The sequence below is a fragment of the Chlorocebus sabaeus genome, chromosome 10 (genome assembly GCF_047675955.1).
Source record: "Chlorocebus sabaeus isolate Y175 chromosome 10, mChlSab1.0.hap1, whole genome shotgun sequence".
Taxonomy (NCBI): Eukaryota; Metazoa; Chordata; class Mammalia; order Primates; family Cercopithecidae; genus Chlorocebus; species Chlorocebus sabaeus.
In genome coordinates this window covers 3,061,154-3,122,101 of record NC_132913.1, presented here as the reverse complement: position 1 = coordinate 3,122,101, position 60,948 = coordinate 3,061,154, and the positions used below count along the sequence as shown (strand labels likewise).

At 58.4% G+C, this 60,948-nt stretch overlaps 1 protein-coding gene across 1 annotated transcript; it reads right to left on the bottom strand.

The window, feature by feature from the left end:
* Positions 1–1,084: 1,084 nt before the first annotated feature.
* Positions 1,085–54,471, bottom strand: HS6ST1 (heparan sulfate 6-O-sulfotransferase 1). The gene is made up of 2 exons (XM_007964571.3): positions 53,628–54,471; positions 1,085–4,449 (listed from the first exon to the last, which is right to left on the bottom strand). Exons 1-2 carry the CDS (start codon positions 54,152–54,154, stop codon positions 3,744–3,746), a joined length of 1,233 nt encoding a protein of 410 aa, XP_007962762.1. The 5' UTR covers positions 54,155–54,471; the 3' UTR covers positions 1,085–3,743.
* Positions 54,472–60,948: the final 6,477 nt, after the last annotated feature.

Sequence of the window (60,948 nt, the reverse complement as noted above, 5' to 3'; positions counted from 1 at the left end):
ACTGGGAAACTTGCATCTGCAGACCTTTTAAGACAACTGGCCCGTATTAGTCAAATAAGTCAATCCTAAGAAAGGTGGAAAAAAGAAGGGGTGGCCGGAACTCTCTCCTCCATTCAAGGAGACAGGAGAGGCACACAGAGGATCGTGTGGTCCTGGGGCTACGAAATGCTCCAAAGACATCTCTAGGACAAGCGGAAGATCTGGATATTGGAAAATACTGTATTGTTAGAAAATTTGGGGGCTGGGACAACAGGGTTGAGTTTTGTGGCAGAATGTCCTTAGGAGACACGAGCTGATGGATTTAGAAGTGCGGTATTCTGATGATCACAATCTTCTTTCAGATATTTCAGAAAAGCATGCGCCTGTGTGCGTGTATGAGAAAGTGTGGGCACAGGATAAAAGAAGGTGAAGAATTTAGGCTAAGAGCATGTGGGTGTCCATCAACTATTCCTCCACCCTCTTTGTCATTTGAAATCTTTCAAAATTTCAAAAGACAGGGAGGGAAGAGGTTAATGAGAATGTAACTCAGTGGCGCCTGCCTCCGTCTCAGCTGGGTGTCATCTTCCCAAATACTATCACTGATGATGAATAAATGGTTACTCTTTATGGTGATGACAAAGTCCCATTTTTTCTTTCAGAATGCCTTATTTTTTATTTTATTTTTTGAGACGGAGTCTCGCTCTGTCACCCAGGCTGGAGTGCAGTGGCCGGATCTCAGCTCACTGCAAGCTCCGCCTCCCGGGTTCATGCCATTCTCCTGCCTCAGCCTCCCGAGTAGCTGGGACTACAGGCGCCCGCCACCTCGCCTGGCTAGTTTTTTTTTTTGTATTTTTTAGTAGAGACGGGGTTTCACTGTGTTAGCCAGGATGGTCTCGATCTCCTGACCTCATGATCCACCCGTCTTGGCCTCCCAAAGTGCTGGGATTACAGGCTTGAGCCACCACGCCCGGCCTCAGAATGCCTTAATGTGACTGTCCTCAGTGAGCCCCCTGCACCTGTGCCACGCACCCCACCCTTGGGACTTGGTGTGAGACCCCCACTGGGAGGGGCAGCTATGCCGCAGAGACCACAGCACGCCCACCACTCCTTGTCAGAGTTTATTTCATCGGCTAACATTCATTCTCGACCTAGACAAAAACAATTAGATGATTATGACTTGCTTTTCCATCATCAACTCATTTTTTTTTTTTGTTATGAATAACCAAAACATTTCTTCTCAACACTTTTTTTTAAGAAGAAGCTATAAATAAATAAAGCTTTAAATGATCCTGGGTTCAAGTTAAACAGTTCCAGTTCCCGAAAAGTTCACAGCCTTGTTTCGTGGGCAGTTCTGCCGTTCCTGGCGTCCCCCTCCAGGAGGGGATGTTTGCAGGCCTGGGGGTCCTGGTGACTAAGCTGTTAGCTCCACTGCCTGCTTCCGTTCTCGCAGCCCTGGGAGGGCCCTGGGTGGACAGAGTCCTTACAATTTAGGAGATGCTGCTGGCCAAGGAACCGCTGACCCAAAGCAGGTGGCCTGAACAGGAAGTGCCAGGCTGGACACTCGGGGGCTGAGGGCACTGCCAGCTGCCACCACCTCTGGACACCTCAGCCTGGCACGGGCCCGAGACTGCTTTCCAAATGCAGCGGAGAATGAGACCCATGCCTTCCGTGTGAGTTGGGATGCGGGGCATAAGTTAACACATACTCCAATATGTACAAAACAACCTGCGCTCGGGCCCGTGCACCCAGGAAGCCCATGGCCAGGTGAGGCCACCTTGAGCCAGGCCTCTGGCTGGGTGTCCACCTCCTGCCAGGAGGCCAAGGTGCCCCATGTGGCTTGTGCAAGACCCCAGGCTCCCCTGAACATGCTCCTCCTCCTCCCAGGTGTGCACCCACCCCAGTGTCGAGTGTCCGAGCAGATGCCCATCGACCCTGACCTCCCTTTGAAAGAACCACACCACTGCATCCCTTGGCACTCACTTCCTTAGTGCGATGCATCCACCCAGGGAGGCGCCCCTGCGCTAGCACGCTGCCCACCCTACCCTGTTGACTGCCTTGTCCTTGGACCCCAAAGTAAAATGGGGCCAGTGTAGGAGGCCTGAGGGTGGGGCCGTATGCCAGACCTCCAGGGGTAGCAACCTCATCTGACCACACCTTCGCCTTCCTGTGCTGCAGAAGGCGCTTGCTCCCAAGCCCGTGGTGACCCACATCTCCACCCCACGGTGGGGCAGCTGCAGTGGCTGAGTGAAAGCTGGGGCAGGAGAGCGGGCCCCTGCCAACCCCAGCCAGGCGGCTTGCAGAGCCTACTGCCCCGCATTGGAGTCAGCCTGCGGCCTGAGCACACCCATCTGCCCTGTGGGGGACCCAGGGCGCCTGTGGGAGCCCTCCTAGAGACACCAGCCTGGCCTCCTACGGCATAAGGGGTGGGGACAGGGCACAGGGCACGTGCTTACAGCGGATATGCAACATGGCTTTTACTATGGCCACTGCAGCCAGTGGGGAACCCTGCGGGGCTGCTGGGAACAGAGCTTGGCAGCCTTTTGCCAGGGGGTGGGCAGCGCGGGGAAACGCAAGGAGAGCCAGGGTGGGGAGGGCTGAGTATCTGGTGTCAGGGAGGCCACCTACAGCTGTTTTGTCAAGGCTAGTTGAGAATCTGAACGCTCGAGTTCCTGTTCCTGGCCATCCAGAGCCACTGTGGTCCGAGGGTGTGGCTCCTGGGCAGGGGCTACGGTCCCACGCTCCAGCAGATGGAAGCCGGATGAACTTAATCCCCATGCTGGTGGCAGCAGTGGTATTTGAGCTCTTGAGTACATGTCTCGGTGATGAGGCTGGGCAGCCTGCTAGCAAATCCCAGTGGGTCAGAAAGGAGAACAGAGGCAGGGGAGCGCTCGGTCCCCAGCCCTTCCAGTCTGAGCCAGGTCTGCCTGGGTGGTCACCTCCAAAGGCCAGCCAGGGACTCAGGCACAAGTGGCAGCATCTCCGGCCGAAGCCTCCCCACTCCTGGGCTGCCAGTCGGCCCACGGAAGGCCGGCAATGCCGCTTGGGCCCACTCCCCAAACCCCTCCTTGGTCTGAGGACTGTGGGGAGTGGGTGGGGCCTGAACATCAGCTTTGGCCTCCTGACCCAAAGCTTGAAGCAGGACCATGGGCCAGGGAGGGGAGTGGGCTTCCTGGGGGCTGGACTCGAGTCTTCTCTGCCTCAGATGGGGTGGGCCCTGACGTTGAGGGAGCTACCGATGGGTGAGCTGGGGGCTCCCCAGGCCTTGGGTCATCGGGGGCAGCCAGAAGGGGAGGGCCTATGGGATGGCCTGGAGCCGGGGCAGTTGCCAGAAGCGGGTCTCACTCCTAGTAGCCTGGACAGAGGAGCTAAGAGCGAGTGCCGTGTGCATAGCTGGTGAGGGACACACTCCTGGTCTGGCAGGTCCACTTTCTGCTGTCCTTGTCTCTTGTGCAAACCTTCAGTTTTCGTGATAAATCCAAGGGGGCCAGGAGAGCAGGCACAACCCCTGCTCTGGAGGCCCTGCCCTGCCCATGGCATCCTCCGAGCATGCTTTCCTCTGACCCGCTGGCTGCACCTGTCGATTCCTCAAGCCCCCATCCCCGCCCAGCCCCACTATGTCCCTGTTCTGTTTATTTTCAGGACACAGCTATCTCTGTGGAGCAGGTGTGGGACACTCTCCTGGTGACAGTCTTGGGTGGACCTGTTGTCTGTCCTGTTTTACCCCCCACACCCCCCAAGAGGCCTCCCCGTGGCCACCACCGCCACTACCACTTCTCAATGTGGCTCATGTAGTCCTCGGTGGGCACGCGGCCCGGCTCGTCCGCGTCCTCCCGCGGCAGCGCCTCCTTGGCCCGGTGCAGCAGGCGCTCCTCGCGGCTCCTCAGGCGCTGCTCTCTGCGCTCCAGCTGCCGCTTGTACTGGTAGCGCTGCTGGAAGAGGTCCTTGGCATAGTCATACAGCTGCATGTCCAGGTCGTTGAGCTCCTCGATGCGCCGGATGGTGTCCTCGTCCACCTCCACGCCGCCCGCCCGCGTGCTGTTGTACTGCATGAAGGGCCGGATGAACTTGAGGTTGAACGTCCGCTCGAACAGGTACTGCGTCTTGCGCTGGAACTCGGTCAGGCCGAAGAAGGCCATGCCCCGCAGGTTCTTCTTGGCGCTCTCAAGCAGCAGCTGGGCCCGCTTGCCCTCGGGGATGAAGGACAGGTTGTAGCAGCCCACCAGGCTCAGGTCGGCCAGCATGCGCACCTGGCGGTTGTTGGCCAGGTTGTACGGGCACTCCATGAACTCCTGCAGCGTGCAGCCCGACCAGTCCGTGCCCTCGTAGCAGGGCGGCAGCTCCTCGGGCGTGGGCGTGCGCCCGTCACACATGTGCAACGACGTCTTCCACGTGGCACCCCTCTGCACGTGCCGCCACTCGCTCAGGTAGCGGGACACGGGGTCTCGCAGCAGGGTGATGTAGTAGAACTTCCTGCAAGGAGACGGGGAGAGGAGGTGAGGGCTGTGGCAGCATGAGGGGTGCTACCAGGGCTGCTCGGAGTCAAAGTCCCCACTACAGGGGTCTGGGCTTCACCTCTGAGGCCAGCCAACGCCTGCATTTAGCTCTCCAACAGCCGTTTCAAAACCCGGTATCAGAGATGCCAAGGAGCACGCCACGGTCCCACGGCTACCCAGGGTGACCACCACGGCGCCCTGCAGTGCCTGGCCTGGCTCCTCTGGAGGGACAACCTGACTTTTCCTGCTGGTGGGTGAAGCCGCCAATACCTCATCCAGGGAGGTCCCAGAGCCACAGCCGCCTGAGACCAGCAGTGTTTGCCAGCTGTTTACAGCCTGGGCACTGGGCACGGTGCCACCCAAGGAGCCACTCAGCAGGAGCAGAGGGTGGGCAGGGGTCAGGGAGGGTCACCTCCAGTCCCAGTCCCAGGGTCCTGCCAAGGCCTGGTGGTTGGGCCCAGTGGACCATCCAGCCCAGGACCCCTGGGGAAGCCATGACTTACACAGTCTCCAACTCTACTTGGCGGGCTGTCCCCCAAGACGCCAGCGCTTTGCACAGTATGTACGGGTGCGTGCACAAGGGAGAAACAACCCAAGGACGGCTCCACCTCCCACCGTCCCCTGCAAGGCAGGAGCCCAGCGTGGAGCATGCCTTTGCCAGGCTCGTGATGACGCTGGGCTGGAGGCATCAGGACACTGGACAGGTGGGTAAAATGTGGCGGCAGCTGCGGATGTGCCCAGTGTGTGTGTGTGGGGTCAGCCCCGGGGAGGCTGCAGTCATTCTTAGACGGTTCCTCCTCCTGGCTCCTGCCTGTGCCGGCATGGGTGGGCCTCAGGTCAAGGAGCACCAGGGCCGGGCAGGCAGCGTAGGAGCCCACAGGGCCCCTCACTGCCCGGGGGAGCAGCTCCAGAAGGGCCCTGACCCACTGCCAGGACTCCCCAGATGGCAACATGGAAGTGTACCCACACTGCTCTCCTCCTCCCCTCACACTGCCCTGGGCAGGGGTGGGGATGGGGGGGCATGGGGTGACCCCAGGGAACACAGGCCGCTGGCAGCTGCCCTGACCTGACCACACACCTCCCTACGGGGAGGGAGGCACAGTGCCTGGCAAGTGGTGCGGTGCCACTGCAGGCCACCCCCGCCTGTGGGGATATGTCAGAAAGTCCCAGTGGGGGCAGCTCTGAAGCAGACAGGGTGGCCAGTGATGGCTCCAGGGGCAGGCAGCAAGGCCAGCACTGCTGCATGCAGACTGCCGAGGAAGGGACAGGCAGCTGTCATCCGCCCGGTGTTCTCTGTGGCCTGGCAGGCCCAGACCCTGCCCTTGAGGAGCTCCCAGCAGATGGGGTGGAGGGAGGACCCGGCAGGATTGAGCTGACAACCCCAGGGTCAGGCACCGCTGGTCTCCAGGGGGCAGACAAGCTGTGGTCAGCAGGGGCGAGAGCAGGCCTCAGCTTCCCTGCTCCAGGCTCCCACTCCACACGCCCCAAGGCACACCTGGCCCTCCCCGAGCACCCTGCACCCATCGCCTGCCTGGTACCACCCATCCGTGCTGATGGCAGCAGCTCCTGGGCACTCAGGGCCTCAAGGGCCAGAGGGTGGGACCTTCTTCAGGTAGCAGGTGAGACAAACGCTTTAGAACCAAAAATGACCGAGGGCCAGGGACTAAGGGCCCGAGGCGGCCGGGGCAGGCTTCTGTCTCCCGCCTCGGGCTCACGAGGCCCTGACTGCTCAGAAGAGAGGCCATCCATGCCTTCCCAGCTGACCCTGTGTCCACGGGAGGCGTAGGGCTGCATGGACTTCCGCTCCCCACCCTGTGGGGCCCTGACCAAATGGATGGAGACAGACCAGTGTGAGGGGTTTCTTCTAACACAGAAAACCAGTGTGATGCGTCAACCAACAGAGAGGCTTGCCCTCCCAGCCCCAGCCAATGACCCTGTGAGTGACGGCCACACGGACCCCTGAGGGCTTTCCCCCTCCTGGGAGGAACTCACTCCTCAGCTGCACACGGTCTGACCACACCGTGGGTCTTGGCAGCCAAGCTCGAGCAGCTGCCACTAGGGCACATGACCGCAAATGCCAGGTCAGCAGCAGAGTGCGGAGGAACTGAGGTGAAGCTGGCACCATGGGAAGGGCCAGGACACGGTCTACACCAACCCCATACCCAGGTCCCCTGGGGGTTCAGATGGTCCCTGGCCACTCGAAGGCAGGAGCCTGGTGGTGAGGGCAGCATGGGCCATAGCCACAGGCTCCCTTCTCTGAGTCCCTTCTCCCTGGCAGCGACCTTTCTGAATGACAGCCTCCTCACCCCTGCGAAGCTTGGGGCCTCTGCTGTGGAGAGGCTGGAGCATCCACCTGCCGCCCTCCCAGTGTGGCCTGCGGCCCTCCCCTCCCCAGCCCTGTCATGGTCTGCAGGCAGGAACACACAGGTACATCACCCCCGGTCCCTGCATGGGCCATGCCCTCCGTTGGAATGCCAGCGTGAGTGACCGCCCCTTGGTCAGACCTCTCCACCTTTAAGACCCAGCTCAAAAAAATAAGTGGTTGCCAGTGCAGGAGTGCAGGAAGAGCCCAGAGCACCCAGCAGGCACGTGTGGTGTACATAGTGCGTCAGCTCTAGTAGCCCCAGATGGCACACGACCTACTGACCATCATGGTTAGGGTGGCAGCCGGCTCAGTTATCACGTGTCCGATGGCGGCATCCTCTCTACGGGACACAGCTGAGGGGAACAAAGGCCTCTCTGCCTGCGCCTGCAGGGGCAGTGTCTTGAGGGGACAGTGAGACCCTGGTACAACTGAGGCAGAGCTGGGGGCCAGAGACAGGGAGGAGGAGAGGAGAGGGCTCGGTTTTCTGGGTCCAGCCATTGAAATGACTTAGGTTTTTCGTGTGCGAGCCACTCAGAGAAGCCGTGAGCAATTTACTGTTTGGTTTCTGAAAAAGCTGGGCGGGTGAGCTGCTGAAGACAGACACTCATCTGAAAGCCATCTAAGTCTGGGGCCCTCAGAGCACTGGAGGTGACGCTTTCTCCTGGACCGCCCCAGGCCTGGCTCTCTCCTTTGCCAAGGACTTCTGTGCACAGAAGGCCCAGCAGGTACCAACAGAGGCAACAGTGGGGGCAAGGGGCACCTGAGCCAGCCGAAACCCTCATGGTCCCTGGAATGACCGAGCCTGTCAGCCTCACCTGTCCTTCCTGCGTCCATTTCCCAAATAACCCTCTGGACCAAGGCCTCCCGCTGCAGGGACAGCTGCTGGGGACCCACACCAGGGAGGCAGGTGTGTGCAAACACACGCATGTTCTCATTAGCAGTGCCGGTCCAGCGGCTCTGCATCTTGCAACAAAATGGCGCAACAGACACTGCGCCTGGGGGACCCCGAGGAGCTGACCGAGGCCCGCGCCCTAAGGCCCAGGGGCTTACACTGTCCCCACGGCTCCCTGTGCACCTTCCCTGCTCAGAACATTGCCATGCCCTGGGTCCCCTGGTTCTGTCCCCCAGACACAGCCTGTGGTATAGACAAACGGCCACGCAGACTCTAGAAGTTGCCTGTGAGGCCAGTAGCCAAATGCGTGTGTTCCTGTCCCTTTCTGCAGATGTGACAGCTGAGCCAGGGAGGGTGACCTGCCCTTGGCCACCATCTAGTTCCTACCTACCCCTGCCTGAACGGCATGGAAGCCCTACCTGGCACACCCTCCAGAGCCGGTGGCACTCTACAAGCCAGAGGCGTCCAGTCCCATGCCCTCCACGCAGAGCCCTCCCCTCCCCTCTGCCTTGTCCCCTTCCCTCTGCCGAACACTGCAGGCGCTGCTGGCCACAGGTACGTCCTGGCTATCCTCTGCCTCAGTGCCTCAGCTCCACCTCGCCCTGTCCCACCTCCTGTTGCTCTGTCCTCTTTCCTCCACTGCATGCATTGCCAGATGCATCTGCTGTTTACTCTCCAGTCTGTCATCTGCCAAAATGTGGGGTGGAGGTGTCGAACAGAAGTGGGAAGAGGGCGGGGTGTGGTGAGGTGCAGAGGACTCCCCAAATGGCCCACCCCGGATCTAGTCAGCTCTCTGACATGTGCTCTCTGGAGGTGCCAAGGGGGCAGCTCATGGCTCAGAGGTTTGAGAAATGATCTGCACACTCAAGGTGGTCCCCAGCCCCTGCCCGCAGGAGCCCAGGCTCATCTAATCCCTGCCCTGCACCCCCTGTGGAAGGGTCTGTGCCCCAGACCAGTCTTCCCTGCACTGACACCTGGGACCCCACAAAGCAGGGGGCTTTGTGCCTACCACTATCCAGCAGGGTCTATCCATCCAAGTGCTCCAAGTGCCTGCCAGCAAGGCTTCCGGAAAGAGGGAAGAGAGAAAATAGAGGAGAGGAGATGGTGAGAGCAATAACCAGAATTAGAGTACATCATTCACAGAGACTGAAATGGCTCACCAAGTGCCGAGAAAATGAATGTGGGGACTGAAGAGATGACTGAAAAGTTAACCCTTGAAGCATCTGAACAGAAAAAACAATACATAAAGGGCATGCTTCTCCATCGCAATGCTGTATGTTAGAAACTAATGGAGCAAGGTCTTCAAAAGGCAGAGGGAAAATGACCAATGCAATCTCATACCCAGCCAAACTATCAATCAAGTGTGGGCAGTAGAGACGTCTTCAGACATACAAAGACTTAGGAAATTTACTTCTGTGAATCTTATTTTAGGAAGATCCTGGAGTAGGCATCTCATTTAGCAAAAAAGGAAAAGAAACAAAACAAAACAAAACAAAGCAAACTTGGGAGCTGGGAGCTCCAACCCAGGGGGCGGTTCCAGGATGTCAGCAACACATCCCACTGGGCCTGTCACGAGCAAGGGGACAGAAGCTCTAGGTACAAAGGGGCAAAGGTCGGGCGTGGTGGCTCACACCTGTAATCCCAGCACTTTGGGAGGCCGAGGTGGGTGGGTCACTTGAGGTCAGGTGTTCGAGACTAGCCTGGCCAATGTGGCAAAACCATGTCTCTACTAAAAACACAAAAATTAGCTGGGTGTGGTGGCACATGTCTGTGTTCCCAGCTACTTGGGAGGTTGAGGCAGGAGAATCACTTGAATGCAGTAGGCGGAGACTGCAGTAGGCGGAGACTACAGTGGGCCGAGATCACACCTGGGTGACAGAGAGTCTCAAAAAAAGGGGGTGGGCTGGGGGGGGATGGACAGATGGCCTGACACAACTGAGTAGTTGGTGGGAAAAAAATGAATGGTAGGTGTGTGGCAGATTCTGGAATCATTCAGAAAAAATTAATCCATGAAGATAGAAAATAAGGCAAGTAAAAATACAAGGCAATCATGAATTCCAGGAAAAACAAAAAGCTACATAGAAAAGAAAATGAAGTATACTACTTGCCTCAGAGGTAAATGATGGTTTTGAAGGCATCATCATGTAAACAGTGATTACTGCAACAGTGAATACTGGTTTAATAAAACGTGAGCTTTAACTGTATGTGGATGATGGGTGGGGTGACGACAGACTGTGTGAGGGTGTAAGAACGCTTCACCATCTATCGAAACAAAGTAAACAGAATATCTAAGTCGGCCAGGCGCGGTGGCTCAAGCCTGTAATCCCAGCACTTTGGGAGGCCGAGACGGGCGGATCACGAGGTCAGGAGATCAAGACCATCCTGGCTAACACGGTGAAACCCCGTCTCTACTAAAAATACAAAAAACTAGCCAGGCGTGGTGGTGGCACCTGTAGTCCCAGCTACTCGGGAGGCTGAGGCAGGAGAATGGCGTGAACCCGGGAGGCGAAGCTTGCAGTGAGCCGAGATCGCGCCACTGCACTCCAGCCTGGGCGACAGAGCCAGACTCTGTCTCAAAAAAAAAAAAAAAAAAAAAGAATATCTAAGTCAATAAATTAAGAAATGGCACTATACGTTATTTAGAAATATGAAGGTAAACACCAGAAGTATACTGAGAAACCTGCAAACGGTTCTCTGGAGCGGCTGGAAAGAGAAAGCAGATCTGCTGGTTTTCATCATAAGCCAATTGGAACTATCTGTTTTTAAGTACGTATATGAATTACTTAAAAAAAAATTAAAAGTAAAAGAAAATGAGGAAACTGACCAACAAAGCGTATGGAAAGAGGCTCCCATGCGTCAGTTACCAAGGCAGTGGCACAGGAAGCCACAGGCAATACCAGGAGAGTGGTGGGAAGGCAAAGCCTGACAGCGGCAAGAGTGGGCACGAATACAAGACGACCCTCCTGCCAGCTGCTTACAGATGTGAATGAGACAGTGAGAACAGCCATCTCCAAGTGTCTTCACTGGAAAGCAGAAGGTACATATACCCTAAGACGCAGTGAGTCCTCTCCCAGATGCACATCACAGAGAAACCTGGCTGGGTACACAGGAGGTGTGGGGGAGGCTGCGGTGGCGTTCTGGTAACAGCTCCAAATGCCCACCACGGTGGCGTGCTCACCTCCACAGTGGCATACTCCACTCAGCAATAAAAATGAACAAACTGCAGCTACTCACAACACCATGGGAAACGTGACGAAGAAGGCTCTGCACATCGAGACTGGATTAGGATGGTAACGTGTATTTTATCAAGTTCTCAAAAATAAATCCCCAGAAAACACTATTCAGGGATATCTATCTATCTATATATCTATCTACATATAGATATATATATGTTGAAATTATTATTATTGAGACAGTCGCTCTGTCGCCCAGGCTGGAGTGCAGTGGCGTGATCTGGGCTCACTGCAACCTCCGTCTCCTGGGTTCAAGCAATTCTCCTGCCTCAGCCTCCTGAGTAGCTGGGATTACAGGTGTGTGCTAATATTTTGGTATTTTTAGTAGAGATGGGATTTCGCCATGTTGCCCAGGCTGGTCGCGAACTCCTGACCTCAGGTGCTTAGCCTGCCTCGGCCTCCCAGAGTGCTGAGATGACAGGCATGAGCCACTGAGCCCAGTCTGTTTTTTTAAAAAAGTGATGAGCTGAAACAGAAAAATTCAAGTCAGAGGCTAGCCCTGGGGTGTGGGGCTGGAGTGGCACTGGGTGCTCACGGTGCCTTACGTAGTGCCGATCATGTTCTCGCGCCTCCAGTGAGCAGCTGGGGGTACAGGTGTTCACTGTGACCATTTATTTCCTATGTACATTATGAAGTTCTTTTGTATGTCCCAAACACTTCGTGTGAATCAAAGTTTAAAGAAAGGAAGAAAGACAAGAGTGAGACCCTAGAAGGCAGCCTGAGAGGCCCAGCTGGCCTTCCAGGTGAACCAGTCTTGTCAAGCCAGAGCCTCCGTCCCCAGAGCTCCCCGCCCCGTCTCTACCCTTTGCTCTGCTTGCAACCCCCTGCTACCTCCATGCCCAGCAAATCCCAGACGTCTTCAGCACTTCCTCTCCCCTCTCTTCCTAAGAACTACGCTGCTGTGGTGAGCAAGACAGGCTCCACAAAAGGCATGGAGGGCCCCTGTGGGTATCAGTGAAGGCGGACCACCTCAAGGGTGGCCGGGTTCCAAGGCAGTGGGGGTTGCCCTGAGGTTTAGTAACTAACCATGCATTAATGAGTCTGAACGCTCCGTGGCCACTCTGGGAAGGAACCACAGGTCCTGCCCAGCCCAAGCATCCGGCTGGTGGTTGGTTCACCGTCCAGGTGTGCCTTGGGGATGCAAACAGGGCCATTTCTCTCCTAAGGGATCTCCCTCATTGCTGCCAACCTGATGCGGGAGGCTGGGGACCCTGCCCAGTGACTTTGCTGGCGAATGATGTTCTTTCAGGGTGGCAAACCTCTGGCATCTTCTGTGAGCACAGCCCCAAGCTGTGGTCCGGCTGCACGGCACTCACAGCACCCTGGCCGCCACAGCAGATCTCTGTGGACACCTGTGCATGCCATGTACTGGGGCAGACCAGGGCTCCCAGCGTCACCTGTGCATGCCATGTACTGGGGCAGACCAGGGCTCCCAGCGTCACCTGTGCATGCCATGTACTGGGGCAGACCAGGGCTCCCAGCGTCACCTGTGCATGCCATGTACTGGGGCAGACCAGGGCTCCCAGCGTCACCTGTGCATGCCATGTACTGGGACAGACCAGGGCTCCCAGCGTCACCTGTGCATGCCATGTACTGGGACAGACCAGGGCTCCCAGCGTCACCTGTGCATGCCATGTACTGGGGCAGACCAGGGCTCCCAGCGTCACCTGTGCATGCCATGTACTGGGGCAGACCAGGGCTCCCAGCGTCACCTGTGCATGCCATGTACTGGGACAGACCAGGGCTCCCAGCGTTCACTCGTGAATGGGGCACACACTGGTCACTCGAGGGTGATGGGGAGACCCTGTCCGCACCACTGGCTGCTCACTACCACCGTCCAGTCAGTGGGCAGCAGCTGTGACGTGTGGCCATCCCCGAGGCGCCACATGGGCAGCTGGGGTCGCCTGTGTCTGTGCCGCTGGCCGACGTCCCTCCCTCTCACAAGTGGCGGGAGGGGCCAGCCCCTGAGACCCTCTGCGGGTAACAGGGCAGCTTCTCCGAGGCGGGTGAGGTGAGGGCATGGCCAGTGAGGCTAAGGCACACAGGCAGGGCCAGACCAAGGAGGGTCAGGTTCACTCTATAGGAAAACGAAGATGGATGAGTAATGGCCCTGAGTGCAAAACTCACATGGATTTCAAAGATGAAGCACGAAACGTCAAAGAACTTGAAATGCGCTATGAAATAATTCTAGTCTGCACAGACTGCAGCTTCTTGTGACAGAACACACAATGATCGCCTGCATCATGCACTTTGGCATTTAATTATGCTTGGTTTAATGCCCTCTGCGACCTGAAGCTGTTCTGACATTTTTCTGGGCACTGGTTTAGTGCGTCCCACAATCGGGTGAGATCTAGACACTGCTGTCAGGGCGTGGCGAGTTCTAAAGTCCAGAGTCTGGATTCTTACAGGACAAACTTAGACCTGGCCTGGGAGCCCCCACTCAAACACAGAATACCCCAGGGAAATCCTGCAGGTACAGCCCATGCGCTCTGAGTGTCTTCCAGGCAGGAGGGTGGGGCAGGCAGGTAGCAGGTGAGGCCAGTATCAACCAGGCCAGGCCCTGCAGCCCATGGTACTTGTCCCTCACTCCTCTAGTGGCTCACGCCCATGGCTGCAGGGGGCTTCATTTTGTCTCCTCTGCCTTCGAGTGCTGCTCTGACCCAAACTCATGCCTGCATCTTCTTATTGCTGACTCTGCCTTCCGGAAGCTCAGGACTCCAGCCAGAAATGAGACTTCAAACCTGGTTCAGGGCATGTGGGAAGTCCAGAGCTGGGCGGGGGGGGGGGGGAGGGGGGAAAGAGGGGCACAGGAGACTCGAGCCTGGTGAGGGGCTGGTGCAGTAACTCCACCTCTAGGAAGGTGCTGGCCCTGGAGGGAAGGGCTGAGACATGGCAGGGCCGCCTCAGAGGGTGTGCACTGGAGTGTGAGCTGTCACAGGGAGTCATGGCCATGCAGGTGGAGGCTGAGGGCAGGCACACAGTGGACGCTCCTGCAGCCCACAGCGGGGGTGCCAGCAAGACCTGAAGACATGGAGAAATGCCTGCACCAGCCCTGGAGCTGACCATGGGGTTCCACGAGCAAAGGTCTATCCCCCTCCAACGTGTAGGACAACAGCACTCAATGGTCATGGTTTTGTAGGATACACACATGCTCAGAAAAAACACCACCCAGACAGGAATGGACTATTCAGTGGCTGTCTCAGCAGTGAGATAATGAATTTTTTTCAGCATTTTACTATAAAAATGTTTAAACTGACAGGAGGTGAGAGCTCAGTGAAAACCCATAAGCCCAAATGTGACCATAACGTTTTCTTAATCTATTTCTATATTGTCTGTAACTAAACACTACATGAACAACCTAATAGGAAATTTGGCCCAAGAAGGAATGATGTACATGAAATAATGAAGACCACGAAAACCTCCCTGCTGCCTGGGACAGGGTGCAAAGGGGCCACCACACGGGGCCAGCCGCGCCAGTCCTGCTTGCACTGCATTTGTCCAGGGTGTGCCCCTCCCCTCCCATGCCCGAAGCTGATGGCGGTGCGGGGGTGGGTTCCATGAAACGGGTCGAACCCGCACGTTTCTAAACTCAGATCCTGAAACAATGGCAATTTTTCTACCAGTGCCAGCAGAGGGGAAGCTCCCTAATTGGGGGTGAGGACGCTGCCGTTTAGAGTCAGAATGACAGAACTGTTTTTTTTTTTTTTTTTTTTTTTAAGAAATATTGTTGCATTTCTTCTGACTCAGTTACTGGAAGAAAATGGTTTTCCGTGGCTCAGAGGAAGAGTCCTTGGAGGGCCGGCTTCAGTGAAGCCACAAGCATGCCTGTCACATTCCAGCCCCCAAGGACAAGGACATGGTGTGGTGAGGGAGACTCTGAGGGGCCCCGAAAGTCCTCTCTTCCAATGGTGCGCTTGGATCTCTCAGGGACCAGGGGTTCCACTATGAGGACAGAGGCCACTACCATGAAGGTCGCATCTCAATGATTAGTTTTAAAAACCCTACTCCAGGCAAGGCACGGTGACGCGCACCTCCGGGCAGCCCGAGCTACCTGCAGGCTGAGTGGGAGGATCACTTGAGCCCAGGAGTTCAAGGCTGCAGTGAGCTGTGATTGCCACTGCACTCCAGCCTGGGCAACAGAGCGAGACTCTGTCTCTAAACAAAACCAAACCTGGACTCCAAGGGGCATCAGAAATTCAGAGAGGCAACCTGGGAGAACATTCCTCCGAGGACTGCGTGAGCACCTGGCAGCACTGAGCAACGGCGCCTGCTACCCCAGCCTACCCGGACTGCTGGCCTTGCCCCAGGCCCATGGGACACCACAGGGCACCAGGATGGTTCTCTCCGGAAAGCGACCGGGCCTCCCTGAGGCCTGGGTTCTCATCACAGGAAGGAAATGACAACCTTTAGGAGGATGCCAAAACTGGAAGCTCACGGCATAACACGCCCCCGTCACCCTCATCAGCACTGTCTGCTGCCGACCCCACAGGGGCCCCTGGTGCCTATGCCTCTGACAGCACCAAGCAGTCCAGCTTCTGCTCAGTTTGTTAGAAAAAGTGGAAGTCTGACTTTGGCTCCAAGTCCCACTGCGGGGTGGAAGCCGCTGAGCACCCCACGTGGGGCGGGTGGCCGCCTCCTCTTTCCTGTGGCAGGAAGGGGCCCTCAGGCGTGGCTCTCCAGGGCCACAAGGCCGGGCTGGCTGTCCGTGGTGTCATTCCCTCTGAGAGGGGGCAGCTGCAGGTCCAGGAGGGTGAGGGTGGGGAGACAGCCCCGAGGAGATGACCCGATCCCAGGAGGCACAGGCATGTGAGCCACTGCCTGAGAGGGAATGGCTTCCCCATCGCTCTGGTGTGACCCTGTGCGGGTGTGCCTGCACCTGACCCAGTGCCGCAGCACAGGCCTGGCTTGGCCCCAGGGCAGGCAGCCCCTCCCCTCTGCCTGCAGAAAAACCCAGATCATCAAGTTCTGAGCTGGCAGCAGCAGGCTGGGGAGCCCCTCTCCAAATGCAGCACAGAATATGCTGGGCTAAGGCTGTCCCTTCTTGGTAACGTCTGCAGAAGAGTAGTGAGTTTTTTTTTTTCATTAACTCAATCTGCTTCCAAACACACCCAGGTCTGAAGAGAGGCCCCATGACATCGGTGGTCAGGTGCTGTGTGGACACGGGGCAGTCCTCGCTGCCCACACCCCTTCCAGAGAGCCCCCTCTCACCTCAGGACCCGCGCAGGGCAGGCAGAGCCTGCAGCTGATGGGACCTTTGGCAGGACACCCGGATGGACAGGCGAGGCTGACCCAACCCCAGGGAGCCCCTCGCCAGTGACCTGACAGCCTGGGCGTGTCCCAGCTGGAGAGATGAGGAAGCAACACCAGAGAGGCCAAGGCCACCCAGCCCCTCAAGCGTGGGCTGGGCTTGGAGCTGGGTCAGCTGAGGTCCAGCCTCAGCCCAGTCCCTTGGCAGGAAGGGAGCAGCAGGGCTGAGGCCCATCTCCCTGCCCTGTCCCCTCTGGCAGACAGAGGCACCTGGGTCTGGAGAGGACTGGCCAGCTGGTGCCCGCTGGCCTCATGACGCTGCTCCTGCCCTGTCTACCTCCAGCAAAGTGCGGCATGGGGGGCGGGGGCGCCTCCTTGGCTCACCCAGGGGAGCTGAATTCTTACAGATGGGTGGGAAAGGAGTCCAGGTGGTACAGGGCTCTGTGCTCACGTGGCCCTCAAGAGACAGGCCTAGAAAACTGCAGAAAGTCCCTGAGGAGGAAGACGCCCAGGAGATGACGTGCAGCCAGGTGTGGTCGTGTGACTGTCTGGCCATCACGACGTCCTTAGAGACAGCCTTCTCCGCCCTGTTTTCCTCCTGCTGACTGGAAAGCAGACGTGACTGCTGAGCACCAGCAGTCCCCCTGGACCGTGAGGCAGGAGCTCCACTTTGCAGAGTGAAGAGAAAGAGCCTGGGTTCCTGGTGCTTCCTTGGCTTTCCACCAGCCTGGTCTGCTCATGCTGGGCTCCCTTCCAAAGGGACGGAAATAAAAAAACTGCTGCCCCGTTTTGGCCTCTGAACCTAATCCATCTATTCAGGGAGATACACCAAGGACCCAAACGAGAGGAGAGGCTGGGCTCCCGGGCAAGGCCAGGGGGGCCTGGCAGCAGCCTGGGCTCAGGAGTAACTGAATTATTAATTTACTGAACTCTTGGCGCTTTACCCAGTAACCCCGTAGAATGACTTATTCTCATGTTGCAGATGAGGAAACTGAGACCTGGAGAGGTTCAATAACTAGCCCAGGCCACAGGGCTGGTCAGGGCGGCTCTGGGATTGGAGCCCACACCCACCTGGACCCAGGCTGTGACTGACTGAAGAGAACCATTCGCCTGCTGAGCCACCGCCTCCGGGCTGGGAAGGGCAGGCTGACCTCGCCAGTTCCGGAGGCGACGCAGATACGACGGTCCAGCGATGCTGCTCAGGACGCCCTGCTGACCAAGGCCCAAACCGCGGCCAGAGTGGTGCTTTCTGACCAGGAACAGAAAACACAGCCCGTACAGCACAGTGAATCAGTGGAGTCAGAGTGGTCGCATAAAGAAAAAACCACCTTCAGCCCTGCAGTGAAGACGCAGCAGGAGCGGGCTGAACCACTTTAAACAGGAGCTGCGGCTGTCTAGCGGCACCGGAGGGACAGAGCTGAAGCCCTGGACTCTGGCCCAACCCAGTGGTACCTTGCTGTGGCTCGCTGGGGGGGCCTCCCTCCGGCCTCCTGGACAGGGTCTCTCTGATCCCTCACAGCCCCCCAGCCCCCACTGGCCCGAGGCAGATGGCTGAAAACGCTGCCGGTGCAGAGCTGGGCTGTGGCCCGAGGAGCTGAGGGCAGCTCGGCCAGCGTCCTCACAGCACTGCCAGCCCCTGCTGGGAAGCCAGATGGGCAGAGACCCCGAAGCAGGAGGGCACGTCAGGGGCAGGTCTGTGTGTCCCTGCAACGCAGGATGTGGCAGGGCAGGGACAAGGCTGCTTGAACCCCACCTCTGTGCCTCTGCAACTGCCCCGGTCCCTTCCAACTCCCGCTAGCCGGTGAGGCCTGGAATCCAGGGGAGACACCTGTGCCTGCCAGGAGCTCCTACCCGGAGGCGAGCTGGGCACTGCGGAGGAGCAGAGGGCCCAGCCCGGAAGCCTGAGCGTGCCCAGGGCGCACAGCCCAGCCTTGCATGTTGGGCTCCAAGTGCTGCAGGCCACAGCTCCTAACACAGGCAGTGCTGACTGCCCCACATCGGGGGCCTCTGGACCTCAGGGGACCAGACACCCTGGGGAGGGGCTCACTGACTCCGTCCTCACTGCCAGGGGCTCTCATCTCCACTTTGACCCACTCAGTTCCACCTCCAAAGTCACCTCTCCAGCAAGTAAAAACCAGCTGTCCTATCAGATTTAAGCACCTGGCTCCAGGCTCACAGCTGTGTGTCCTGGGCAGGCCACCCCTGTGAGCCCACTTTCCTGCAGGTGAAAAACGCCAGGACTCTCCGGCTCCCCATCACAGAGCTGGGGCAGTGTCCCCAGAGCCCCCGGGTGACTGCTTAGGAGCTCCGGGGCACTGCACAGGAATCCACTCTCAGCTGGGGGCACCACAGGCCTCTGTCACCGCAGCAGCTCCCTGTCTGGACAGAAGGGGCCCCTGGTAGGTTTCCAGCCCCAGGGCTTAGCAGTGCTCACATCTCTGTCTCCCCACTGGCCTAGTTCTTCCTTGGTGGCAGGGACCCCACATGATGGGGGGCAATCCCAGTGACCCCCGGCAGAGGACATGGTGGTTTAGGAGTCACCGTGCAGCTACGTTGTGAGACGGTCTGCTCCACTCGGAGCAGCCAGGGAGAGGTCCATGGAGGAGGTGACCCCGGGCCAGGTCTCAGGTGAGGGGTGGCCTCCAGCAGTGCCACTTACACCTGGAACTGGGTGAGAGCTGGAGGGTGCTGGGCCCCATGGCCTGGTCCTCATGAGCATGCCTTCTGCAGCCTCGGCCTCACCCCTCCCTCCCCCATTATAGGGGTGACAGGGCTGGGCTTTGGCCAGGCTGCTGGGGTGTGGATCAACCCCTGTGTGAGGTGCCTGCTGGCAGGAAGACCTCGGCTCCTTCCAGAGGAAGATGCAGGGAGCTCTTGGTGGCTTCCTGAGTTCCAGAGCTATCGCCACTCCTGCTGAAACACCTCTCCCACTGCAGGCCTGGGTTAAAATGCAACTGACTCTTGGGACTGTGGAGATTTGGATATAAAAATGGCAAAAACGGACCCCACAGCTGTAAATCCCACATGCTAGGTCAAGAAATGGAGGCTGGGTGGCCCTCTCGCCTGCCGAGGGACATAGGCCTGGACGGAGCTGGAGCAGGGCTGAGTTACACCCATGGGGCAGCCCCACAGCCTCGCCCCACTCCCAGGGCCCTGCAGCCATCCTCCTGCCTGCCCTGTTCCTGGGGGCTTTCCTGCAAGGGTGTAGGCTTCCTGGCTGGACTCTGCCCTCAGGCTCCTGCAGCCATGTCTGCAACTAGGTGTTCAGCAAGGGCAGGGGCACCCGGCTTAGGCATCTCGACTCCACCCTCCAATGGCCTCTGTGCCCAGGTTGCCAACACAGGCACCTGGTCCCCTCATCCACAGGCAGCCCCCACCCTAGGGGCCTTCTCTTGCCTCCCTCCCACCTGTTGCCACCTGTCCTCAGTCACACAAGGCCCCAAGTCTCTGCCATCCCTCCCACATTACACCCACGGGCACACACCAGCCTGTGCCCCAGTCACTCATCCCTGTGCCCCAGGTGCTGTGCACACAGCAGCACCTACCACACTGCGGAGGTGCCATCTCTTTTTTTTTTTTTGAAACGGAGTCTTACTCTGTCACCCAGGCTGGAGTGCAGTGGCGTGCTGCAACCTCTGCCTCCCGGGCTCAAGCGATTCTCCTGCCTCAGCCTTCCGAGTAGCTGGGACTACAAGCCCGTGCCACGACACCTGGCTAGTTTTTGTATTTTTAGCAGAGATGGGGTTTTGCCACGTTGGCCCGGTTGGTCTTGAACTCCTGACTTCAGGTGATCCACCTGCCTCAGCCTCCCAAAGTGCTGGGATTACAGGCATGAGCCACTGTGCCCGGCCCCATTGTCCCTCTTAACAATGGGGCTGACTGAGCCCCTGAGAGGCTGTGAGTTTCCCAGGGCCACAGCCAGAAAGGGAGAGGCACCCCATGGCTGCAGTCCCCCATCCCCCACCCGGTGGTTTGGGCCTAAATGCTGAGCTCAGCTTTTCTGGACCTGCCAGTGCTCCTGCTAAGCACTCCTCCCTGAAGGCGTCCAGGATGCCATCACTGCGGCCCCGCTGGCAAGCCTGGTGCCTGGGCCTCACCAGAACACCCTGTGCTGTGACCCGACTCTGGCCTCCAGGAAACAGGCGGTATGCCAGAGAACACGCACTGATGGAGTGCCTACTGCATGCTTTAGGTCACCGACCCCCAGCCAGGTCCCGGGGCCGCAGTCCCCATCTAGCCTGTTTCCCAGAGTCAGGGAGCTGCGTGTTCCCCGCTCTCTGGGCTCTCCCCTTCTTCTTTGTGGCCTCCCAGCCAGGGGTCTGGTGGAAGTGTGACCCCTCTGTCCCATGCCCTTGAATGTGGTATGGAGGTGGGGAGAACGAGGCAGCCCCCGGGTTCTGGGCGCTCCCCACTCCCCTCATGGGCAGGGCAGGTGGCTCTCTCTCTGGCCTGCCCTGGCGGCAGCGTCCACAGACCCCACTGGGGCCCAGCAGCGTGAGGCCCCGCCTTGCCCTGCACACTGGGCACCTGTGCACCCAGTCTCCCAAGGCCTCATCCCACCTCACAGTCAAGCTGCTAACCTGGACGCCTGCCGCTACGGCCCAGCGCTGCTACCCTGAGGGCTCGGCTGCACTGTGCAGGGAAGGTTCCAGGACCGCGGCGGTCTTGGGGGATGGGCAGGGCTGTCTGACCAGCACCTGGGCCAGTGAGGCTCCAGGGAAGGCCCGTCTGCCGTACCCCTGCCTCTGCCTCCACCCTGCCAGGCTGACTCCTGCCTGGGGGTCCATACATGGTCTCCCTGCCCGTGGTGGGTGTCCCTGCCTGCCAGTTACTGCTCCCCACCGGCTTGGGCAACCATCCCCATGGGCCAGGGCCTTTCTCCACGGATGGGTGGTGCTGGGAGCTGAGGGCCTCCACCCCACCCTCAGGCCGGCAGTGGGACAGGTGCCGTCTGCCCCAAAATAGCTGTGTCCAGCAAGGGGGCTGAGGAAGCGGATGAGACAGTCAGAGGGGACACAGGTCCCAGTGTCAGACGGATGAACAGGTGGGATTCCTGCTCTGCCAGCTATCCCCTGTGTGGCCTGGGGACAGTCACCTGGCCCCTCTGAGCCCCAGGGATTGCCTCCATAAAACAGGTAGACAGAAACCCACTTCCCAGGCTGGCAAGGATCTGGTGCATGGCATATGTAGAGGGCATTATAGCCTACAACACCCTGCAGGGGTGAGGGCTCATCCAGCCCAGGACAGGCATGGGGGCCCCCAGCAGGTGCAGGTGTGAACTGTGTGACCTCACCGCGTCACAGTCCCTGCCCCCAGCAGGTGCAGCAGGTGTGAACTGTGTGACCTCACCGCGTCACAGTCCCTGCCCCCAGCAGGTGCAGCAGGTGTGAACTGTGTGACCTCACCGCATCACAGTCCCTGCCCCCAGCAGGTGCAGCAGGTGTGAACTGTGTGACCTCACCGCGTCACAGTCCCTGCCCCCAGCAGGTGCAGCAGGTGTGAACTGTGTGACCTCACCGCGTCACAGTCCCTGCCCCCACCAGGTGCAGCAGGTGTGAACTGTGTGACCTCACTTCATCACAGTCCCTGTCCCAGTCCCATCCCATCTGCCATTCCTATTCCTCCTTCCCGGGGGGATCTATCGCGGCCGAGGTCTGCAGGCTGGAGCCAGGGTCCTGCCCTCACAGCATCCCGGAGGGAAGGGAACATGGTCACTAAAGACCCAGGCAAGCAAGCGCCAGGGAGAGGGGGGTCAGGGGCCTCATCAGACTCCAGGTCAGGAGGCTGGAGGACGAGGAGGAGCAGGGCTGGCAAGGGGGCTGGGGGTTGAATTCAGACAAACCTGCAGAGTAGCAGAGGACATGCAGGAAGCCGGGGAGGGCCCCTGGGAGCTTGCACTACACGCCCAGGCTTTGCAGACCATCCAAGTGCACGGGTCAGTCAGAAGAGGAAATGAGTTCATGGTTTCAAGGACAGGACCCTGCTATTAAATGGTGGGAAAACGGAAAACTTCTGACCTTGTTTAAAAATACTGACTTGTCAAAAACTAAAAAACAAAAGGCTTTATTAGTGTAGGTTTAGGAAATACCTTCTCAGCCCCCTCCCTCACAATGTCTGCAGGTGGGTGAAAATCTGTGCAGGCTTTCCAAACAGGGTCAGCAAAGGTTTCAGAAAACAGAGCAGGCTGCTGGCCACGATACGCCTTGCCCCCTGTCAAGCTGAGCCCTCCCAGATAGAGGAACCAAAGCCCCGCCTGGCTGCCTGGGGAACAGCATTCCCCAAGGCAGGAGGCCCCCCGAATGCCTCCTAAGGGCCTGAAACTCCCATCTTCCCCTTGGGGTGGTAGGGGAGCAAGTGACCAGGAAGCAGAGGCCCCACACTGGGGGAAGCCTAGAGGTTTTCCTTCAAAGCCCCCTGACCTGCACGCTCTCATTGGGCCCTGACAAGGAACCCTCTGGGGCAGGGGGTGGCTAAGCCATGAGGTGGACACACACTGTCGGGTGCTGCGCCGGCCACACCCACCACACCTCCACAAAGGCACAGACAGGAAGGAAGCGCCCAACCTCCTGGCCCCAGGAATGGTCACTGCCATTCCTAACCAGGGCAGCCCCCCTGCAAGAACCACCTCCGTGGATATACCCAGGGCCTGGGGCACTCCCCAGAGAAGGTGCAGGCGAGGTCTCTTCCCCTGAGATGCAGTCCCCAGCTGTGGGCAGGGACAGCTGCCCCCCTACTCAGTGAGGGTGAACAAGACCCCAGCAGGCCCCCGATGGGCTGTTTCTCCGACAGCACTGAAGTGGGGGTGCACACAGAACTGGGCAGAGGGCTGGGATGTGAGGCTTAGGACCGCCCCCACCTGGCAGGTGTCAGGTAAGGCTGTGACTGCTGGAGATCCTAGAAGTCACCCCCAGCGTAAGGGCCACAAGAGGAGGTGCTGGCAACGTCCTCCTAGCAGGGCCAGCTAGAGACGCTGGGTCCAGGGGTGCTCTCCACCAGCCCTCTTCAATGAGGGGAGAACAGGCGGATCGGATGGCTTTCTGGGAGCCTGACCCCTGTCAAAAAGCCCAGCATGGCTGTGGGCAGTCTGGCCCCAGATGCTGCTGACTGGACACCTGGAATGGGGCTCTGCTGAGGTCTTCCATGAGCAGAAGGGGTGAGGACCACCTCCTCCCCTGTGTCCCACTGCCCTTCAGATTCTCCTGCCTGCTGCTCCAAGGCAGGGCTCCAGCAAGGGCGTGAGGGCCCTGCGGGGCTGCTCGCCGGGCATGAAGGCTGCCCATTCATATTGCACGCCTGCCCGCCTGGCACTTTCTGGCTTCTGACACCGGCAGGCGAGATGTCCCTTTTGCCTGAACGCACACACTCATACCTCCGGGTCAGGGGAAGGTGACGGTACCCTGCTTCTTCCCAGGGCGCGCAGTCGAGCAGCAGGGCAGCCGGCTAGGGGCGGGCTGGCTCAGCCTGAGACCTGTCTCCAGAGCTGCGGCCTCCTCTTGCCCTGGCCAAGAGCTCTGGGGCTCACTCCTCACTCCTTCTGCTTCCAGGCCTTTTGCTGAGGCTACTGCGGGGACTCACATGGCCCTTCCCCTTCCTCACAGCCTGTAACTACACACCCACCATGGCTGTTTGGGCCCAGAGAGAGAGACGCGGAGGCCCGAGACGGAGGCTGGAGGCAGTATCAGGTCCTGCCGGGGTGTGCAGTATTCGTACCAGCTATGAAACTGCCCCTGCCAGGTGAGAAAGTGCTCAGGGCCCCGAGACCAGCCGGCACGACTTGATACCTACGCCCGGTGACTCCATGGCAGTAGAAACGCACAGCCCTTTCCGGGGCGGGGACTCTGCATTAACACAGGAGCTCATTTCTGCAAGCGCAGTGAGCAAAGAGCCACATCAAAGCTTGTGGGTACAGCCTGATGCCAACTCTGGAAAACACATGAACTGCAGAGACGGAGCAGAAACGCAACCCGCGCCAGGTGTGAAGACGGCTTCTCCCTGGGCCTAGTGCCCTGGGCCATTTTTTCTTTTGCTGTATTTTTCCAGTTTTATATGACCAATCATGTATTAGAAAACAAACAAACAACAAAAGGATAATGTACACGATCGAACCTGACTTTCTCACAGGAGGCAGGCGAGTCAGGGAGGCCTGGGAGGCTCAGGGCCTCCCCAGCAGCCTCTCAGGACATCTCCAAAGCCACAGGACCATCACCAGTCATCAGCCTGTCTCGGGGACAGGAGGGCGAGAGCTCATCTAAGGATCACTGGGGGTGTCCCTGGGACCCTTCCAGGCTCCACCTCCTGCTGAGCCCACAGCTGGTGGCAGGCGCCACGCCCTACAGCAACTCGTCTCAGGGTCCCAGGCAAAGTCCTGGTCGTTCTCACCTGCGTGACCCCACAGAGCCTCTCTGCAGAGAAGAGGGGCCGACGCCTGCCCCCTTAACCCCCGAGTCCAGATAAACACAGAGGCGGCTGGGGAGAGATGGCCTTGCACGCTCTTTAATGTAGACTGTTTTTCCCCAGACAGAGAAATTCAGAGCCTCAACAGCGTACCGCAGAGATAAGCCATTCTGTGCCCAAGCGAACTGCAGCATCCAACTCTACACTCCCGTGGCCCTGCTGATCTGACTCTACTTACAGGAAGGGCGACAGCTCTGGGTGATGCACTGAGAAAGCCGTCACCTGAGCAGTGACCTGGGGGACTCGGGAATGCCGACTCTTCCAGAACCAGGACTCCCCCAGCCATTTTATGGCCCCCCATCAAGCACTTTGCTCATTTTATTCCTGCAACCCCGGTATGGTCGCCACTATTAGATCCCCCCTGCAGACGGGCAAATGGAGACTCAGAGATCCTTCTGCAGCCAAAGTCTCCCAGATACCAGAGGTGTCTGACTTCACAGGCCACAAGGCATGTCTGCCGCTCACCCACGTGCACGGTCCCTGAGATGAGCAGCACGGGGTTCCCAGGGGAACCTGGCGTGCCATTGGCAGCACCAGGAAACAGGTCTCCAGCTTGCTAAGGGATCTGCCACCCAACAGCCGTGTGGCCCTGACGAGTTCCCCAAGGAATGCATCTGGCATCTGTTTCCTCCTTGCACAAGACAAGACAATATGCCTCCTGGAGGTCACAGCATGATGCCCGGTGTGAGGATGGGCCCACCCCAGCTGGCAGGGAAAGAGAGGAAGCTGCCGGAACAGACTTACCTGCTTTCACCAACCACAGGTCAGAGGCACCAGGAGAACATGTAAGAGACAGAGAGAGGATAACTGTCAAATTACTTGCGTAAAATGTCCAAATATAAAAGTCACAAATAGCCCAATAGTCTCAAAAAGCAAAAATCAAAGCAGTCGTTTAAAATCTTCCTAAAATATTGAGGAAATGTCTGCAGCTTACTTTCAAATGCTTGTACTAAAATGCAACAGCACGTATATAACTACATATATAAATACACATATAACAGCAAGCGAGAGCACCCACTCACAAGCACAAATACTGCAAAATGTTAACAAGCAGTGGGTCTCCGTGAAAGGTATGAGGTTCATTTTGCTACTATTTCAATGACTTTGTAAGTCTGACATTTTTCAAGACAAAAAGTTAGGGGGAAAATTCCTACAAAGAAAATGCCAGGCTCTTTCTACCAAGTTTTAAAAGAACCAGATTTTTGTAAGCAAACCCTCCTAGACAACGGTAAAGCAGTGGACACTCGCAATTCATTCTATGAGGCCAACATAATCCCAAGACCAAAGTTGGAAAAACGCAAAAGAGACGAAAATTGCAGCCTGGTGGACAGATCTGCTAAGCTCACTGAGTTCAAATACAGACACAAAAATTCCTGAACAAAAATGTTATCAAATCCAACCCAACTGAGCATATGAAACATATTACACTACGACCATACGTAGTAACCCCAGGTATGCAAGGATGGCTTAACAGGAGAAAATCCACACATGTGACTCATCACAGCAACAGACTATAGATCTCAGTAAATGTGTAAGAAGCATCTGCTAAAAACACTATTCGTAATAAAAACTCTCAGGAAACTAGGAATAGAAGTCCCTTAATTTGGCCGGGCGTGGTAGCTCACACCTGTAATCCCAGCACTTTGGGAGGCTGAGGGGGGCAGATCACTTGAGGTCAGGAGTTCGAGACCAGCCTGGCCAACATGGCAAAACACCATTTCTACTAAAAATACAAAAAAAAAAAAAAAAAAAAAAAAAAAAAAAATTATCCATGCATGGTGGCACGCACCTATAAACAGGCTGAGGCACAAGAATTGCTTGAACCCAGGAGGTGGAGGTTGCAGTGAGCGGAGGTCACGCCACTGCACTCCAGCCTGGGCAAAAGGGTGAAACTGTCTCAAAGAAAAAAAATTCCTTAATTTGATAAAGTATCCCCAAAACCTAAAGCAAGCATGGCCCCCACGAGGAAGGGTCAGATGCATTCCCTCTAAGATCACGAATAGGACAAAGATGTCCGCTCTCTCTGAGGCAACTCTGCACGTACTGGGGATCTCAGCTGACACAATAAAACAAGGAGGAACTAGGGACCTAACTCCCAGTAGAGTCCCCTTGCCTGTCCTTCTTGTCTTTGCTGAGCACCCGGGAAGGCATTACTAGGTTGGGGGCTTCACACACCCTCTCAGACAGCTGGAGTCCCGGCATGGGGGAGGGCTACTTTTCTTGCCCACTGCCCTTGCCCTGGGTCCAGAGCACCCCATAGTTAGGGCTATGGGTTTGCGCTCAGTGAGGTGAGAGTCCTGGAGGTTTGGGGTGGCCATGGCACCGCAGCGGGAGAAGGAAGCAGTGGCCTCCTCAGTCTGGATCCTCACTGTGTCTCCTGGGTGCTAGACCTCTGGCAGGAGGGCCCCAGGCACTGGGTGAGCTCAGCAGGTGCGTCAGCGGGAGCAGCTGGCTTCTAAATGGGCTCAGCAGGCCTGAGGGAGAGCCCCTGAGGGAGAGCCCCTGAGGGAGAGCCCCTGGCTGCAGGACCTGGCCCTCCACAGGCTGACGCTCTGCCTGGGCAAGGTGGAGCTCGAGGGAGCCCGGGCACAGGCTGTGTGCCTCACCTGGCATGGCCTCTCCAGCCTGGGGCTCTTGCTGCCTCATACCAGTCCTGCTGCTTTCCATCACCTGGCCCCTCCTCCTTCCACGGGGAGGCCCTGGACAGACCTCACGGAGGCAACTCAGCAAGGACGTGGCTAACAGCTGTGCAGGGGCGCCGGCCCTGTAGCCTCCCAGGTGTCTCTCCACAGGCTCTTCCCCAAGAGCCTACACACGCTTCCCCATAGGTGCTTCTTGCCCTCCGTTCCTTCTGTCCCACACCCTCCCTGCTCAGGGCTGGCAGGCTCCTCTGAATGCACACTCTTCTCGAGGCCCACCCAGGGGAGGCCCTGACAAGCTCCTCCATCCCAGGGTGGCTGTGTGGGGAAGGGTCTGGCTCAGGGGAAGGCCCCTGGATGCCAGAAGAGGGACCTGGACGGAGCCGGCAGGGGAGGCGGCACAGGGCAACAGTGACGAGGCTGAATTGAGGCCAGGGGGCTGGGCCCAGTACGAGTGCCAAGGATTCCTGGCCCTGCCCAGCTCTAGGCCCTCCCAGTGCCACAGAGACCACCTGGTGAAGGTGTGGGGAGAGGAGTGCCCAGAGGGTCCATGCCAGGCACTCTGGGCCTGCTCACACCATGTGTGCCCTTCCATGGGGCCCATGCCTGGCAGGATCCTGGCCTGGAACGGCTCTAACTGTGGCTGGGTTCCTGATGAGGTGAGGTGGGCCGTGTGCTCCAGGCCCAGCTATCTACCCAACACCTTCTCAGGGCAGGGATGCCCACACCAGTCTGGACACAGAACAAGCCGGGGCGAGACACGTACTGGAGAAGACGGTGCTCCTCACCCCGGCGCTCTGGGACCTCGCTTCCCAGGAGCTGGAAGGGACCAGCCAGGCATCCCGGCGACGATGTGGAGGGTGGTGAAGGACCCACCCCTGCCTTGGGGAGGGCGGCCAGGCTCACAGGGAGGCCGTGGCATGCGGGCATGTGAGTGGGCAGGGACAGCCCAGCAAGGGCTGCGGGAAGCAGGGAGGTCAGTGCCCCGTGCAGAGGCTCCAGATCGAGGGCATTCAGTGTGCCACAGGCCAGGGCAAATGGCACGGGGGGAAGAGGCAGAGGGGAGAGGGCGTGACTCACAAGGCCACGGGGTGGGCAGAGGAACAAGGGCAGCAGGAAGGGCAGGCGGGGGTGCTATCAGCTGACGGGCTCCTGCTGGAAAAGGCGGCTCGACTCACAGGAGGGCACCTGAGACACGGGGTATGGGGGAGGGCAGCGGGCAGGGCGAGCCCAGGCAGGCCTCCCACTTGGCCGCCTCTCCAACTCTGTTGCCACTCCTACTGCAAAAGGGCCCTGGAGACCACCCTGGGTCTGGGGTCCTTGGCGAGGCTGCGGCCCCCACCTGCCCGCAGCCTGTGTGGTTCCACCCACGGGCCCGGTGGAGCTGGTCCCTGCTCTGCCCCTCCACACCGGGCCTCCCTCCCAAAGGCCAGGCCTTGCTCTGCACACAGGGGGACCCACACCAGCCAGGCACTCCAGTGCCCCACCCGCACACCCCGTCTCCCGCGGAAGCACACCGCTCCCAGGCACAGCCCGCTCTGAGCCACAGGCGTGTCACACAATATGACGTTTTTCTCCTCTTCTGGCCTGGCTCCCCATTAGCCTGCCCGAGGGCCAGCCTGGGCCTGGGCAGAGCAAGGCCTGGGAATGGCTAAGGCTTTGAGGCCTGGAATGAAGCATGATGTCACTCGCTAAAGCCATGAGTAAAGCTAGTCTGAGGGGTGGTGGTGGCTGCCGCCAGCTGCTGGGCACTTTCCTTTCAAATACTGGGGTGGCTCCAGATTTCCCAGAAACCACCGTTCCTCGTACCCCAGGAGGGGAGGGGACCTCCGAAGTTGGAGGGAGAGCAGCAGCAGTGCATGGTCCTGAGGGGTGCTTCCTGGGGCCACAGCCTTGGGGGATGTTTGGCAAAAGCAGGGGGCTGGTGTGGATGGCGTTCAGGCCTGGGGGGCGCAGAGCCAGAGGAGGAACATGCTCCCAGACTCTCTGGGGCCCACGGGGACAGAGGGCAAAGAGAGGCCAGCAGGTGGCCTCAGGTCACCAGTGCCTTCACCGGAAGGCGAGTTCCATTTATACCAAGCACCTGTTTTGGGGGTCCTCTGGGAGTAGAGGAAGGTGGGATTAACCACCAGCTCAAGAGGCCAGTGCTATGTGAGCAGGGTCTGTGGCCACATGGGATCCAGTTAGTCCTATGGTCACCCTCTAGGTGCGGAATGGCCATGCTGAGCCAGGCAGAAGCTGACCCAGGCCTGCTGAACATCCCAGGGCAATGGTTTGGCCACAGGGTGGGGGTCCATGCTGAGACCACACTGCAGGGACACAGACAGGGGCACCATGATGGCACTATTCCTGGGCCCGAAGCCAATAGGCTTGGCTCTGTGCCTCCTTGAGGGCAGGGCCCTGCCTTCTCCTCTCTGCACCTGCCCTGCTGGCCCAGACCCTCTGCTGGAAACCAGTCCCAAACTCCATGAAGCACTGTCCTTCACATCACAGCCTCTGGGCCCATGGAGCCTGAGCCTGGACTTGACAGCCTCCTTCTGAGACCCCACGTGGCTCTTCTGACATACACGCCCTCTGCCCAGCCCTGACACTGTGCTCTGGATGGCCTGCACCAAGCCAGTAACAACTCACTGACTCTACTGCATCAGAGGGGGCACAGGGCGGGATGGGCTGTGATCGAGGGCCCAGGGCCCCGCCCATGAAGTGCCACAGCCCCCAAGGGAGGGGAGGGCTCTCCTTAGCTACTGCTCGGGTCCCCCTTTGTTCTCAGCCTGTCTACTGGGCGGGTGGGACCTGCCACCTTTAAAAACTTGTTCAACCTGGGGCAGCCTGTCAGAGTCAAGAGGCTCTGGCTGTCCTTAAGATAACACCAGTTTCAATAGGCTGGTGGCCCAGGCAGGACGGAGACACCGTCACACTCCCACCTGGGAGCTACGGCCCCTCTGAGGGCAAGTGCTCGGGGCCTGGAGAGCTAGGAGAAGAGGGCAGGCTACTGGGCAGTAGAGAGGCTCCACCATGAAAAAGGGAGGCGTGTGTGTGTGTGTGTGTGTGTGTGTGTGTGTATGTGTGTGTGTAGAGGGGGAGACAAAAGAGGTCTTCAGACCACCCTCCCATACTCAGGCTCTGGGATTCCCTGGCTGTGGCCCACAAGGTACAGGGGTGTTAGCCTGGGTGGGCAGGCCCTGGAGCCTCCTGCTTCCTGAAACTACTTCCTTCAGGCACATTTGTGCTGATTCTCCATGGACACAGCCCTGGCCTCCCCAGACAGGCTCCAAAAGGAACAAGGAAAACAAGAGGCAGTTGCCAGGATACCCAAGGCTCAGTGGGCCCCATGACCTACTCCAACCCACCTCCCCTTCTTGGCTTTCCTATGTGGCAAGGCAGAAATGCAGGATACTGCAGGCAGAGGGGTCTGGATGTGCCCAGTGAGGAACCAGCAGCTGAGTGACCATGTGCAGATTCAGTGCCCTCTGGGCCCTGGGTCCCTCTGTCCTCAAGGGCTACTGTGAACACCGTGAAATGTTGCCAGCTGATGGCACAGGCAGCATCCTTGCTGCCTCCCCTGTCCTTATTTGGTCCTCTCCTCACTCCAGGGCAATGGGTACCATTCTTCTCTCCACTTCAGGGCAGGGGGTACCATTCCTCTCTGTTTACAGTTGAGGAATCAGGCACAGTGAGACCTTGCTCAGGGCCACACAGCCAGGAAGCTGCCTGGGTGTCCACACCCTTGACTGCAAGGCATTGTGACTAGGCTCCCAGCACACACTGAGACCCGAGAGGCTCTCCTGGGACTAACACAAATCTTTCCCAAACTTTTCCAAAAAAATGAAGTGAAAAGAATACTTCCTAACTCATTCTATAAGGTCAGCATTATCCTGATAGCAAAGTCAGACAAAGATAGGACAAGAAAACTACACACCAATGTCCCTTATAAATTCTGATGAAAACATCCTCAGTAAAATACTTGCAAATTGAATTGAACAGCATATAAAAATGATTATGTATCATGACCAAGTGAGATTTATCCCCAGAATGCAAGGATGGTTCAACATATGAAAATCAATGTAGTATGCCACAATAACAGAATGAAGGAAAAAAACCATATGATCATCTCACCTGACGCAGAAACATCATTTGACAAAATTCAATGCACCTGCATAATAAAAACTTTCAACAAATTAGAACCAGAAGGAAACTACCTCAAGGTAATAAAAGCCATTGCTATGGACTGAATGTGTGTGTTCCACTGAAACTCATGTTGAAGTCCTAATCTCCAATGTGATGGCATCTGGAGGTGGGGACTCTGGGAGGTAATTAGGTCATGAGGGTGGAGTCATAATGAATGGGACCGGTGGCCTCATAAGAAAAGACATGAGAGATGATTTTCTCTCTCTTGGCCATGGGAAATACAGAGGATACACAAGCCAGGAAACAAGCCCTCAACAGTTCCAAATCTGCTGGCTCCTTTATCTTGGACTTGGATCTCAAGAACTGTGAGAAATAAATGCTTGCTGCTCGAGCCACCCAGGCTATAGTGTTTGTTATAGAGGCGGAACTAAGACAGCCAGATATGAAAAACTCACAGTTAACATCATATTAAATGGTAAAACACTGAAAGTTTTCCTCTACATTGGGAACAAGGCAAAGAAGCCTACTTTTGCCACAGCTATTCATCAGAGTACTGGAAGTTCTAGCTTGACCAATTAGGTAAGAAAAATAAGTAAAAGGTATTTAGATTGGAAAGAAAAAAGGAAAGTTATCTCTCTTCTCAGATGACATAATCTTATATGTAGATAACCCTAAAGAATCCACCCCCACACACAAAAAACTGTTAGAGGTAATAAACTAACTTAACAATGCTGTTAAGAAAATAAAAATTAAAAGAAATCAGTTGTATTTCTATTCACTAGCAACAAACAATACAAGAAAAAAATTAACAAAACAATTATGTTTTTGATGGCATCAAAAAGTATAAAATATTTAGGAGGAGACTTAACAAATGAAGTGAAATACTTGTATACTAAAAACTACAAAACACCGATGGAAGAAATTAAAGACAACACCAATAAATGGAAAATCATCCCATGTCCATGAACTGAAAGACCTACTATCATTAAGATATAAATACTGCTCACGTAATCTATGGATTTAATGAAATCCCTATCACAACCCCAACAGTATTTGCTGCATAAATAGAGTAACTTAACCTAAAATTTGTATAAAATTTCAAGGGATCTTGAATAGCCAAAGTACTTGACAAAAAAGGGTGGCTCATGTCTGTAATCCCAGCACTTTGGGAGGCTGATGAGGGAGGACTGCTTGAGCCCAGGAGTTCGAGGCCAGCCTTGCCACCAGTGCGATGCTGTTTCTACAAAAAATTACTCAGGCGTGGTGGAGTGCCTGTAGTCCCAGTTGCTGTGGTGGCTGAAGTGGGAGGATCGCTTGAGCCCGTGAGGTCAAGGCTGCAGTGAGCCATGTTCACATCACTGCACTCCAGCCTGGATGACAAAGCGAGACCCTGTCTCAAAAACAAACAAACAAAAAAACCCCCAAACCAAAACAAATACAAAACAAAGTTGGACTCCCATTTCCTGATTTCAAAACTTAACTACAAAGCTACACTAGTCAAATCAGTGTGGTACTGTCATAAAGACAGACATACAGACCAATGGAATACAATAAAGAGCCCTCAGAAATCAACCCTTGCACATATGGTCAAATAGTGTCAAGAATATTCAATGGGGAAACACAGTCTTTTCAACAAATGGTGCTGGGGAAACTGGATTTCCACACGTAAAAGAATGAAACTGGACCCTTATCTAATATTATACACAGAAATTAACTCAAAATGGATTAATGACTAACGGTAAGACCTAAAACTGTCAACTCTTAGAACATAGGAGAAAGGCTTTATGATACTGGATTTGGCAATGATTTCTTGCATATGACAGCAAAACACAGGCAACAAAAGAAAAACTAGATTAATTGGGCTTCATCAAAATTAAAAATGTTTAGGCTGGGCACGGTGGCTCATGCCTGTAATTCTAGCACTTTGGGAGGCTAAGGCAGGCGGATCACCTGTGGTCAGGAGTTCGAGACCAGCCTGACTAACATGGAGAAACCCCGTCTCTACTAAAAATTCAAAAATTAGCAGGGCATGGTGGCACACGCCTGTAACCCCAGCTACTCAGGAGGCTGAGGCAGGAGAGTTGCTTGAACCTGGGATGCGGAGGTTGCGGGAGCCGAGATCGCGCCATTGTACTCCAGTCTGGGCAACAAGAGTGAAACTCTGTTTCAAAACAAACAAACAAACAAACAAACAAAAACAAGTTAAAAACATCTGTGCATTAAAGGATAGTATCAACAAAGTGAAAGGCAACCCACAGAATGGAAGAAAATATTTGTAAATCATATATCTGATAAGAGATTAATATCCAGAATATATAAAGAACTCCTATAACTTAACAACCCAATTAAAAAATGTGCAACAGACATTTGAGTAGACATCTCCCCAAAGAAGACAGACCAATGGCCAATAAGTACATAAAAGATGAACATTGCTAGCCAATAGGGAAATGCAAATCAATACCACAATGAGATTCCACTTCACACCCATCAGACTGGCTATTATCAAAAAACAGGAAGAAATGTTAGCAAGGACGTAGAGAAAATGGAATCCTTCTGCAGTGCTGGTGGGAAGGTAAAATGGTACAGCTACTGTGGAAAGCAGTATGGTGGTTTCTCAAAAAAAAAAAAGAGACATACAGAATTACCATATGATCTAGAAATTCTTCTTTTAGATATATTCCCAAACAATCTAAAAGCAGGACTTAAACAGATATTTGTACACCCATGTTCCCAGTAGCATCATTCACAATAGCAAGAAGGGAGCTGCCCAAGTGTCCCATCAACAGATGAAGGGATGATGAGCAAAATATGGTACATACAGACGATGGAATATTATTCAGCTCTAAAAAGGAAGGTGATTCTGACACAGCATAAAATATGGATGAACCTTAAAGACATTATGCCACGCTAGTTGTGAAAAGACAGTATCATATAATTCCACTTAGATCCGCTATTTAGAGCAGCCAAATTCGTAGTCAGGAAGTAGGCTGCAGGGCGTGAGGGGCTGGGTTTGGGAAGATGAAAAAGTTCTGGAGACGGATGACGGTGATGACTGTACAGTGTGAATGTACTTCATACTACTGAACTGTATACTTAAAAATGGTTAGAACAGTAAATTTTATGTTATGTATACTTCACCACAATAAAAAACAAAAAAAACCTTTCCCACGACGAGTGTCCTCAAGAGCCAAGTCCCTGCAGCTTCTCAGGAAGAAAAAGAGCACTTCCCTGAGTGCTGCCACCCCAAGCCCACCAGTGGGGTTGGCCCAGGCCTAACCCACCCCTTACCTCCTCTCCTTCCTGCACAAGTGCGTGGGGTACTCCTCGGCTTTTGGAATGAGAGGACCAGAGGCTAAGGACACCAGAATCGGCCTCAGACGGGGCAGAAACACACCTGGATGTGGCCCAGGGCTCAGGTGGGACCTAGCCAAGGACCCAGTTTCTGTTCTTTGGAGGGACAGAGCAGGCTCTGCAAGTGCCTGCCTCCTGCCATGCAGCAGGGAGACCCCTCCTTGCTCTGCACCACGCCTCCCGACGCACCCCAACAGCACGGGAGGTGGTGTCCTGCTCTCCCGTCCAGAGCAAACTGAGGCTGTGGCTGTGCCCTTGGCCGCGGGCCCACCAGCAGGAGCAAACCCTCCGCCCTGGCCGGCCCAATCTTAGCAAACTACAAGAGGTCAACACAACGTAGACTGAAAATTATGCTGCTGAGGCTCTGCTGGCCCCAGTCTCAGTGTGACATGTGGGGAGACTGAGTGGATGGCAGGCCGTGCCCTGTCCTCCAGACTCCCACCCTGGACACCCCAGGTCCAGCGAGGAAGAACCACAGCAGCAGCGGAAGGCACGCTGAGGCCCAGCCCCACGCGCTGGACGAGGAAACCGAAGCAGAAGCTCGCATGCCGGTGAGGAGCACAGCGGGGCCTGGGTTGCCTGTCTCTGTCTTTGAAGGCCACGTGTGACCTGCACCAGGGCCCTGTCAGAGCTGGGGCGCAGAGGGTAATCACAGTGGTCCGGGCCTCCCTGGAGGGAACCCAGCTGGTGGAGAGACAGAGGCACACAGCGTAGGAAGCTGTGGCCGGGAGGCTCATAACCCCTCACCCATCCCGGCCCGGCTCACACAGCCCATCTGCCAGGCGGAGGCTAGGGGTGCCGGCGAGGGCGGCAGACCCCGGGCTCTGAGCAGACGGAGGAAACCCGGCTTGCAGCAGCACAAACACCCAGCAAGGCAGGGTGGCTCTGGGTGGGCAGAGGGCTACACCCCACCTCCAAGTTGGGGTCTCGCCAGCCCCCTCCCATCAGCACTCAGGTTGTCTTGTAAAGCCCAGGCTGGGGCAGCAGGAGAGAGTCAGACCTCGGCCTGGGTAACGCTCTGCTTCTACTGCTGAATTCACCAAACCAAGGACCCCAGCGGCTTCCTCTGTAAAATGGGGGGCTTCTCCATAGTCCCAAGCAGACTTCAAACTCCTGAAACCAGAACTACAGGCCCAGCCCCAACCCACGGCATAAGCTGAAGGCACAGCTGGCATGGACGAGGCTGTGCAGGAGGCCCACGTGGGGAGGCCTGCCCCCCGGAGAGGGCCGGCAGTCCCAGGACCCAGCTACCATCCCCACCTGGACCCTGGCAGGGATGGGACACTGCAGAAGACGGAGGGACACACACCCTCTCCCAAACCAGCGTCACCTTGGGCCGTGCTGGTGACCGGGTGGTGCTTCCAGGGTACGCCTGCCCCCAGCCCTGCACCTAGGCCACGCCAAGGGGGCCGTGTGTTCTCGGAGGTGTCTACGTGGGGTGCTGTGTACACAGAGGTTTCTCTGGGTTCTTGGTCCCTGAAGCTGAGCAGCTCCAGTCCCCCTCCCAGCAAGTAGGGAAGGACAACTGGGACCCCCACAGGACTGTCTGTCTAGCACCTGTTGGTAATTAATCTCTTCGGCTGAGACTGAAAAAACTGAGGGCAGGGTGGGCAGGCCACCTTGAGTGACGCAGGTGGAGGACGGGGATGCCCAGGACTGGGCCCAGCTCCTGCCCGGCATCATCGTCTGGCCACACCCAGGGCCCCTGCCGTGCCAGCTGCCCCCATAGTCAATCCATGAGTCCCACAAAGTGGAGGTGCCTGGCGCAGACCCTCCTCCCAGTTGCTCAGGGTGTGTCTCGCCCTCCAGAGCAGCTAGTCCCATACCCGTCCTAGCCTCGGCCAGAGAGAGCTGCCGCCGTGTGCTGCGTGTGGTGGGGGTGGGTGTGATGGCATGTGCCTGACAAGAAGTGAGTGTCTCTGTCATTGTCATTAGCTGGGGAGGGCAAAAGAAAGGAACGGGAGCTCTGGATCACAACGTTTGAGAAGTCTGGGCTTTTGGGTGCTTGGACACACGCAGCGACAGCCTCCTGAATGATCTATAGAAACCGGCCTTCCCTCCCTCTGTATGGGGTGGGGTCCCTGGGGGCTGCAAGGTTCTAGCCACTCCTCTGCGTGGGGCAGACATCCCCAGGGGCTCCATGGCTCCTGCGCCCTGTGTGCCAGGCAGGGGTTCTCAGGGGCCTGTGGCTCCAGGCCACCCTTCCTGTGTCTGAAGTGACAGATCTTCTTTGGAAAAGAATCTCCTCTAATATCCTTGGACCATTCCAAAGACTTCTGAGGGCTCGGGATGGAAGAGCAGCCCAGCTCAGAGTGGAAAATTGCTCAGCTCTTTAAGGGACCAGTGGGAAGGAATTTCAAACACGAGGAAACGTCCCCAAGTGCCAACCACTTGTAAGGAAAAGAGGAATTCTTGTTCCAGAATGTTTCTGAGTCACCACCGGCACCAAAGCATGAGCTGCTGCCAGGGGTGTGCGCACATGAGTGTGCGCGTGCCTGTGTGTGTGAGAGCATGCCTGCTTTGTCAGCCGCTGCTCAGCCCTGGGAGTCCTCCAGCCTCTCACCCTCAGGGGTACATGTGTGCTGGTCTGGAGCCTGCAGCTGATTCTGCCCGCTGGGCCCAGCCTCCATGGGGTCTCCTGCACTCATGGACACTGGGCAGCATGCGCCCCCGGGCCCCACTGGCTCACGCAGGCATCGGGGCTGCCAGGCAGTCAGGGACACCATGCCGGCTGGTGTCTCCCTGATGGGAACAGCTCAGAGGCTCCAGCTTGGCCTGAGGGGAGGGAAGGCAGAGGACGGGGCTCTCCACGGTGCCGCCAGCTCCTCTCCCTGGAAAAAGTCATGCCCCAATCAGAAGATATTCCCGCTAGAGTCCTGAAGCCAGTCCCATCCCTCAGGACATCCTGAGGCAGTGGGTGTCACCGCTCAGTGTGACCAGAGTGGAGGCTGTGCCTGGGGACTTCTGGCCAGGTGCTGGGCTCCGGGCTGGCGCTGCTGCCTCAGGGGGTCTGAGAGGCATAGCTAGGGGAGGACACCTGGTCTCAGGCCCCATGACTCAATGGCCACCTGCGAAACTGGGGACCCTGAGGTCAAAGAATGCCACCGGCAGCACACACGGGTCAGGCTGAGCTGGGGCTGTGCAGCCAAGGCTAGGGGCGCGTGTGTGTCTGCATGTTTACTGATGGATGCTTGGTGTGTTCACTTGTGGGAGTACGTGTGGGGGGTTCTCTTACTAAGCATCCAATTGAGGACACTCCCATGTGATCCATTCCCTCCCAGCCCCGGCCCTGGGACCATCTGCAGCTCCTCTAGGTGTAGGGCTAGCGGCTCCCCAAGGGTGCACCCAGTCCTCTCTTGGGGCCCAGGAATGGCTCTGCACACAGATGCTGGTGACTGAGCGGCTCCTGGACACAGTGGCTCCCTCCCCAAATCCCCCGCTACTCCTGTGCCTGGTGGTTGGCTCCCCTCCCCTCACTCCTTCAAGCTGCACACGTGATCCTCCCCACCAAGCCCCTGCCACCCTTCGGCTTCAAGGCATTTCCTGATTCCGGGCCCTGGCAGCTAGCTCTCTCACTGCAATGGCTCTGTGGTGGGGCCTCTTCTGCACTGGCCCCCATCGGAGTCCACCCTCCCAAGGCCTCTTCTGGGAAGACAGCCGGCCAGTTCCCTGCTCTGCACAGGGCAAGGCCTGGCCTCTCACCAGCTCCAGCCCCTTCTCCCCTGACCGCCTGCCCTTGAGGGCCTTGCTCACAGCACCTTCTGCCTGCAACGCCCTCCTGTCCTCACCCCTCCCTGTGTGTTCCTCCAAAGTGCTGACCACAGGTTTCTCTAGCCCCCCGGTCTAAACCCTGGGAGCCGGGCCCACACACGTCCGACCTGCTGCCCATTCCTGGGAGGAAATGCCAGGCTCTTCCGGGGCCTGGCCTGCCCCACTCCTGATGCTCAAGGGCGAGGCACACAGCCAGGACACCTCCACTCTCCATGTTCTCTGAAAGGATGTCCCAAGATGCCGACCAAACATGCAGCCAAGGTGTGATTTGCAGCATCCCAGAGAGCAGTAAAGGCAGGGCCAGGAGGGTGTGTGAAGTGCCCAGGGACACGGGGCCACGTGGAGAAGTTGGGAGCGGGTTGACCTTGACCCTAATAGCACAACACCCACGAGGCCACCTGAGGGCTGGGGACAGCTCTATGTAGTGCCTCTGTGCTTGCGAACAAGTTCTAGAATCAACATGCATTACTGTTACAGTAAGAACAAAACCGAAGTATCTAAAATGTAGTTTCCAGGTCTAGCACCCACTAACGCAAAACCCTGAGCTCCAAGTCCCACCTGCACATGCACCTGTCCGGCCCAGATGCTCCTGCGTACACGGTGGGGAGGACACCGCTAGGCAGCCCCGTCAAGTGAGCACGTGCCACCAGCTGGCCCTGCCAACGTCCTTCTGCTTCATGACATCCAGCCTGCTAAAGGCGACATCTGGGAGGTGCCTAGAAATAAATGGCTGAGGCTCCCTTGGGAGAATGCCACTGCAGCCCAGTGTGGGTGCTCAGTTCCTCACTCAAAGGCCACTGTGGTGGCTTTTAGGTGTCAGCTTCACTGGGTTAACAGACACCAAGATTGCTGGTAAAGCTTTGTTTCTGGGTGTGTCTGTGATTGGCATTTGAATCGGTGGGTTGAGAAAGGAAGACCGCCTTCTCCAACGTGAGCAGGATCTTCCCACCTACCACACGCCTCAGCAGAACAGGAAGGTGGAGGAAGGGCGAATCCCTTCTCTCTTCTGGAGCTGGGACACCCATCTTCTGCCCTTGGACATCAGAACTCCACGTTCTCAGGCCTCTGGGCTCTGGGACCCAACACTGCAGCCCCCAGGTTCTCCAGCTTGCAGATGGCAGATCTCAGGTCATCTTAGTCTCCCTAATTGCATAAGCCAATTCCCCTAATAAATCCTCTCTCACCCGCCTCTATATATCCTGTAAGTTCTGTCCCTCTGGAGAACCCTAATACAGCTCCCCTCCCTGATCCCTACCCCAGGGGATGCTGCCAGCCATGTTCATCCTCTGGAAGTATGTCTGAGCCTTCAGAAACTGGGTCTCCCCCGTGTGGGTGCTCCCCAGGGACGGAGATGGTACGTGGTACAGGCCTGGTGAGAGGAGGGCCTCTAGCCCCTCAGGACAAGGACCACTGCCTGGGTGCCAAGTTGTCTTTGGTTACGGGGCAGGAGGACGAAACAAGTACCTGCCACAGACTGCAAGGCCCTGGCATCCCTTGGAGGCTGCCTTGCTAATGGACAACTGCAAAGGACTCCAGAAAGGTCCCTGGGCTGGCTGGTGTAAACTCTGGCCCTGCCCATCTGGCTGGTGACCTCTGCCCGCGGGTCCCCTCGGGAGAGGAGCCCAGCACTGCAGCAATGCACACAGTCACTGCAGTCAGATGCTGCCCCAAACCCCTCTGCCACTGGGAAGATATGGAGGCACCCAGGTACCAGAGGACAGTGACAGGGACACGGTCCCATCAGAGAGCTCACGGCAGTGTTGCACAGTGGTGGCAGCCCTCACGGGGTCAGTGAGAGGACCCACCCTGGAGCACTCAGCATCTCAGGAGTGACACTCAGGAGTGGCTGCCTTCCTCTCCTGCACCTAGGCTGGGCTGGGCTGCACTGGGGAGGATGGGTGACTGAGCAGCCACACACACTTGCAGGCCATCATGCCCTGGCTCTGTGGCAAACCATGGAACGTGGTCCCCAGGCTCTTCCCGGTGGCCCAGGGCAGCACCTGTGATCTGTGTGGAATGCACAGGGTCAATGTCATGCAGGAGGCAGCTCCCTGCGATGAGGGCCTCCTAAGCTCTCCATTCTGGGATTCTCCAGCCTTTGCTGGCCTGACCCATTGCCTACCTGGGTCCCCATCTGAGCCACTTGCTTAAGGAGGGGGGTTTGCTCCTGTCCTGGAACAGCCATACCAGTCCCCCTACCTGCCTTTTACCCACTGGGTGAAAGCTGACACCCCTCCACTTTATAAGAACAATGTTCTCTGCTGGGAAGGTTGCCAGCCCAGCTTCCAGGAAAGCGGAGGAACAAACCCCTCCTTGCCGGGCTTGGCTTCCCGACGGGCCTGCTTGGATGGTTAAAGCATGACTTGGGAGGCCTATACTTTCGCAGGGCTCAGGATGTGGGCCGACAAGCAGCCCTGTCTGGACTTGCGTGAGCAAAACCAACTGCTCAGACCTGCTCACCTTCCTGCCTGCCAGGAGGGAACAGAGGCAGGAGAGGAGGGGCCTAGAGCCCTGGGGGCTGTGGTGGGCGGGAAGGAAGGAGGCTGTGGCAAGGGTTGGAGTCTGGCCCATTGAGGCCCTTGTTCTCCAGGCAGAGCTGGAACCTGCTCTCACTCCGGGGCTCACCTTCTCCCCGGCTTAGTGCCTGGGCAGGGCCTCTCCTTACAGGTGACATCACAACCCTCTCAACTCCCCAGGAGACCATCTGCTCTGCCTGCCCTTGATCCTCTCAGGGGAGCTGACGCATCACACCTGGTGACAGCTGCTTCCAGCAGGTGGCCACTCATTCCGCTGGACCTTGAGGAAGGTGGGCCGGTGGTCCCTTGGGACCTGCCCAGGGTCCCTGCACCATCCTGGGCTCCCTGGAGAGCCCACCACTCACAGAACAGCTGTGTTACCCTCCCAGAGGCAGGGACCGCGGTGGACGTGAGCCCCATGCCTGGCTGACGCCTGGCTCCCCACTCTGGGGAGTGACCTGCCTGCACCTTGTCACTGGGAGGAGTTTAGGGGAAATCCTGGAGGCACGGGCCTGTGTGTGAATCCCAGCTCTGCCACCGGTGGCCTTAGGTGATGAGTTAGTTAGGCTCTTTGAGTCTCAGTTTACTCATCTGCAAAACGGGGCCCCTGACAGTGAGGCCTGAATGAAACTGGCCTGGCCTGGAGTGGGTGGCAGTCGGTCACAGCCCCTCTCCGCTCCCAGACTGCACCCTTGGGAGAGGAATGCCCTCCTTTGTGCCTCCGCTCCTCAGCAGTGCCACCACGCTGGCATCACCCCACAGCACAGCACCTTCCCTGGCCTTCCCTCCATCAGCTGCGGTCGGGCTGGAGGACGTGGCTGCACCGCTGTGAAGGTTTCCCTGCCAGGGAATGTGGACCGGGATTCCAGGCAGAACGCAGCTGCACGCTCCGCAGCCCGGCGGCTCCCTGCTCCAGGACGACACCCCCACCCCACCCTGGCCACGATGACGCAAACACAAAACCTCAGTGCTTACAGATCCTGATCTCTCAAGGTCACCAACGCTCCAGAGAGGTAAATATTTACACAGGAGCCTCCAAAGCTCATAACTCAGAGGGGAGATGCCACCCCTGCTGCCTAGGGGCTGCAAACATTTGTTCCTGCAAGCCCTACAGCAGAAGGTGCTTTCTAATTCTCAGGTGGACGGTGCTGTGTAGGCCCTTCTGTCCGAGGCCAGTAGGGGCACGGCAGCAGGGGTGCCGCAACTATGGGGCTGGGGCCACGTGGGGCGGGGCACATTCCAAGGCTGGGATGATGGGGGGGCTGCCACCCCCCCGCTCCTTTCCGAGGGGGTGCGAGAAGCTTCATCTACAGAACAGTGTCCTGCAGGGGCAGCCCTGGGTGCTCCCGCAGCAGACGGTGCCCAAGGGGCCTGGGGACTGAGGGCAGGGCCAGGCACCAGGCTGGAGGCACAGACAGCAGTGTCGTCAGTGTCATGGGGGGAGGCTGAGGCACGGGGTGTGGACATCCAGCTCCTTGGCAGGGCTGGGGGGTGACACAGGCAGGCTTCACTCTGGGAAAGGCCCACCTAGGTTTTCACTGGGAGTTGGGGTGACTTCAGAGCTGTGGGTTCCAGGCTCTGGATTTAGCTGGTTTTAGCTGGGTTTCCTTCCAACTCAATCTCAAAGGGACCCCAATACATGGGGCAAAATCGCTGTGAGGGGGCCCTGGCACAGGAAGAACTGCCTGCTCGTCCGGTCTTCCTGGGCTCGGGACCATGCAGGTGCCACTGTGGGCACTACTGAGGATCTCCAGGGAAAGCCCTGGAGGGTGCGTGCTGCAGAGAGGATGCTGGTCAGCTGCTATCTGTCCACCCGCTCACACTAACAAGTCCCCGGCTGAGCTCTCACTGCCAGCAGGGTCCCATGGGGTTCAGAGGTCAGCAGGCATACCTCTTCTTGGCATCTGCCTTAGCTGCAGGATGGGATGTGCCTGGGCCAGCCTGGCCCTACCTGGTGCAGGCGCCGGGATGCCACAGGCCCGAGCCCACACACGGAGAAATGATGAACAGGAGGAGAGAAGCGGACAGCGTGCTACCCACAGAACCCTTACAGACCGATACGCAAAGAACAAACAACGCTGCAGGGAAAACAGGCCAAAGACACGAACAGCTCGGTGGAGGAGACCTCAGTGGCCAATAAACACATGGTGAGACACCGTCTCTCCGCCAAGGGGAGACACGCACTAAAAGCACAGAGGTCCCACTTCCCGGCTCCTGGCCTGGCAGAAATGAGCCAAGTGTGCCCGCCCAAACAATGGGGAACCACAGGCACAGCATGGTGGTGAGGAGAACCTCCCTCTGACACACTCCTAGGGACACGTAAGGACGGTGAGCGAGCGCTGTGGCCGCACCTGGACTGTGACAGCCAAAGTGAAATGCTCCCCGCAGCTGCATTAGAACCGAGCACAGATCCGTCTGGACTACCTTGATGTTAAGTTCAGCAGTCAATGAATTAAACATGCATGTCAGGAACCAACAGGGATAGATCTCAAAACAAGGCTGAGTAAAGACAGCAAGTTGCAGAAGGTCAAGCAGAGTTTGATGAGGGTTCTGGAAAATTAGTAACATCAAAATGGCAGTGTGTATCGTTTAAGGAATACACACATCTACAGCGAAAGCATAGACACAAGGGCAGGAAACACGTGAAACACAGGACAGTGGTGCTGAGCGAGGCTGCGGGGAGGCAGGGGAGGGGCGGAGCACAGTGTCTTCACCTGCGAGCGCACCCAGCTCTGAGGCTGCAGTGGGAACAGAGGTGAAACTCCACAGGGCTCCCCAGTTACACCCCCGGAGATGCCATGTAGGGGGCGATGGCAGCTGGTGGGGTCCAGGGAAGGGAGGAACCACTGCATCTGAGGAACAAGGCCTGGGCCCTCAGCCAGGCGGGCCTCTGCGCAGGGCCACCCACCCCTTCCTCCTCTTGACCCTGAGTTCCTCTTGGTTGGGTCTCGAGGTTCTCAGATGGCTGGGGGTGGGGTCGGGCTGCCGCCCACAGGGTCTCACGACCTGGGCAGCAGGACAGACGCGCGCAGTCTCTATATCCTGGCTGCCGGCCAGGGAGGGCCAGAGCTTTTGGGAGATCCTGGCAGAGACAACCTTTTGTCAAGTGGGCAGTCAGGAAGGCACTGGGCGGTCCCAAGGCCATAGCCCAAGGTAAGCAGGAGACCCCCACAGCCAAAGCACAACATGCTCCAGGTCATCGCCTCGGAAGGCCAGTGATGACGTTTGGTGATGTCCCAGATCACAGGACCCAACCTGCCCAGACTTCAGCTGCTCTGCGGGAAGCTTCCTGCAAACCAACCGATTCATGGAGAGAGAACAAGGGCTGACTTCCTAGCTGGCTCTGGAGGTCTCTTCCCTGTCTCCAGGAGAGCCGGGCCACATTATAGCCTCTTACAGTACACAGGCCACAGTGGAACTGAGGGTGACACTCCAAGTGCCTACGTACCGCACAGGCGCTATCAGTGTGCCCATTTTACAGACGGGGAACCTGAGCTGCAGAAGCCTATGAGATGCAAAGCCAGGATTTGGCCCAGCTGCTCTGGCTGCAAGCCTGGGGCCTCTCTTTTGCTCTGCTGCCACCCCTGGTACGGTCCCAGGTTCCCCAGCCCCAAGGTGGGTCCCGGCCAGCCTGGCCTGCCCTCCTTGTTGCTGGGTTACCCATAGAACCTCTGTCCCTGTTTGCTGTGGAGGGTGATGGTGTGGAGCTTGCAGAGTGGACTCTCATCTCCCACCACTCCATAAGGCAGGAGAAGAAAACAAGGCTGAGTATTCCCAACTTCTCTAGGCGGGAAAGGGGCCAGAGCTAGAATGCAAACTGGGCTGGCCCCAGAGATCGGACGTTCCAACGTTCACCTGACAACTTCCGAGCAGCGGCCTGGGCTGACCAGTGGAGGCCACTCCTAGGGAACAACTGGGATCCTGGACGAGGACCAGGCCTGCCTCAGCAGGAGGCCCTGCCACAGGGAGATAACAGGCCCCTGCCCCTGCCGATGACCAGCGGGGGCGGTCACCCACGGCCACCGACCTCTGTGGCCTTCAAGGCTTCGTAAACAATTAACTCCAGAGCTTCAGTCTCTCCAGTTTGTATCTTTCCAGACAATTAGCGGTTTGCTCTGACGGCCCTCCTGTTGGGCCTTTTAACGTTCTCCGTGTAAACAATCCCAGCAGCTGCGCTGGTCACGTGTGGCCTTCAAAGGCAGGCCAGGTGCAGGCCGTCGGGAGCTGCCTCTCACTGAAGCCTTGGCCCCGCGGCCAGTCTCCCCACGGCACGCGGACAGCTGCTGACGGCTCGCTCTCCCGATGAGGAACTGGGCCTGCACCAGGCTGCGGAATGCCAAAGGGTTATGAGTGGCCATGGCTCCCATAGGACACGGACACGGTCCGGGGCTGAGGGATCATGCGGTCACAGGGGTCACGGTTAATAAATCACTGGTTCCTCTACAGAACCAAATGGCAGACTGCCACCCCCTTTTAGAGATGGGAAGACTGAGGCTCAGACAGATCTCTACCTGGGCCCATGAGACCCACCGGGTCCAGCCACAAGGTAGGAGGGGCTGCCCAGGGCACTCCTCTCTTCCTTGGACTCTCACCAGAACTTTCCAGAAGAAGCCCACCCAACACACATCCCAGGGCCTGAGCAGACAGCTGAGTCCCTACGGATTCCCTGCCCTCCACCACAGCCTCAGTGCCTGGTCTGCACAGAGGGGACCCAAGAGCTGCCGAGGTGGCCTTGAGGCAAGGAACGTGGGCCGTGCCACCCCCACAGGCACCCTCCCCCAGGGAGCCAGGCCCCAGCCCCAGCCCCAGAGCACACACTGTGTGAGTCAAGGAATCAAGGACCAACAGTGGGGTGGGTGTGAGGCCCCAGAGGTCCTGCGCCCTGGAGGGGGTTCAGGGCAGGGGCACCACAGCAGCAGAAGGCCACAGGCTGGCAGGCACGGGTGCAAATCCTCAGCGCGGCTCCCAGCACCCACAGAGCTGGCTCAGGAGCAGCTGGTGGCTCGGAGGGGGAGAGCCGTCCTGGATGGTTTTCGCTCCATGGTCAAGGAAGACAGCCCCAGCTTCACACCACGGCTGGGGTAGGACGTGTGTGGTCTCTGGTGACTGGACAGCCTCCCTCCACCATCTGCTGAGCCTAAATGCCCTCTAACAGCCTCTACCCTGGGTTGGGTGGTCTGGGATCAGCACTTGAATGCTCCTGTGTGCGCATGTACCTGCCATGTTTTTCCAAAACGACAGCCCTTGCAAGCTGGGGACTTGGGACAATGCCCTATCAGGAAAGAGGCACTTTCAGGAAAGGAACAGAGAGATTAGGCCACAAGTCCCACAGTCAGAAAGCAGCCGGCCTGCATGCAGGGGCCTGTCTCCACTCACGCTGTCCCATCTCCACTGCCCCCTCTTGCTGTGACTGGCCGGGTCTCGGATGCCGTGTCTGAAACCCAACTGTGCTTTCCAGGCGTGGTTTCCATTCCACACCCCTGCGCATCCTGCAAACCGTGTGCGTGGGAGGCTTCTCCACCCGCTCAGGGCACTGCAGCCCATGCCTCTTGCTGCCACCACCTCACTGTCATTTGGGTGGAGCAACCTTATCCCCTAGGTCTAGACCTATTTTTTCAGCATAACATACCCCACCCAAACCCCAAACAGACAGCAAATCTTCATAGAAAGAGCCAACTGAGTCTCTGAAAAGGCAACAGAACAATGGTCTTAAGAGATGAAAACCTTTTTGCAAACAAAATGTCACCTCACCTAGAAGTGCTGCCGTGTGGAGTGGGCCTCAAGGACAGGAGAGCAGGTGCCAGTGAGTGTCCAGGTGGCTGCAGAGAAGTGCCCGAAAAGCAGCTGGCAGGGGATGGCCCGAGTCTGCCTCCCGCCTGAATCACGCAGCCCTTCCAGTGGGGCTCCCCTCTGACGGGGCCCTGTATGCTACCACTCGGTAACTGCTCCCCGGAGCTCGGCTTCTCACGCTCTTCCCGCCTCAAACCCGAAAGACCCACCACACGCTACCACCAAGTGGGGGTTGAGCCCAGTCCTGTTGCCTCCGTGATGCTCGAGGTCTGACCCAGAAACACCCCCCAGTCTTTCATAGGGGAATTCAGCCCCACAAAATGCCACGTGGGATGGTGATGGCACCCAGAGAGGGAAGCTGAGGGGTTGGGGAGACTCCCGGGCTTCCCACCTCTTCACCCTCTAGCACCCACTGGGGCAGAGCAAGGACATAGGAGCAGAAGGATGGCCTAGACCCAACTGCACCCACACACGCTCACAGCACTGCCCCTGCACGGCTGACCCTCCCTGGGCTGGTGGTGGCATCGGTGGTGCAGGACCAGAGGAGTACCTGAAAAGAGCCCGATCTTATGGGGAGGTGGCAGAAGGGGCTGGCCACACTGTGCCAGAAGTCAAGCACCGCCATGGGCAGTCTCTGTTGCCAGGGGGCCGACTCTCAGGCAGCCTCGCCAGCACTACCTTTGCAGAGCCCAGAGCCCAGGCACGATGCCCGTCCTTCTGCTCTGAGTGAAGGCCGCCAGATGTCGTCCAGTAAACGCAACCACACAGGCCTACGTGGGAAACTGCCCGGGTCTGCCCAGCTCTCAGAAGCCCCTGTGTTCTGCATCTGGCTGGCCTGGGCCGGCGGCGATTGCTCCGGCCTGCAGACAGTCTTCCACAGGCACGCAGGGGTGGCGGGGAGCAGAGGGCTGGGTGCGGCATACAGCCTTCAGGACAGACACACAGACAGATGTCCACATGCCAGCTCCTGGCCCTCCAGGCTGAGGGACTGGCACGTTCTCCAGCTTCTCTGGGGCCTGACTTCCTTGTGTGGAAAATGGGGCCGATCTTCATATACTTGTCTTGTGGGAGTGCTGGGTCCAAAGATGACCCATTCCAAGTGCCTGTTAAGCACTCAGGGGACAAGAGTCACCCTGCCAGCCTCTCTACACGCCCCATGGCTTGTCACGCCTGTTCCTCAGAGAGGCAGAATTCAGTCCCACAAAATGCCACGTGGGACAGTGATGGGCACCCAGAGAGGGTGCATCCCAGGCCCCTGGAAGCTGCACCCCTCTCTCAGCAGGGGTGAAACTCAGTCACCTGTGAGCAGGTGAGGACATGTGGGTGACTGGGCACGGCTGCTCCCAAGCACCCTACATAGATGGGCCACCCCGAGAGTGCACTCACGGGGCAAGGCTTTGCAATAAAAACCAGAAGATTGGCACTTTTTGGTGATTGAAGAAAATAACTTAAAAAAGAAATTCACAATAGGCCGGTGCGGTGGCTCGCACCTGTCATCCCAGCACTTTCACAGGCAAAGGTGGGCAGATCACCTGAGGTCCCAAGTTCGAGACTAGCCTGGTCAACATGGTGAAATCCCGTCTCTACTAAAAATATAAAAAAATTAGCCAGGTGTGGTGACGGGCACCTGTAATCCCAGCTACGTGGGAGGCTGAGGCAGGACAATCGCTTGAAATCGGTCGGTAGAGGTTGCAGTGAGCTGAGATCGTGCCACGGTCCAGACTGCACTGGACAGAGTGGGACTCCGTCTCAAAAAAAAAAAAAAAAAATTCACAAGCTATTCAGTACCAATGAGCGTGTCCCTGACGTGGGTGCTCACAGACCACAGGTGGGAGCACACCAGGAGCGGGTGTTCCGAAGAGGCAGGTAACACTTCCACCGAGAGCAGTAAAACATTCAGACTCTTCAACTCAGAAACTCCACTCCCAGAAATCACCAAAGGAAACCAGAGCTAAGCGGAAGATTCACACACAAGGAGCAGTCCTGCAGCAGTCCCCACAGAGTACAGAATGGGCAACCTGCACGCTCACCCACTGCCAGCCAGCGGTGGCACACCCAGAGCGGAGCAGCTGCAGCCACTCAAATACTAAGTTTTTAATGACTACAGACAACATTTATGGTGTAATTTATACGACGGCTTCAATTACAGTGGAAAAACCATGCATGGGGAATGGATGATTCTCCTTCTCTTCCTCTGCCTCGTACTTTCCTCCCACTCACCTACCAAACAATCATTAGAACCACAACAAAGGGGGCGTGAAAGAAAAAGCCTCCAAGTCCTGAAAGGAGGACAAAACCAGGCCCCGGAGGACGCCAGACCCGACGTGGCCATTCCCCCCGCATGGCAGCCAGAACTCCCCCGAGGAAGAAACCTGGATTCCCTGGCCCTGGGGACCCAGGTGGGCACTGCACTCTCTGACGCAGGAGCAGGAGTCCCCAGGGCTCCCCGCAGCCCACGTTTTACGGATGAAGTCCCTAGGACAGGAAGCTCTGGCTTGAAGACCACCACAGCAGCATAGCAGAAATGATCTCCCAAGCCAGAGGACTGTCTAAAATGATCCTGTCACCAAACCATTTGTAAGTTTGCCTTATCATGTGTCTGCTTTAAAAAAAGAACTTTTTTTAAAAAAATGTGTTTTTAGTGAAAATCCAGAAGCATCTTAACCACAGATTCCCTTCTCATCGTAACCAAAGGACTCTCTAGGCAATGCAGGCGGCAGTGACACCCCCAGCCCGGTCCCCAGGTCCTGTTCATTGGCCCCAGTCACATGCTCTGGGTAACATCTGCCCCCATCACGGCAGATGAGGGTTTGTCCCTTGATCTCAAAGAAGAAAGGGATTATGAAGGTAGGGTGGGAACTGTCGTGTGCCACAGAAACAAAAGCTCTCATCTAAGCCCACCCCCGCCTGGTCTGCCTCACCAAAGAGCCCCCCCCAGGTTCTCAGGGAACAGCACGACACTCAAGGCCGACTCCGTGAACTTGAGTCACAGGGAAAGGGTGGGGACAGAGCCCAGATCCTGCAGAGCCCAGGAAGAAAAAACATTCTCACGGTGCCAGCAAGAGGGCAGTGCCTACTCAGCATCAGGCCACAGCAGTGCCAATGCACTGTGCAGGTGCCAGGGTGGCAGATGCGAGAGCAGTTGAGGCGCCTAAGGCAACAGGGGAGTCTAGGAACAGAAAGCCAGGGAAGGCTTCCTGGAGGAAGGGGCATCTGAGCAGAGACTGAAGGGAGGGGAGGAGCAGGCAGAACAGTGGAAGAGGAGAGCAGGCACGCCAGGTGGAGGGCACACAGGCCCAGCACCAGGCAGATTTCCGGAGTCTGAGAAGGCGTCAGGATCACGGAGGGCAGGTCAAAGGCGAGGCTGCAGGCACCGAGAGGGCGCATCACGGACCTGCGGGCTCCTGCGCCATCCCTCCTGCAAGGAAGCATTGTCTCTGCAGGGCAATGTCACAGAGGCTTCGAGCCCACTGAGGGCTCCAGAGAGGCCCTGGTGCAGAGAGGATGTGAGCTGGGCCCGGGACCCCGGCCAAGGTGGCCCGGATGCCACACTTGGGCTCCAGATGCCCTCCATGGCTCCAAATGAAGCCTACATGATCTCAGGGACATTTCCAGGGTGGCCCAGGCAAGACCTTAACCATGCCTCCTCCTGTGTTGCCTTTAGGCAGACGGGAAGAGAAGGGGGGAGGTTCTGGCTCTGGAGCACCGTCCGGACCCCCTGAGCGACAGCAGAGCATGCGGCGCTGAGACATTCTAACCGAGTGGTCCCTGGAATGGCCGGCTATTTGGCTGCTGCCTGGGGATGGCCACACCTCTTCAAGGCCAGGCAGCAAACGTCCTTCCAGGGCAGTCTTACATGCACCCTGGCTGATGTTGGCGGATGAGGCAGCCGCCACAGTGAACACAGGACCAAAGAGGGACCCGCCAACGCTCTGCTCACACTTGTTTCTCTCTACCAAGGCAGCCAAGCACTAACAGCCACTAGAAGTTCCAAACCATATTCCAGGAAGATGTCAAAATCCTGTCCATCTCCATGTGTCACCTGAGTGTACGCCCAGCTGAGAGCAGCAGGCTGATGCTGTGCAATGGGGAGGCTGGCAGCCGGGAAGAGCCCCACCTCTCTTACGTGCACCACAGGCCCACTGAGGCCCTCACAAACCGCCGCAGGGGATGGGAGGGGCTTGGTGGAGAGGTTCCAGGAGCCAGCCTTGGGCAGGGAGGTGGGCAGAGACAGGAGGAAAAGAGGGTCTCGGTCCCCAGAGAACACGGAGAGGGCAGTGCAGAGTCAGAGTGAAGACACCACAGGAGGGCCAGGGTGACACCTGAGTCTCCTGACACCAAGCCCACTTCACACCAGGCACCCCAGCAGGGACGGGCACTGCCCTTGATAGAGAGTAGCTGGGTCCCTGGGCAGATGGGGGAAGCGCATGCCAACTGCCACAGCACAGCAGCTTAGCCCAGCCCCAGCCTGGGCCAGAGGACTCAGGTGGCGGGGTAGCACTTAGCAGGTGGACCTCGGTGCAGCTCGGCCCTGCCAGCACAAAGCCAAGATTACCTTGGCCTCCTGAGGAAGCTCGTTAAAAAAGCAATCTACCTAGTGCCTGCAACAGAAATGAAGGGAGTGGAGGCGGAGAAGAGGGACTCGGGGGGCAGGATGCTGTCACCTGCCTGGTAGCACAACCCACTTCCAGAGTGGGCGGCAGAGGGGGCATCCTGAAGGCCCTGGAAGCCCCTCCCAACCCTGCCATATTCTGCTGAGATAGCAGTTTCCAGGCTGGCAGCCCACCTCCGCGAGAGGCATCTGTGTTTTCCGTTCTTGCTCCACACATGCTCCCTGGGCAGGGGGAGCCGGGCCGCCCCAGTGCAGCACCTGGCGCCCCATCAGCCCCACGTGGTCCTCCCACTCTCATGGACAAACTCCAGAGACAGGAGGCCAAGGCCCTTCACCGTGGGGACCCACAGGCACACAGGGCTGCAGGGAGAGTGTCCTGGTTGCAATCTAGGGCTGAGGTGGCCTCTGCCGAGCAGGCTGGCTTCAAAGGCTCCGGCTTCTTGGCAGCCTGAAGCTTCCACACACTCCTCTTAGGCTGCCGATCCAAGTCCCTCTGGCAAAGGGGGTGGCCCCTACCCTCTTACCCGCCACAGGCAGGGAGGCGCCTGTTGGTATTGGTCAGTGACCAATTCTGGAAGCCTACTGCTCCGGCTGGCAGAAAGGCGGTGGGGGCATGGCGGCAGTCCCAGGCACAGCTCAGTCTAGCATAGAGCGGCTGGACCGGGGCTGGGGGGCCCTGCAGCAGGAACGTGCATCTGTGCAAAGCAGACCAAGTGCTGGGCCGGAAGTAATCCTTCATGGGCCCTAGACAGGCAGTTCTGTGACCACCAAGTGTAAAATGTGGCCGTAAGGGGCTCAGAACATCACCTCCCAGGCTGAGAGCTGCTGTGCGTGCGTGTGCATGCGTGTGTGTGTGTGTGTGTGTGTATATACAGTGGGGGGTGGGGGGAGAAAGGAAAGTGGGAAGATGCTCCTCCAACTCTAGGACCCCCATTTCCTGACAGTCTGAGAAAGACCAGAGCAAGGACTGAGGGCTGCGCAGGGGAGCAGTGACTTGGACTCTGCTCAGCTCCAGGCTGGCCGGACCTTCCAGGCTCCCCAAGTACACCTGAGAGCTTGCAGCCTCTGGACCCAAGAGCGCCAGCCAACAGGCCCACAGCCACCCAGCCTCCTATCACCAGCCTGTCTGCAAACTCAACCCTAAGGCAAATTTGGAAGAGAAACAAAAGGCAGACAAGAAGCCCTGCTCCTGGCCCTTCCCAGCCCAGACTTTGGGGAGGAAGGACCCGAATAACCCAACTTTAACTGCTGGAAACCCAGCAGCATCCCAGGTTCCCCTACAAAAGGCTTCCCAGGAGAGCTGCCCCGGCACCCCTCCCATGCCCTGTGTCCCCACGCAGCTCAGCTCTGTGCTCCCCAACTCCCGCAGACATGGGGCTGGGGGACGCCAAGAAAGAGGTGTGGCAGCACAGGTTCCCTGGACCAGCTCAGCTACCCCTATCCTGGCCCGTGGCTTCCTGGGGAAGGTGGTCCCCCATCGGCTGGCTTTTGTTCCTCTCTTCAGGCAAGCTTGTGCCTGGAAGAATTTGGCTGGAAGGCCCCACTGGGAGGACAGGCGGTACTACCTCTTCCCCGCCCCCAGCCCCAGGTCAACAGGGCCTTTGTTCTACCTGCACACACCGGCAGGCAGGCGGGCAGAGCCAGCCCCCTTCCCTGGCAGCTCCCCCACCCTCTGAAGGCAGGCACTCCAGGCACAGGGGCGGCACCTCACTACTCTCCCTTGCACTTTTGGGACCACAGCACCGAAGCGGCACGGGGAAGCCAACACTCCAGGTGGGCCACGCACACACCCAGAAGCCCGCGTCCCCAAGTCCGGCGGGCCAGACGTCACGGCGCACAGCAGGTAAGGTGGCCCGAGGGCAGCGGGCGGGGACCCTGGAGAAAACCCGGGCGCTGTGCAGCCAAGCCGGCAGTGGGGCAGTACCATGCAAGGAAAAGAGGGTGAGAGAGAGGTCAGAAAGCGCGGTGACAGCCGGCCAAACCAGAGAAGCTGGGAGCCTCGGGCGCCCGGCAGGTCGGGGGGGTGGCGGCGAGTGGGGGCCCCCAAGAGGGCAGAAGCGGGTGGGGAAGGCAGGGCCGACCCAGTACTGCCCGGCGGGCACACGGCCCGGCCTCGGGGGCGCAGCTGCGCGAGGATCCCGCCGCCCCGGCGCTCACCTGGGCGTGCGCAGCGCGGCAGAGTCGCGGCGGTCCAGCACGCCGGGCACGCAGTTGGTGAGCTCGGTCCAGTCGGCGTGCAGCCCGCAGCTCCAGCCGGTGGAGAAGCGGGAGAAGAGCCAAGTCTCGCGGCGGTTGGGCCGGTAGCAGGTGCACTTCTTCTGGCCGGGCCGGCAGTCGCAGGGCACCTCGAGGCGTACGTTCTGCACGAGGTGGCGGCCGAAGGTGGTGCCGCCCGTCTTCTGGATGTGCAGGAAGACGATCACGTCGTCGCCCTTCATGTCGAAGCGCAGCGAGCGCTCCAGCTCGCGGACCGGGAAGTAGTACTTCTTCTCGTAGTGGGGATCGGGCGTGGGGAACAGGTCCAGGTCGTCGGGCGGCGCGCGGCCGCCGGGCGCGCCCAGGCTCAGTCCCGGGCCCGCGTACTGGTACAAGATGAGCATGAAGCACACCGAGCCCGCCACCACCAGCACGAACTTGCTGGCGCGCTCAACCATGGTCCTGCCGCCGGCGCGCCGCCGCCGCATGTGTCACCATCGCCGGGGCCCGGGCGCGGGGCGCGGGGCCTGGGAGGGCGTGGGGCGCGGGCGCAGCTGCCTCCGCCGCCACCCGCGCTCCGGCCCGGCCCGGCTACTCGGCGCCCAGGCCGCCCGCAGCGGCTCGGGCCCCGACCCTCCGCGGCGCCATGGCTGCTCCTCGCCCGGCCCCAGCTGCCCGGGCCCGACGCCTGACTCCGCTCCCGCTCGGCCCAGCTCCCGGCCCCGGCCCGCACGGCGCGCCCCGCGCCCCCAGCACCGGCAAGCTCCGCTTCGCTCCGCGCCGAGAACGCTCTGCGCCGCCCCGCGCGCCGCCGCGTCTCCGCAGTCCGCCGCCGCCCCGCCCCGGCCCGCCCCCGGCCCGCCCCCGTGGCGTCTCTTGACGTCGCCGCCCGCGCCGATCCTCGGCCCCGCCCCCGGAGTGCCGGGGGCCGCCGCGGGTGCTGGGCGCGGGACCAGGGTCTGCGGCGGTGGCAGGGCCGCTCGCGGGCGGGCAGCCGGGGACTGGGAGGTGATTCCGCCCGCAGGGGCGTGGGGGACCCACCAGCCGCGCGGAGCCCAGGCGTGGGAGGCTCTCCTGGCTGGGGCCGCGGCGGCTGGCGCCTCCGGAGCCTGGGTCCGTACCCCTCCTCCCCAAGTCCCGCCGCCCGCTTCCCTGCAGCCCGCGCGGGAGGAAAGGCCTTGACCTTGCCCTCCGGGGCGCTGAAGTGAGACGCCAGCCGACTGGGCTGCACTTCCAGGGACCAGGGCGGCGGGGGCCGCGCACCGCGGGAGCCGAGAGGGAAAGCCAGGCTTTCCGTTCCTGCCCGACCCCCTCACCCCCGCGGCTGGCTTTGGGACGGTGCCCCGCAGCCCGGCATTGAGAGATGTTGGGCTGTCTGCCGAGGCCTGCGGACCAGCTTTATGGCTCCCTCCTTGTTTGAAAGCAATTTCAGACCCGGTGCGTTTCCCCCCCCTCCATGTTTATGATACTCCAATGAAAGAGTTATAAAACATTGAGCCAGGTCTTAAGGATCGTGAGTGCCCACCAAAGGTTCTGGCGCTCGTGGGTCGGTGGGAGAGTCCAGCGGCCCGGGCCCATCCTGGCCTCGGAGGCCTCGCTCCCCTTTGGCTCACGTGTGGCCCCGGTGGTGCGGGTTCCTCGCTCGCCGCTGCCCAGCCTGGCAAGCACGCGGCCTTCGTGGGGCGGGGGTTCCCGCCAGGTACCCACTCACGCTGCCTGGGCTTTGGCAGTACTCGGAGGCTGCAGCCCGTCGGAAGCGCAGGAGCGGGGCTAGGACCTGTCGGGATCTCGCAGCTGCAGGGCCGGCCCCGGTGGGCCCTAGTGTGTTGGTTCGGGCCAGCGCGGCTCTGGGAGCGAGTCCGGCTGCCAGGCTGGGGTCCCAGTGTCCACATCAAGCGCTGCCGGGGACGGGGCAGGGGGGGGCCCTGCCTTCCGTTCTGTTAGGGGCTGGAAGCGATCATCGGGTGTCAATGATGCCTCAGCAAAGCTGTTAAACATAGACAGCATCACACCAGACAGCCCTCCCGGAAGCAAACACAGAGAGCTGGAAAAACCGACACCCCAAACCCAGCTGGGCGGGCGGCATGCATTTTCCAAAGGGACTGCAGGAATATCCGCTGTGGATGGCGGTGCAGTCCTCATCCCACACAGGTGGGGCCGCCCTGCAGTGTGGCTGGACCTGTCTGCTTCTGCCTGCAGCCCTTTAACACAGCCTGTGGCTGAGCCCTGGGGAGCCTTCCTGTATGGCCTAGGGGACCACAGCTGCCCCAGGTCCACCCTCGAGATGTTCTTACCCAGATAAGAATCCTCTACCAAGTGCTACATCATAATTAAGACTGCTTTTTTGGAGACCTACTGGGTGCCAGGCACTGTAGAGGTGTCATTTCCAATTCCATCAGCAAATCTTCGAGGGTAGGCTGTGATACCCATTTACAGAAGAGAAAACTGAGGTTCAAAGGGGTTAAGACCCTGGTTCCAGGGCCAACCCCTGTCACCCCGTGAGAGTCAGCAGAGCTGGAATCCTGATTCCTGCTGTGAGCCCCAGAACCCTGCCCTTCCCCACCTCTGCACTTGCCCCAGCTCCCCAGGCCAGGAGTGAGGGCAGTGAGAGCGTCTACAGGGGCCACTCCTCAGCGCCTGGTGACCGTCACTGCCACCAAGGAGGAATGTGGACCCAGAGTGTTCAAGGGAAAGCTGGAGCAGCTCCGAAGGCCAATGAAGCCATCGGTGCTTGGGCCATGGCCCCACCCTGTGATGATCTCACTGTCCCAAGGGGGAACTGAGGCCCAGGCAGGGAAGAAGTGCCCGTGATAAGGTCCCACCCTTGAATGGGAGCCAGAGCAGTCTGACCCATGGAGCAATATCTCCCCGAAGGAGCTATTTAATCAAACTTCATACCTGCCACACTGGCTGATGGGGAGCACCCACATTAGCCAGGAAGCCCTTTCTTTCTAGAATTCTCTTAAGAGGAGGGAGATCTGCCTGGTTCGCTACAGGACTTTGCTCAGTCTTCCACTTTGCTTGAAGCTCTGCGCATGCACCTGAGACCCCAAGGCTGTAGGTGAGTTTCTGGGGTCTGAAAGTCAAGTCACATGAGCCACCCATCAGTGGACACTTGAGCCGAGTGGAGGGCACCTCGAGCCCTCGTTGGCGGGGCAGCTTGCATCACGCTACTCCCCACCACTTCTTGCTACTCTCCGCGATGAGTCCTCAGTGTCATGTCTTGGAAAATGGACAGAAACACAGAGTCTGGTGCTGGCCTGGGATTCCAGGAGGTCAGCGGACACAGCCAGAGCCTCAGGAGGTGCGCTCTGCGCGCTGTTTCCTTTCTTCCCTGCGTGATCTCCTCGTTGGGCAAGGTTTGCCCCAGGCCCGAGAGGGCATATGAACTGTTTGCTAGGGGCAGCTTCTAGCCCTGACTGCTTGTGGAGTCCAGGGAAAAGCACTGGCAGCTCTTCTGCTCAGTGGCTTTGTCCCCTAAAGATCCATTTCACCAATTCTTTAATGTGTTATCTCTGACTCAATGGCAAAGAAAAGTAACAGAACACGGCTAGTGGCAGGCTGTGATGATCCCAGAAAAGGCATTAACGTTCAGCTTCAGGAGTGAAGCCTCTTTCCCGGCCCACCGTGCTGTCTCAGAGTCTGAGAACCACGAGATCAACCGCGGCGCCCCCTCCCGGCGCACAGTCCCGCGGGCAGCCGCGCGGGGGCAGCACGCGGCCCGGCCCCCGAGCGCCCGCGGTTGACTTTGCAAAATTGGGGGATTTTCCACACTTTCTTCCCCAGTCGTTGGTCCGGCGGCCGCCCATTGTTGTTTGCGAAGGGGTGGAGGAGGGCAGTTGCGTCTGTCCTCAGAGCCTCCCCTGGGGCCGGCCCTGCTGCCCACGCGGGGCGGGGAGAGGGGTCTTGTTTGGGGACAAACTTTTAGAGGGGACACCGGCTCGCGCGGACCCGCGGGGCCCGGCTCCGGCCCCGACCCCGACCCCGCGGCGGGCCTGGGGCGCCGGGCTGTGCGCCGTGGACGCCGCTTCCTCCAGGGTCGCCAACTCCCGTCCACAGCCGCCTCCTCCAGGGAGCCCCGTGGCCCCTTTGCCGCCCAGTGGCCCCCTGCCGGGCTCCTCCTCCAGCACCGGGGGTCGCCTGGGCTCCCACGCAGCCCGCAGACGCGGCGGGTCTTCCCAGGGCCCGAGGGGGCGCGCTCTGAGCGCTGCCCGGGGACAGCAGGGGTCCTGCGGTTCGGTGGAGGGCCACACTGGAAGGGCCACTCCCTTCCACGCCCTCCCAGGGCCTCCCCGTTCCCTGTGCGCTCTCTGCAGGATCTCCAGGCCCGCTTCAGTCCTTAGGGGAAGAGGGTGGGATAAACAGAGGAGGAGAACCTGAGCAATTCGGAGGGGCAGCGTGGTCCTGGGCTTGCCCACACGTCCTGCTGACCGGGTGACCTCCCCCTGGCTGGCCCCCTGCCCTCGCGTGTGACGTGGGGTTGTTGGCAGGTGGGGGGCTTGGCCTGCTGCCCGGCCGGGATTCTGAGTCTGTCCAGTGGAGCCCACCCTCCTCCCCAGGTAGAGGGGCTGTGGGCAGGCCAGGCAGGTTCTGCCAGCTTGGGAGGCAGGACAGGGGCCTGATAATGTTGCCCAAGGGCATCGTCCTGGTTCTTCTGCTTGAAACTTCCCAAGAGACATGTCTTTCGAGGGCCAGGGCGGAGGCGGACTCACAGCCTGGATGGGGTCGGGGGTGACTGCTGGCAGCTTCCAGTGGCCAGTGGGCCTCTTCCCAGATGGCTGTCATTCTCTACCCAAAGGGGTTTGGACCCAGCCGGGTCAGGGAGCCACCAGAGAGGGCACTGAGCAGCTTGAAAAGCTCCACTGGTGGGGATGTTCCCTGGGGGTGGGGCGGAGTGGATAGTGGCCCTCTTGAGGGTGAAATGGGCTAGTCCGAGAAAAGTCACTCGACCTTGGGGTGCTTGCTGCTCCCACCCCAGCTCCTGGAGCTACCAGGGGCCGGGGCATGGGTGGAAGAAGGCCTTGGTCCCAGGCCCTGATGTCCAGAAGGGGATGGTCAGTGCCCTCCAGGCAACCTTGCCTGACTGTCGGGGCTCAGGACCAGCTCCCGCTCCGCTTCGCTCTCCGTTGGCTGGACTGGCCACCCTGTCTGTGGAACTCACCTGGCGCCAGTGCCCTTCCTGGAGGATGATGGCTGGCCCCCATGCTCCTCATCACCAGGTCCTGCTCTTTTTACCTCCATTCATCGCCACTGCCATTAAAGAATCACCCTCCTGCTAGATTACAGTTGGCTTGACAAGTAGGTTGACTGTTCTGATGGAAGCTTCTCCTTGGTGGGCCCTGGGCCCTGGGTGGAGACACAGAGGTCAGACACAACAGTGGCTTTATGGAGAGGGCCCTGCCCCGCACTGTGGGGAGGGGGACTCATCTGTCCCTAGGCCAGGCCTTGGCACGGCAGTGGTAAACCTGGCTGGCCTTGGCTCTTCCTGGAAGCTCTCAGTGACCGTGTTTCTTTATGCACCAAATAGCAATGGTTCTTGCTGTTCGTTTCTCTCCCTGCCCTCCTTTAAGAAGGAGAGTTCATGGGGATTAGACACGCCGGGGGGGGGGGTGACCTCGGCCCCTGGTGGGAGGAGGCTGTGTCCCTCTCTGGGCCCAGGGCCTATCGGGCAGCAGCAACGTGTACTCTAACCTCACAGCATCCAGGGACAGGGTCACACGTCGGCAGGCGGCGCAGCAGGCGGTCCTCCTGGCTGAAGGCCTCGGCTGGTGACGAGTGCTGTGGTGCTGTTCAGGCCAGTAGACAAGAGGGGGCCCATTTCTGTCAGCAGACGGGATGCGGTGTGGCTCACACCTGCTGGGCTGGAGGCTGTGCTCCACCCAGGGCCTCAGGCCGTGTGTGATAACAATAAGCACCCTGCGGTCAAGGTGTGTGCGCTGAGCCCTTGTCAGGCCGCATCTCCTATAATCCAAGGCAGCTCTGTGGGCCTCTCTTTGTAGATGGGGAGGCTGAGCCCCAGGGAGATGATGCCGCTTGCCAAGGTCACAGAGCCAGTGGGTGCTCAGTTGAGCCCGCGAGGGTGGGAGAGGCCGCCCCTCCGGTAAGGGGGCTGGAGAAGGGAGTCCACACCATGGCCACGCCTGTCTGCACCGTTGCCACTGCCATGCTGTCTTGACCAGCCTTGGGCCGGTGAGGGCCTTCCGGCAAGTGTTTTGCCCTTGACTTTGGCTTTTGGGTGACTGGGGTTGGGACGCTCCTGCTACCCTCAGGTTGGTCCTTGGAGGGACCCCCTGGGCTGGGGGCCAAGGAGGAGGGTCTCCACCTCAGTTGTAGGAAAACAAAGTTAGGCATTATCATTAGGAGCAAAGGTGCTACGTTCACACCGCAGCTCTGTCTAACCAGCTGTGTGGCCTTCGGCAAGTTACTTAACCTCTCTGAGCCTTGGTTTCCTCATCTGTAAAGTGAGGATAATAATGGGACCTACTTCACAGGGTCATGGTAAGGAATAAGCAGGCAAACGCTTATTCCACAGCCCTGTCTAGGCCGAGGGCTAGGTATTCCTACTGTCGAGTTGTGGGAAGCACTGTATTAGCATCCATATATTCCAAACCAGCTACGCGGCTTCTCCCATGTGCCAGGCCCTCGTGTGCGCTGGCCTCCTCTGTGCATGATTGTCTTCGGTGCTCTCGGCTGCCCTATGGGCATAATTCCCTCATTTCTCAGGTCAGGGAGCTGAGGCTGAGCAGAGGATAGTGACTTGGCCAAGGGGACAGTGTCCCCTCCCTGGGGAGAGCCTTGGTTGAGGGTCCTCTCCACCTTCCCATTTCCCGAATGCCAGCCCTTGGGGAAGCCCAAGCCCTGGGCTCCTGGGTGGAGTCCAGCCCCCCGCCCGGCCTGGACCGCCTCCTGCTGCCGGGTGGGGTTGTCAGGTGCCCTGCTGCTGGGCTGTTCCTCCTGTCCTAGGGTCTCGACGAGCTCCCCTTCCTCTTCCCCCTTTCCACGCCCTCCTTTGACTCTATCTCTGGTGCCATTTCCAGGGTTTGTAGCTGAACTTAGAAGAGGGGAGCTGGAGAAATGGGTCTGTGCCTCCTTGTCCAGACCCGAACTCAATCACTGCTTTTTCTTTTTATCTGCTCCCATCTTCTTGAGAGCCCATCCCGCTGTGTGGCGGAGAAAACCTGTATTACTTCCATCCTGTAATCCCAGTCTGATCCGATAATTGTTAGACTCTATTTGATTTCTTAACTTTTGTTTACGAAGAGTTTAAATTCACACAAAGGTA

Bases quoted from the DNA above. Each gene is read 5' to 3' on its own strand.
- HS6ST1 (XM_007964571.3), bottom strand. From the start codon at position 54,154: ATGCGGCGGCGGCGCGCCGGCGGCAGGACCATGGTTGAGCGCGCCAGC. The intron at 4,450-53,627 runs GTGAGCGCCGGG...GTCTCCTTGCAG, and splicing joins GCCGCGCTGCGCACGCCCAG to GAAGTTCTACTACATCACCC.